At 38.5% G+C, this 72,089-nt stretch overlaps 2 protein-coding genes across 2 annotated transcripts; one reads left to right on the top strand and one right to left on the bottom strand.

Moving 5' to 3' along the window:
* Positions 1–17,957: 17,957 nt before the first annotated feature.
* On the bottom strand, positions 17,958–34,135 carry wdr3 (WD repeat domain 3). Its single transcript, XM_034885542.1, has 27 exons — positions 34,047–34,135; positions 32,841–33,042; positions 32,537–32,746; positions 32,176–32,294; positions 31,023–31,101; positions 28,748–28,843; positions 28,083–28,181; positions 27,816–27,917; positions 26,481–26,581; positions 26,221–26,307; positions 25,616–25,846; positions 25,426–25,519; positions 25,180–25,281; positions 24,958–25,040; positions 24,104–24,242; positions 23,940–23,996; positions 22,958–23,058; positions 22,305–22,416; positions 21,251–21,385; positions 21,099–21,149; positions 20,519–20,584; positions 20,149–20,241; positions 19,915–19,965; positions 19,742–19,785; positions 19,490–19,618; positions 18,428–18,521; positions 17,958–18,292 (listed from the first exon to the last, which is right to left on the bottom strand). Exons 2-27 carry the CDS (start codon positions 33,012–33,014, stop codon positions 18,137–18,139), a joined length of 2,805 nt encoding a protein of 934 aa, XP_034741433.1. The 5' UTR covers positions 33,015–33,042; positions 34,047–34,135; the 3' UTR covers positions 17,958–18,136.
* A 1,544-nt stretch (positions 34,136–35,679) lies between these two features.
* On the top strand, positions 35,680–64,810 carry gdap2 (ganglioside induced differentiation associated protein 2). Its single transcript, XM_034885478.1, has 14 exons — positions 35,680–35,921; positions 37,341–37,569; positions 41,896–42,035; positions 42,928–43,081; positions 43,961–44,049; positions 44,815–44,891; positions 45,575–45,734; positions 47,738–47,888; positions 48,396–48,472; positions 49,983–50,059; positions 50,415–50,554; positions 57,965–58,019; positions 59,071–59,214; positions 62,762–64,810. The coding sequence occupies exons 2-14, from the start codon at positions 37,388–37,390 to the stop codon at positions 62,801–62,803; spliced, it is 1,488 nt and encodes a 495-aa protein (XP_034741369.1). The 5' UTR covers positions 35,680–35,921; positions 37,341–37,387; the 3' UTR covers positions 62,804–64,810.
* The last annotated feature ends 7,279 nt before the right edge of the window (positions 64,811–72,089 follow it).

Below are 72,089 nucleotides of genomic sequence, written 5' to 3'. Positions count from 1 at the left end.
TGTTTTTATCGATCTTAACTCTCTACACCACAATCCATAGCACCACACAACTGCAATGTAAAACGATGTCTTTGATCACATACGTTCTTTGCATGATGTCGAAAGATAATTTTGATTTACACCAATGGAGAAAGAATTTGAGACAAATATTTTTTTAAATGTGCACTTGTGTCTAATGTTGCAGCTGCTTAGCCATTTGATACAAAATCACCATCATTGTAAAGCCTGACAGATGTAATTAGGCACCACAAGCAAATCGATTTGTATGTATCTTAAAACGAATTGTCTCATTTTCACACTGCTATCAGATAACTGACTGTGCCGTGTTACGGCTGGTGTGGATTTGAAATTAGGCCACAGCTGTTATAAAGAACCTTATCGTGCCTCCACATTCGTGTTTTTCGCAGAACGGGATAACCTTTCCGTCCCTTGGGGGGCCAAGACAGAATGGCCGGGACCATCTGACACCAGATCAGCCGTGTGGAATTTGGGGAATGGTGCTGCCCCTTTGCTGTGCCCACCCCACGGGGGAGGTGTCATCTCTGAATTGTGTTTATTTGTTGGCACCCTGTTGTGCAAACCTTCCCATCAACTGCATATTAATCTTGTCAGTAAATTACTTTGACATTTAGTTTCAAACCCCGACCTCAACCACTTGACAATAACCTTCACTGCTCCACTCCTCATCATCCCATCCTTTCTTTCTGGCATTTTCTTCTGCTGGTACTTCTTCTCTGTTGCGATGTATTTAGACCTCCCCAATACATACACATAAACTAAGCCCAGCATGGGTCTTGGTGACATGTGGTGGTGGTGGCAGTGGACGGCACTAAAAAGGCTCCAGCTGTCCTGGGAAGCCATCTTCTGTTTCACACAGGGCGAAATTTATGAGCTCAGCACTCAGCATCCCTGCTGTCCTGCTGAGATGGAGAGTGTTTCAGAGAAAGATATGTAGAAAAAGAGACAGAGGAGTGGAGCAAGTAGATGAGATAGAGATGTAGATGAGAAGTAAGTGGTCAAGAGAGAGATGGCCTGACAAGGAGAGAAGAATGCAGATGATAGTTTGAGAGGCAAAATGAAATTGAAATGATTGACATTTGTCAATAGAACAGTAGTGCTAGTTGGTCAAATCAAGATTAGCACACAATTTATGTCTCCCATTCGATGTATCCCCCGTGTCTACAACTGTAATAAATGTCACAGACATAATGCTTGAACTGATCAGATTTCTTTTTTACAATTTTGAATTAGCATTTTCTGCTACAGCTGCTAATTTATCAACTAACACAATAAAGTGATGTTATATTATGACGGGGCATACAACACCAGAAGCTACATATTAAAGACAAATATAATTTCCTTATTCAAACTCATAGCCAAACACTCCTGTGGGGATGGTTGGACATCACAAACATTATTTTCTGCTCCATACCACGACTTTTTTTGTCATTCTTTCTTAAAATTGGTAAATGTAGACATTACATATATGTTGTTTGCAATAATATATAAATAATATTGAGGAAGAAGCAATAAATTGGACATTTAGCTTTCTGGTAAAACAAAGTGAAGCTCCGGAGAACAATTGTGCAAATGTAAGTAGTGGAATGTAGCAATATGTATGTTGAATTTTTTAAAAACCCGCAGCCGCCTCATTGATTTGAATGATACAGTTGGTTGATGCAGCGGAGGTGCCGGACCGCAACGAGACATAATCCAACAAGATGCAACGGAGGCCAATCAAAGATGTGCAAACATACAGTACATTCCTGGTATATAACTTTGTAACGTGAACAACCTATTACTACTGTTTACTTTGCGATCGTTGCAAGTTAAGATAAAATGACACTTGAGAGTTCGAATCTGCAGTTCGGACAGGAATGACTGAGTTTGTCAGTTACAAAGCCAGTGAGCCATGGACTGTAAAGAGACACAAATATAAACAACAAAAACAATTCTGTGTATACTTTTAATCTACATTTTCCACTCATCTTAATGAACTTTATATCTATTATTAGTACTCAGAATGTATAAGATTTATGACTAAGTTCAACACAAATAATACATTCTGTAAACAGTCACCCTCCACTACATCCCTGATCTCAATCACTTACATCATTCAATGGAAACACTGCTCGCCACATAAGCACAAATTAATCTGAATCTCATGCTTTCCTACATATTTGAAAGGCTTGAAGTCATGTTTTTCCCAAGCCTGTCAGACAGCTGCTACATAATGTCTTCAAAGAAAAATGGATTCACACAAAGTAGAGGTCCAAGCTACAGAAAAAAAATGACCTCCACCATCCATCACCAAGTTTATTTACTTGGTGATGAGATCAATATTTTGTAGCAGAGCGTGGTGGAAAGTTGGATGTACTGACTGAGCGTCGAGCCACATTGACAGCTAATGGAAAAAGTGTCGCTCAAGCAAATGGCTGAAGCCCAGCCAGGGCATGCGACTGACTATTTTGTGCTGGAGATGGATGAGGGAACTGACAAAAAGAGCTTCACAAGCAACACATGAGCGTGTTATCAGTCAAATCAAAAACAAACCCAACTCCTCGGTTCACTGCGTCCAAGTGAAACGCACTCCTGCAGATGAGCGTTGGCGTGTCAAAGGGTCACCCCTGTGCTAATTAAAATCCTGAATGTCAGCCAAGGGGTCACTCCACTTCTCACTCCCGCATTGCCTCCCCATCCTCTCTTATCATGCTGCTTAAACTTTTAGCCTGATACCAGAATATGTCAAGGAAAATCCGAGACTATCCAACTACAGACAAGCAAAGGCAGAAATGCACAGTTTGGAGATGATGTGAGAGGCCGGAATGCGGTAACGGGCACTTCAGAGGGCAAAAATAACAAAGACAATGATTATGGCCGTAAATTGTGCTGCTGACACATCAAGCTGTCTACGCACTCCTTAGGTCGAGTGTCAGCTGGTTTGGAAATGAAAACACTTAACCCCACCATGGCTTAAAAGGTCATAACTGTCTCCCCTGACATGAGTTACTGCGTCTTGTTAGGACTAGACATCCATGTCTCTCACCTTCCGCCTCTCGCTCTCTCTTTTCTATCCCTCCCTCCTGTCCCATTTCTGTAACTAGTAGATGTATCCCTTGCCTGAATCTCTGGGGTCATTGAATAAGATACTCTTACTCAACCTACCAAAAATGTGCCACAAGTGTGCAGCGAGAGGAAGTGAAAGCAGCCGCGGTGGTGTCACACACACTTTATTTTTACAATCCGGACACACAACGCTCTCACGCGGCATGGGTGGTTAATCTCCCCGGGTGTACATTTATATTCTATTCAAGCATATGAATGGCACTCGGCCCGGGAGAGCCCCACCACCTCAACCACCAGTGGATCGTGGTCCTTAACCCTCTCAACAACCCACGCTGCCAGAATTCAGGAGCGGCCTGATCTCAAATCGCTTCATTTCTAAGGCTTTGATTTATCTGAAGCTAAACGTAACCCTCAACACAGCAGTTATATCGTCTGCTCTTTTATGCTTTTTCAGCTAAGGCCGGGGATGAAATACAGAGGACTTGAATCAACATGGACTTTCACTGGACTTTAACAGTAGTGTGATAAATGAAGGATTTATGTAGCTTTATAGATTATTTTTTTCGACAGTAATTTGGGAATATGAAATAAATGTGCTGCCAAGGTGGTGTAATCAAACCGTGGGAGTCGCTGTAAGCACGGGGGAAGATTTATCGCCCTTACTGCAGCACGTTAGCCAGATAAAATGTTACTTGAGAGACATTAAAACTGCTGTAGGTGTTTAAAAATGGACACAGGACTCAGAGCGGCTGGGAGGGAGATACCAAGGCTGAGATATGTTGACGGATAAAGAGGTATGAAATGACAGGGAAAGGGAAGAATTTAGGTAAATTGAGAAAGTGGAACCAAAAGAATCCCCTAGCCTTACTATCTAATGATCTCTCACACATGCAGCTTATCTTATCTCTGCAGCAGCTGAAAAGCTTTCTCCTCTCTTCTCTTGCGGCTGATAAAACAAGTGTGGAAGGGAGAGGATTTCTCAAAGAGGTTTCATATGTTTTTCTATCCCTCCCCGACATCCGATCGGAACCACAGCGGCAGTCTCTGGAGATGAGGCCCGACCGTGTTTATTCGGCGCTAAAAAAGGTTATCTGCAATTTATGAAGGTGCTAAGCAGAGATCTGTCATAGTGGAGAATGGGGAGAAAAGAGCTGATGAGCTGGGAGGAAGAGGGAGGGAGTTATGGCACAGAGAGGTGGTGAAAAATACAGGATATATTGGAGGAAGAGGAGGTGGAAAAACATGGGAGGAGAGGAGTGAAGAGATGCAAGATTAGCAAACACTTTCACCTTGAAGAAGTTATATTGATTCAAATAGTGTATCTCACCCTGAACTAGAGCTGGGCGATAGGGAGAAAATCAAATCTCACATGATTTCAGACCAAATACATTGAAATCCATGTTACGGCAATATTGTAGTGTTGACTATTGGTGCTTTCACAAACTATTTACACAGTGAGATTTTTGACAAATAATCATATGTTACGTAGATATGATGACTAACTGGGTAAGGGAAAACAATAGAACACGTATTGGGTATTATATTGCACTCTAAAACTTTTACTATTACAATATTCAAAATTTAAGACAATGTCTAGCGTCATTTATCAATATAATATTGATGTATTGCCCAGCCCTAAACTTTGACCACAGAGTAGCAGACTCTTAAAAAAAGAAAATGAACGCCACGTAACTGACAGTGGCAGCCAATAGCATTGATAAACTACTTCTCTGTAGTTTTACAAAAAAAGAGCGTGTTTTGGTCTGATAAAGGCTTTAAAATCTTCCCATACATACTGTACAAGACCAGACTGAGCAAACTCCATCTGCTGAGGAAGATAAGATCAATTACAAATCTGTAGTCTTCTTGCTAGGCAACTTGTACGTTAAACCTTGTACTCAAGGAAAACAGTGCAAGAAGCAGAAGCAAACCAACTTTTTTGACACTATTTAAACTTTAAACATTAGCACACTGTCCTCAACTGTCTCCAAAGTTTACTGGTATTACTAGCACTTCCACATTACATGCATCAATCTGCATACTGTGGATTCTGCGTGCGGCTGCATGCACCAGACCGTAATCCCCCTACCTTGACAGTTGGGGTTGGGATACATAAACAGTTTTTTATTTTCTTCTGTTAAATTTCCTATTATGCCTTGTTTCTCTTACCTGTGCTTCAAAACGCAACGAGAGCCAGCAGCAGAATACAGAACAGCTTCTGACATATATTGTTTTAAGTGATGAACAGATCGTGGAGTAAAAAAAAAAACTGTATCATGCTAATTGGTATTAACTGGACTATCTTGAAAAAGGTTTTAATGTCAACCCCATTGTATCATATGTACGATTTAACTGTCACAAGATGGCTATGGCGTTTAAACAACTGCCAGATATTACACTGTATATTGTTTTTTATATATTAAAATTTGGACAGTCAATGTTAAAGATTGGATCTAAAAAAACAAGTCAGAGTTTCTGGCTGCCTGCTTCCTCAAATGTTTAGGATAAAAGAGCCCTACCTGCTTGTCTTGGCAGCAGTGAGGCCCAACTTTTGGCCGGAGGGTAAAACCTGAACTACAGAATGTAAAAGGTTGGACACTGTCAGGGCTGATCGGAGATGAGAAAGAGAGCAGGTAGTATGAAAAGAAAACAAAAAAGAAGGTACACCAAAGACAAAGCGAGAGAAGGTTTGTGGATAGAGGGAGGTCTCTGTAATGGTTTTATTGAGTTAATCACATGAGTGAGACATCAGCTATGGCCGGAGGCGTCTGTTAGAGCTGCAGCGGTGATGCCACAATCTGCTTTTTATGGCCCGTGATCCCAGGCTGCAGGAACGCTGCAGCTCAGAGCCATGAAAGAATAGACAACTTCAATTGAGTTATTGGACTGTGGAGAAAGAGAGGTGGAGAGAGGCCTTTTAACTTAATTAAACACTAATATGAAGCAGTCAGTGCCTCTCCCCTTTTTTCTAGGGGGCTTTCATGTGTGTGTGTGTGTGTGTGTGTGTGTGTGTGTGTGTGTGTGTGTGTGTGTGTGTGTGTGTGTGTGTGTGTGTGTGACATTTGTGAGCTTGGACCCCCCCAGGAGTCTCCAATACTGGCTAAGTCAGAGGTGTTATTAGATAAGGATAGAAAGATGCGTGCGTGGCACTGTGTGGGAGCATGTGTTTTGACAGCATTAGCCTGATAGGATTAGTCAGAGGCCACTGGGTTGTCTGTGTGCGAGGGTGTGTGTGTGTGTGTGTGTGTGTGTGTGTGCGCGCGCGGCTGAGCCTCAAGTCAAGAAAGTTTGTTTTATGAGGAACATATTTTTGTTATTTGACATTTCACTCTGGCTTTTACAGTGACAGTGAAACAACTTGATTCACTTAGACATTTTAACAGTAGAGGGGTTGTTGTTACCACCCTGACTCTAGGTGTTCAATATTATGTGGACGTGTGGTAGAAATTTTACCGTAATGCTGAACAAAACAAGGTCCAAGAAATGCAATTTTTTGCCAATTCTGAGCTTATTCTTTCAGCTAGTGTGTTGATCCAGGAGCCCATACAATGCAAAAAAACAAACAAAAAAACGCCCAGTGAATAATTTTCATAGTCAACATAACAGGGCTTTTTTTTTTCTTCAATGTGTAAAGGTATTTTTAGGTGTTTTAGTGCTCCAACAAAAGTTTGGTACAAATACACCTTTTCCTCAGTGAGTTAAAGCCATTTATTTGAAATTGTCCTGGCCTTTTTTAGTATACCATGTGACAATTGTACATTTTTGTAATGTCTTTACCAGGTGCCAAAGATGTGTGACGTCACTCTTTGGTTTGTGGAGATCTGCTATGAGTTGTCGAGTTTGTTGTTCGAGCTCAGCCATCCTGGTTGCAGACATGATGATTTTTAACAAGAGGGAGGAGATTTTACGTTACCCTAACGTTGGTCATGCTCTTGTGGCTAGTTGGAAACAAATCCCTGAAACCAGGTTCTAAAATCTTGTCTCAAGCCAGAAAACCAGAAGAGTTGAGATTGTTAGAGCAGCAGATTAATTCTCATGACTTTGGAATTCAACAATCACATATACAATAAAACGTTCACATGTCCACTTACTTGTGTCCAAGTAGATGTAGAGTTACAGTGTTCTACAGGCCATTTATTACCGTGACCCTCTGTTTTGTTATGTACCCTGCTCAGTGCACCTCTGTATTAGTGATCCCTTGGCATGTTTTAGCTCTGTTTTTTGCTCTCTTGTGCATTTCTCAGTATCAAACTGCAGAATTCCAAGAATTTTATGTACACATAGTAACACAATTTCTACCCGTTGAGCTGGAAGGTCACAGTTAACTGCCAGCACAGTCTGCTAACGTCTCCTTGAATTACCATACCAGTGGTTATGAATGTTTTAACCCATTTGCTACAAACCATGCAGACTTTACCGCTGAATGTTTTGCAGACTGACAAATGTGTTTTGTCTATCTTCCAAGCAGCCTCTGGTTTTAGTTCATGTCAGTACAGTATGCAAGTCAACTTGCAGAAACGTTAATGTACTGTGGATAAAGCCAGTTGATGTAAACTGTATGGGATTTGGAGTTAATGGGCAAACAGTACAAAACCACTGGTATGATCCTTTATACACTGGATGAGTTTGGATGGTTTGTATTCAGCACGAGAAGCGACAATAGGCTGTGTTCTCCCTGTTGTGACTAATCGGAATATCATGGTTTTTTGAAAACCCTCTCGGCCACTTACAATTACCATTAACATTAAAGTGGAAGCATAATTGGTCCAGTCCGTGTTGAATTTGCTCAAATAAGTCGGGGTTTCATCATCTGCTGCCATGTTGACAATGGCTCCTATCATCACAACTCAATCAGGAGTGGTCCTCAGCATTTTTCAATATGTAATCCTATATCACTTTGTCTGTCAATACATGAAAGGAGCACCGTTTACATCAACTTCTCTTAAATCTCCCTAGATTAGCCAGATGCCAGAAGGCTGTGTGGTGGTCTGGACTGAGGCAGCAGGTTATGTTTGGACTGATGTTGGTCGGTAAATTTTTGTGTGTGTGTGTGTGTGTGTGTGTGTGTGTGTGTGTGTGTGTGTGTTTTACTGGCAGGAGGTCCAGTTATTGACAGAGGGATTACGGCGAGCTTGGAGTACAAGCCTCTGTGCTGACAGACAACTCGTCCCTGAGAGTCAACACACACTCTGGAGACACACTCCGCCTGCGCCCTCACCTGACCCTGATGTGTGTTTTTTATCACCGTGATGATTGGGCAGCACTGCAAGGTTGTCTTTATCATGTTTACCAATCTCACTTTATTCTGAACTGCCTCTGTATTTTGATGAGATTGCCTTTAAATCTGCAGCACTCTGAAGAAGCATGGCATGTTTAAGATCAATATTTACTTGTAACTCATGATATAGACCTAGCCAATGTTTTTCAGGCTTCAAATGCCAGCATGTATGATATCAAAATGGATCCTAATTTCTTATAAATGCAATCTCTATGCAAGAAAATCTGTCTAAAAACGTGTGGGATTCAAGTTGTCAAAATGAGTTTAAGTTGAAAACATTTATTACTTTAGATATTTAAAAAAAACAAAAAAGAATGAACCCCTGCACTCACAGACATAACAGCAGCAAAATAGGAGTCTTCCTTATATAAGTTAGAGAGAAATATGGAGCAATACTTCACTAAGAAACAAAATACTGCAATGTTTATCCCCTAAATGAAATGATTGACAGCTCACTTTTCTTTCTGGGTGGTCTCCGGTTGATGGTGGTGGTGCTAGTAGTGGGGGTGAGGGGATTGACAGGCTCTATGTTACCCTGTCAGCTATTTTTCATCCTTGTTTTTTCCCCCACAAAAACAGTTTAATGGGGATAGCCACATTAGTCATGTCATTTGTCTGTTCCTCAGCCCGAAAGGCCATTCTGAAACATTAGACACAGACCCTACTCACTTTAAGAGACACTTTGCCCTCTTTAAAGATCCCAGACTCTTGACTTTATCTATTCTGGATCTTGTGACAGGTTTTAACATGGTTCACTCTTAAGTCACAGACGACCTGCATGCATTTCTGTGAGCGAGTAAAATATTGTCACTTAAATCACCGAAATATGGTTTAATATGCCATTCATCTGGCTTTGTTACAGATTTCATGCTGTAATTCCATATTCATCATTAGTTGTTTAAGGATTATTTAGGAATTTATGACTGAAGTAGGTCATAGACATGATTTTGTTGAGTCTCACATTGTGGCAACTGCAAAGGTGTTTTATAGGCAGAACTCTTGCAAGATATAGGTGAATGGTAGAGCTGCACAGAAAAACTAGGGACATGGAATATTTCCAGTAAATCAACTCCATTGTCCGAAATCAATCAACCAATAATCAATGAAATTACTGGCATGCTATTTTGTGGGGATGAACTCGGATTTTCATTTGACTCTGAAACTGAGACAGTTTCTCCTCTTTGTCTCAAACCTACAGTACGCTGTTGCCTATGTGGAAACAGCATGTTGTTAGCTGTTGTGTTAAGGAGTAATCACAGCAGCATCTCACCTGACTAAATGAAAGTGACATTTGCTGTTTAATGTGATGCAGCTGAGCAGCTAATGGCTAACCCGCAAACCGACATTACTTTAGCAGTGGACTTCCTGGTGAATGTTTGTCTGGACGCTTGTTCAACAGGCTGTTGGTAAGTTAGATAAGAAGAAGACATTAGTTCTGAAGCTAATGTTGTTTAGAGTCTTTTGTATTAAGTAGCAGGCTGCATTCTGGCTCAGCTCTGCCTGTGACAAGACGCTGAATCACTGCTTTATGCAGGATTTGCTTGGCTGTATTAAAGGGTTACATTTTTCTTGAGTTGTCTACATAAAAGTGACATGACACTGTCATGAATGTGTCATAAACATTATAAACAAGTCATAAACGTTTATCACATAACGCTTCTTTTAGTAAGTGTCATTTGGTTTTGTCATGAAGTTAGGGTTAGGGTGTTGTGTCATGACTGTGTTCATGGCAGTGTCATGTCACTCTTATGTAGATACGTTGAAGTGAAGTGTTACCACATAAAGTCTCCATTACTGCTGCATAATTGTCATCGCAATATCAACTTGCGAAATAAACACATTGACCCTCAGGGTTTGTTTTTTAGTTATTTGAAAGAGTTTCAGAATAAAACTGCACTTTAGAATGTAACACATTCTTTTATTTAATAATGAATCATTCAAAATGTTCTTGTTTTGTTCAATAAAATAATTTTGTAAATAATGACCTTACTTTTTTTTATTTGACAAAAAGTTAGTTGTAATTTAGCAGTGTACTAAAAGCAGTAGAAAGGCAGAACTGAGTACATTTTAATATCATTTTATCGCAAACAATATCGTTATAGCGATATTCAACAATGGTATCTAGTCTCTTACGCATGTTAACGGATGCCTTAGTGGTGTTGCGTCAAACTAATGCAAAACTAGGTGGTTCCATCATGAAACCAAAAAATACAAGATATCAATTTCTCCTTTTTGGTTTTAGATTTTTGTTTTTCTCAAAGGAGAACACAGGAAATCTAAGCTATATATATACGCTGTAGCACCCAAATAAATTGCATTTGAGTACATTTTCTGCAACACTCAGTCCTTACACAGAGGCTATGTTTTGAAAGACCCATAATGGTGTTCTCCTTCCTGGTGCTGTAAGTCCCACTGGGCCCAAACGTCTCACCCATAGACTGTCTAACAGTCTATGGTCTCACCATTATCTCTGTGTGTGATTTCAATCATCTTGCTATTGTCCAGTTGAAGCATTTGTTTATTTTATGTATTGCATCTCTGCCTCAGTTTCTGTTGAATCTGAACCTTAACAGTTCAACTTAGGTGTAGGTGCTGAGAGGAGAGAGTTGGGCTTCCATATTTTATAACGCTATCATCATGACAACCGTCCCAGCACAAGCTGTCTTCCTGCTCCAGTCTAATAACCATATCCCTGCTAAAGGCTTACACAGTCATTGACCTTCTCACCTTTAAGCGTTGTACCTCATCCAGATGGAGGACTTTACCACCAACCAGACTTCACAGGCATTCTTCAAATTTTTTCTCATTTTGTCTGATCATTTCTTGTTTCCTCTCAGTAGTTTGAGACACCTTGATCCAATGCTAGACCAAACACCGGCTGCAGGGATGGGCCAATGATCATGTCTGTCTTAATGCCCTGGAGGCTGTTGGGGTCAACAGAGTTAGTGGACCTCCCCATTGAAAGCAGTAATTGGCTGTGTGTTTGGGTTAGTGTTGAACTGCCAAAGAACTACAACATTTAGTGTGGTCTGCAGAAAAACAAAGAGAGAAGCAGTGATTTGATTATTGTAGGCAGGTGGGTTTTTTGAAAACAGGTGTCTTAAAAATTCAGTCTTTTTTTGCGTACACAGGCAACTAAGTATTCATGGTGATAACGTATTCTGCCTACCATGACTTGTCCTTTCATTATTTCTCATTTTTACCTACTCTGGCATATATAGGCCCATGTTTTTTATCCATCTGACACTCAACGTTGTTTTGTAACTTTTTATTATGAATCTATGCCTAATGCTTCCCTTATAACTTCCAACCTAATGTTTTAGGGGAACAACATTTGCAGTATCTCTTTTAGTCTTTGGATGTGATTTGAATTATTTGCATCTAATGCTAAAAAATTATAGAGAGGTAGAAAAAAGTAATATTTTAATTGCTAGTTTGTCCTAATAAAGACAACACTGTTGCCCATACTTGTTTCCATAATAAGCATCATTTAAAAAAAATATATATATACTAATAATCCAAACAAGCATGCTTCTATCTTGACCCATACAACCGCACTGCACTTTTTAAAAATAATTTACTGGAAGATTTACGATAATGTCAGAGCTTGGATGAAACATTTAATTCTGACAAAAAATGGCCGTGCGTTTTGATGTGTGTTCAGAATATTTATGATGTGTGCCTCCCAGATTTGTGGAATTACATACAGTAAGTAAACTTTGCAGGCCAATTGTGCTTTCGGTGTTTATGGATTTTCACAGGAAATACCGTAAAAGTAAATAGTCTGAGGTTTTTCATAGGAAAATATGAGTTGAAGCTCTCTAGCAGTGACAGTCTAACTGTTTCGTCTGCTAGTGGCTTGACTATTATTCACGGACAAATAGTTTCTGTCTGTGGCTTTCTTTGCTGTATGGATTAAGTTAGTGTTTTTCTCACACAGGAAATTGCATGTCTGTCAGGAGGATTGTGGGTCAGCGTCCTGCTCGTAAATCACGGCTCAAACAGTGAGCACACGGTAAGTGCACGTTACATAAAATAGATCTGCTCCCTTCAATGGGCTGTTATTTTTTAGCTGATAGTGGCACATTTGATTTAAAAAGGCCCTGAAATAACAATTACATTACTCAAGGCTGACTTCAGTTTCTGCAAATTTTCTCCCTTTATCCAATGAGGGTCTAACGAGAACTCGTTAAAAAGAGCTCTCATTAGACCCTTACTGGATTTTGTTGTTAATACATAAACATGTATTGCCCTTAACATCTCATTGTTCCAAAAGAACACAACATAATAACACAGATTAAGCCTTCAGCAAACAACCAGTCATTTCACCGTTCAGCCAACATTACCCTTTAATTCCAGCAGAGTGCCGTTGTGTTTTTGGAGCAAAATTGGGGCAGAAAAACTGGCTAAATTTTTGTATATATTTTCTGTGTTTAATTGGACAAATGAATAGCATTCCAGCCTAGGAGCATAGTGGCATTATTGTTCTCAGAGAATAAACACAGAAGGGTCCTGCGTGGTCTATAAAACTCCAGAATAAACAGCTCTCTCAAAGCCAAGTATTGAATGTCTGTTTATGACTTGTAATATGAAGTGCAGAGCTCTAAAATCACTAATTACATCAGCTATGTGGATTTCTGGGGAAAGCTCTTAAAGGGGTATTTGTGTGTGTGTGTGTGTGTGTGTGTGTGTGTGTGCGTGTGTGTGTGTAGTCTTGTATAAGCTAATATGTCTGTGTGCATTTTTTATCATGCCTAAAGTGAATATTTTGGTATATTCAACACTTTTCTATAAATGTAGTCCATTTCCTCAGTCTCAACTTTATGTCTGCGTATGTGCTGCAGTATTACAAGCCTGTGTGTGTGTGTGTGTGTGTGTGTGTGTGTTCGGCTTCATAACGGCCCACAGAGGGCTGACCTCGGTGCAGCGCGGGAGGAAAAAAATAGTTTCCTCTCCCCTGATCTCTGCAGACTCTGGGTATTAAAACATGTTTCCCTCTTCCGCTCCGATGAGAGGAGGTGAGCTGCCGACCCCCTCAACACGTGCAGTGACGACTTTTTCAGCCACTATTAAACCCTGACTTGGAAAGGAACAGTTATACAGAAACAGATAAAAATTTTACAAATGCAAATACAATTTTTATTTACGAACTTGATAGATTTACTTTTGGGATTTGATTGAGCCAGAGTTTTCACTTAAGCAACCAAGACATTCAGGTCTTCTAGTTACACTTGGATTTGAGTCAGACTTTTTACTTGATCAACAATAAAATTATTTGCACATCGAGCAACTTCAAGTCCACACATTTCAAGCCAACTTGGATGATTGTTTTGACTGCATCTACCTTTATCTTTATGAAACTACCTGCGTATGAAGGAAATCAGCTGCAAGAAAAGAACGATCACCACAAACAAACATCAAGGGATATAGTGCGAAAGGCCTAAAGACAGCCGAGGGGTGGGGGGGAAAAAAAGCAGAGCAAACGCAGAGAAAGGAAACATTCATGGCCGTATGTTTGCAGCTATGCAGTTGAGTTAGTGGCCAGTTAGGTCTGTTGGCCGCCTCTGCATGCACCATCACCTCATCACTCAGCGGCCTGCCTGGATGCCCAGCAGACACCACCCACCTCTCCCGGCCCGCTGCTGCTGTTGCTGCAGCCACGTTACGACTGCGTCTCATCCAAATGACCTGCCACCTCATATCTCAGCGCAGCAATGGGCTCATTCATAAGTGCTGGACACAGATTTAACACTAGGCCCGTCGGTGGGATGACTGGTGGCCTGACAGGCTGATGGATGGCCTGCCTGTCAGTTGAAGCTCCTGCTGTCTGACTGGACGCCGATTTGACGGTACTGAGGTCATTGCAGACAGACGAAGCAAAATGTGCTGGACGTTAGAAGTTATTTTGATGAGCCAGTTGGCTTGGTAGATTAAATATATTTGAAGGGTTTGAAAAAAATGTGTTGTTGCCATATAGGAAGACATATTACCTGGGATAAAGTGAAAATATAAAGATTAAATCCGATCAAAAGGTTCTCAAACAGCGAAAGCAAAAAAGCCAAATGATTTTAAGGCAGAGCTATAATAATAATATATAAATAATAGCATAAATTGTAAGGAAATAATGCCTAGTAGTGATAGACTAGTGTTACTGTAGCTTTTAGTGGTGGAAATAAGACCTCTAATATTTTACGTAAACATAGCAATACTAAAGCGTAAAAAATACTCTGCTGCAAATAAGTCCTGCATGCTGAAATTCACTTACAAGTACAAAGAGTCCTCACCATGGACAATGCCCCAGTTCAGAATAACATATATTGTTGAATAAAAATTATAGATGCATTAGTGTGTTGATCACTTTAATGTTGCAGCTGGTAAAAGTGGGGATTATTTTTTATACTATACTGCTGGTATGTGAACGTTACCAAGGGATTCAACATTGTACTTAAGTACCGTACTTGAGTAAATGTACTTTCCACCATTGTTAGTTTTTAGTTTTTTTAAATTTGTTGTGGTTTTGACAGGGTTTTATTCAGTTCATGAGGTCAGAAAGGTATCTTAACTGAACAAGGAATTTAATTGAAGTGACAGCTATTTTGGCCTTACTACTCTCATTTCTACCAAAGACTTACATTGAAAAGTATGTACATTACTGTAATTTATTTTTTCTATACAGCTACACTCTATGTTGTAAGATGGCATATCCTAAATGTAGTTTAACCACACAAATTTAGATGCCAAGTTCAGTGCATATGTTCCTTTTTTAAAGTATAAATAAATAATGGACACATAAGTTATCTAGGTAGTTCTTTCATTCCACTTCAGTCAGACTGTATAGAGTTGCAGTGCAAACTGTTCAACAGAAGGATAGAGCTGCTGTAACAGGAGGCCTGTCACTGCCAACAATATCTATCTACGTCATACGTATTTATAGCTCGTATCACATTTACCGGCCACCAAATCAAGTCAGCAGCTACGAGTTGATCGTGCCCTGCAGTATATAATATCATGCAGACCATATGATGACAGACTATAGCAGTGTGGACCACAAAGTAACACTATCTTCTGTCCATCAAAATGTAATGCAAATACGGGCTGTAAAATAACACACTTGCCCGCTCCTTCCAGGGAAAAATCATCTGTCACACAGGAAGTGATGTTTTTTGTTTAATTTAGATTGAAAAGTATAAGAACTAATTAATTAAATAATAAATACTTAATTGTAATAAGCAGTAAAGGATACACATGAAGAAGAAAGCACCACCTACAAAAAAGCCAAACTTTATTGTCATTGTCAGACAATCAAAAGACTCTCCACTATTATGAGCTAAGTGCTGCAGCAAGAGGTCTGTAAATTCCGAACATAGCAAGGATATGAGGCCAGATACCAATTGGGACAATCTGGAACCAGTTTAAGAAAAGGCAAGACTGCCATCTAGTGACCTAGAGGCAGACTGTTGAGAGCAAATGGTTGCCTTGTGACAGAAGATGTGTGTGACTGGACTATTTTCTCATCTGAACAACAGCTTACTTGCAAAATAGGCTGAAAAATCTTTGTGAGAAGGCATCGTAATTTAAGGGAATTGAAGTTTTTTTTAAATAACTTACATCTAACCGAAATAACAAGGCAAAGGTAGGAAAGGAAAAGGCTACACATAAACGAACCAAACCCAGTAAATTCTTGATCCATGTCCATGACATGAAAAATTCCTGTGCCTATTCATTCCAGTTAATGGTGAATGGCGGGCACCCCAAGTAAAAATTTGTATAATGTGCATAAAGAAGCCAAATAGATTGAATAATCTCCAAAAAGCATCAAATGAAAGATAAGACATTTGTATAATATGTCACAAAAAGTTAAATTTTTATTTCTATCATTTACATTTTCAAAATAACAGAAAACTAAAAAATGGTGTCTGCAAAAGTGTGGGCACCCTGCAGAGTTTATAGCATGCACCGCCCCCTTTGGAAAGCTGAGACCTGACAGCGTCATGGATTGTTCTCAATCAACATCTGGAAAGACCAGGTGATGTCAATCTTAAGGTTTTAAATGCCCAAACTCATCTGACCATCTCCCAACAATCAGCACCATGGCTTCTTCTAAGCAGCTGTCTAGAAAACTGAATAATAGTTGACGCTCACAAAGCAGGAGAAGGCTATAAGAAGATAGCAAAGGGTTTTCAGATGCCAGTATCCTCTGTTTGGAAGGTAATTAAGAAATGGCAGTCATCAGGAACAGTGGAAGCTAAAGCAAGATCTGGAAAACCAAGAAAAATATCAGACAGAAAAGCTCGCAGGATTGTGAGAAAAGCAAGTCCAAACCCACGTTTGACGTCACAATCCCTCCAGAAAGACCTGCAGACACTGGAGTTGTGCTACACCATCCACATTAAAGAGATACTTGTACAAACATAGTCTTCATGGAAGAGTCATTGGAAGAAAACCTCTTCTACGTCCTCACTACAAAAATCAGCGTTTGAAGTTTGCAAATGAACATAAAGCCAAGCTTGATGGATTGTGGAAAGTTTTTTTTTAATATTCAGATTTGGCATGAGCCATTTGAAAATACTAAATATAAACTATATCTTGCGCTGTAACCCCACTTTAAGTTGAAAGAAATGTTACAATTATTTAAGTTTGGTAGACACTCAAGGATTCAAGGCCTTCAACTCACCGTTGCCTTGTTCCCCTTTAGATCACAGTTTGTGATGAGTCATCTACACTGCTGCTGGGTGCTAATACGGTGCAGTCGTGCAGTGAGAGTGTTTCTGGGATTTTCCTGAAGAATTTTTAATTTTGGTAGGTGTGACATTTACAGCCTCGAGCCCAAATCCAGCCCCATAAAGAGCTGCTGGCCCCATTTTTTAACAACCTTGTAAATACAGAGTTAATTAGTTTTTTGTCTGCCATGAGATTAAAACATGAACAGTGAGCGAGAGGTGTTTTAAAGGGTTCATTTCATTCCACAGCGCCCCACGGTCAGGAAATAAACACACTTGTGGAAAATTAAGTGTCAGATGTGGGTGTGAAACTTTTCTAAAGGTCACAGGATTAGAGGCCTGGGCAAAAAACACACACTGTTCACATTTCTCCCTCGCTATGAAATATGTTTACCACATCTACCCGGCCTCGGCACTATAAATTCAGCCAAAGTTACAAGGGCTGTAAAGTCAAGCTACATCTCCCCGATTTCAGTGGTGGACGGCGGCAGTGAGGCCAACAGGGATTGAGGGAGGGGTTTTTTTCTCAGCGACTTGCTGTTTGGGACAGTGTGGTAACACCCAGGTGGTCTAGAGCTCAGGTAGTCTGACAGGTTTCAAAACCCCAGCCATGTCCAAACCATCTTTCGCCTGGTTTGGCTCAGGGCCTGAATCGCTCCCTGTAGGCCTATAGGACAGAAACCTGCTTAAATCATACCTGTCCTCTGTGGAGATCATGGAGGGAGTACTAGTGCTGCCTTAAACATGAATTGTATCTATTTAAAGCTCAACCATGTATGGATGTATTTTATAGAGACCTGAAGGTGCAGAGGGAACGGCGCTGTAGACACTACATTTCTCTCTGCAGTGGAGGATTTATTTGTTTTGAAAGCCCCTTATAAAACCTCAATTACTGTGAGAAAAAGTCAGACTGTTTATTTGGGAAATGAAGCGTGACACTGAATAACATTGTTAACTTCCTATCAGAATTTTATAACATAGAAAAAAAACATTGTAAGCCCCCTGGTCTACCCCTGTAATACAGCTGGGAGTGGATGTTTGTACACAAACAGTCAAAAATGTCCATTATGATTCAAGCTATAGTCAGGATGGCTCGCTCCCTCTTCCTCCTCTTCTTCTTCTTCTCCGCCAGTTGGCCTGTGGCATCAGCAAAGAACATCACATCCTCTTTGCTCTCGATTTCCCGCTGGAGGAACTGGAGCGCAGCGCTGTTAAAGCCCATCACGTCCTGAGACACAAAGAAAGAAGAGTTTGCGAGGAAATAAAAAGGGAAAGGTGTGATAAGGAAAAGAATCTCTACATCCGTCAAGACGACAAACAGCTTCTCTCTGTGACAGAATTCTCTTCTCTGGATGTTACTCACTCTGATCTCGCGCACTTTGGAGACAGTATTGGTCCGTAGCTCGTCTATGACAGACAGCAGCATCTGGTTACTGGAGATCTGACCAAAATGGATCCTTAAAGGGAAACAGACAACAGCGTCAGCCCGATACTGTATCACCAGAACCATCAACAGCAGAGTGTGCAGATCTACATTTACAATCAGATCTGCCCTTCCACAATAATTCTGTCTAATGACTCCAAATACTGAATGCTGTCAAACACTTTTTTATGGCTGTCAACAAGGTCTTCTTCTTCTTATAACTAGTTAAAGCTTTAGTGCGTAACGTTTTCATGTTAATGAATGTCCATTACATTCAAACCATTGCCAAATGAGCTGCTACAAAGTTAACTAAGACTATCAGCTCCACAAAACTCTATTTCTCAGTATGGCTGTGTTCAGAAGATTGTGGTGTCCGGTGACGTTCGACTCAAGTGAAGATAATCACAGAAGGCTTGTATTATGTGGACGCGCCAACAGTTTAGTTATCATTACTTAGAATTCCTCATGGAGGCGACAGAAACTATACATTAGAGCTTTAAGGTAAAAAAAAAGATGCCATTTAAATTTTACACCTTCACCAAAAAATTTAATTTCACAGATTTGTTTCGTGTTTCAATTTGCAAAACCAATCTATACTGTGAGATTTTATTTTCTTCCTTTTTTTTTTTGTTTCACAACAATGAAGTACTTTTTGAAAATACGATTGTTTTGTCTTGTGACCAACCCATTCCACACACATTGTTGGCTGTGCCTGCAACTAGCGGCACAATATTCTAATGAGCGGTACTTAAAAATGCATGAAAGATGGATACATAAGAAACTTTTAAAAGTATTTATAAGTTTATAATTCACATATTTTGCACATTAAGGCCAACAGAAGATTTGCTCAGCTTCTCCTGTTGTTGTTTTGTCTGACAAACTAACAGATCTCTGAACCCTTCACTCTGAATTTCATTTAACAACCATATACAAAGCCTCTTTAATCTTTATTTATTTTTGCCCACACACACACACACACACACACACAGGGGAAGCACTTACTTGAGAAGAAAGAATAGGCAGCGGCAGACCAGCTCCACCTCGAGGCCCTGCTTGATGTAACCGTTGAACAGCGTCAGCAGCTCAGGGATGTAAGGAAATGGTAACACCAGCAGAGAAACCTCCAGCTCACTGGGGAGCACAAAAACATGGCTTTATATGCATGCAGCACTGCAGATGAAAGATCAGCTTTATGGGTAAAGTCAAAGAAACATCATGTTTGTTTAGTCTCGTTACCCTGAGCTTACGTCTTACCTCGATCTGACCTTCTTCACAACGTCTAATACGTAGCGAGACGGCTGAAAGTGGGACAAAGACAGAATAAGTTGCCTACGGCTGAAAACATAATTAAATACAATACATTACTGATAATGTTCCATTAGTGGAGGCCAAATTGGCATTTATTCCTACACCATTGTTCTACTCACTGAAACATTTCCAAACGCCACGAGGATAGGATTGGGTCTCGGTGGAGGAACCTGAAAAACAAAAACATCAGCAGCAGCATCATAATATTGATTATACTGAATCATGAAAATGAAGCTGAAGGAACGTTTTCTATTGGATCCAAAAACAAAACAACAGGATGTTTTATGGCCCATTCTCATAAGAAGGGGCAACGACAGAGGGAATAAAACAGGATTATAGCATGATGTCTGTACCTCGTTGCCTGCTGTCTGACAAGCATACTTATACACTTCCATCTTCCTGTTTTCCTCTTTGTAAAGCTCCAAAGCCTCCATGATTCGCTCCGCCTGCAGAATGAAATCAGACGACAGCAAGAGTATAAAGAACAAAACTTGCTTATTCATACTTTAAGTTGTTTCTAAAGACTTGGGTCAAACTGAATTTAAACCAATCCGGTTTTCCTGAGCACCCAATAGGCAGGGTTTGCGGCGCAGAAAACAGATGAATGCAACTAGCTTTAGCCAACACAAAAAGTACTTTAATGTCAATGACATCAAACAAACTAAATAATTGCGTCCAATTGGTGCTTGAAATGAAATCCAACACTAGGGGAAGTCAACTCACAGCTTTGACTGTCTCAACAGTCTTCTTGCTGGCTGGTGCTGCCTCTCCTTCAGTCTCTCCGGGTACCTGAAGATAAAACAAGTCGACGCATCTCTTACATCCGTCTTACACAAAAACAGAACAGAGTTGGCTTTCATTTTAACTGGCAGGGCAATTAAAGATTTGGTATTGATATAATTACTTATTCAGCTAATTGACCAGACGTTTCTATTCCAACTGTTAGAGATGTTTACATCCCAAAAGTACCAAACATCTTCCAAGTGACGGTGGTGTTTTAGGACTGGGATTGCACTCCCAACAAATGACAGGACATGGACCTAAAATGCAAGGTTGGGAGTTGTTCTTACTGAACAAATATTCTTGATAAAAGCTCCTTATGCTTTGAAATTAAGTTTCAAGTTTTGATTGATGCAGCCTTGGTTATGGAAGGTAATTACAGCTAGATTGCTGCTCATACTACTATACGGGGACTGGAATCTGTTTTTGAAACAGGCCAGTGTGGAGCTAATATTGGTGTATAGGTAATGTCTGGTGAAGAGTTTAAATGTTGATGCCTGGAAGTTGAAAACTGAGCGCTCACCACTGGCATATCTCCTTTGGCCATGCTCTCCTCAAACTCTGCTTCTCTTTCCTGTAAATATGAAAAGAGGGTCATTTGGAAGAACAAGAAGACGCTGTTTACGTTTCTGAATAACTGTCAAATCTGTGTGTCCCTGCCGCCCTCCACCTCACCATCTCCCGTTCCTCATCCAGGATGATGGGCTCCCTGGTCCTCTCCCACAGTCGCAGGGATTTGTCGTGGGATGACGACACAATGTGGTCACCGCTTGGGCTGATGGTCAGACACCAAACCTCCCGATGATGGCCCTGTAAGGCCGAGAGAAAAGTCAAATGTCACAAATGGCGATACACTGGTAAGAGCAATTTACAATTAACCATGTATACAGCTAAATGTAATAGCTCATGTTAATGTGTTGTGTCAACAGTTAACCTCATTTAATATTTTGTGTGTTGCTTTCTTTTGCGGGTTGCAAATGTTCCACCAAAACTAGTTCCTTCTTGAGACTTTTTTTTTTACAAAGCCCCCGTCGCTGCGTCCAGAACTGGCTCCAAGACAACTGTCAGCTGTGCAAACAACCCAGAGCGTTTTTTTCCTCCCATCCCAGTACGTATCTGTGGACTAGCCAGACCTTACTCCACAGCGCTGTGGAGATAGGTCTGGCAATGCACGACTGAGGTGGAGCTAATTTTATTGAATTTATATACTGCTGGATAGCTTAATCTACAATAATATAATAATGAAGTAGTGGATATATTTTGTATTAGTAATCTAGATATTTTAAGTCAACTAAATTGATCCAACTGGTAGTTGGTGGTAGTGAAGAGAAAAGTACAACATTGGCTTCCAACATGTAGAAAGTATAAATTGGCATTCAATGGAAATACTCAATTAAAGAATAAGTGCCTCAGAATAATACTTAAGTACAGAAGTTGAGTAAATGTACTAAGTTACATCCCACCACTGCTTTTAACTGCCTATGAATGCAAATGACCGTGCAGAATCCACCTACTAATAACTGCACAACACAAGTGATCCAGAAATCATTTATGCAAATGAAAATAATCTAGTTTTCAAATCTCTCTTTGAAAGATCTGTTTTACAGCTGACCAATGAGGTGTGGTCAGTATTTCATTTTAGCATTTCAGATGTGAAGGAAGCTTGCCAGAGGATGCTTGATCAAAGCCATTGGACCACAAATATCAAGGGTATGAAGCCGAGCGTCACCTCTAGCGTCTGGATGTGCTCAAACTTATCGGCGTCCCACTGTTTGATCTTCTTGTCCTTCCCTGCTGTGAAGAACAGATGAGTCTTGGGGACAAACTGAAGGAACATGACACTGTGGAGAAGAAACAGAGTGAAGAAAGAGAAAGTCAGCCAAGCGAATGGGTAAAACAGAAAATAAGTAAATCCAGAACTAGAAAGGAGGGAAGGCAAAAAAAAAGAAAGCAGGCACCTCAGAAGAAACAAAGACAAGTGGGAAATAATCATAAGGTAGTACAAGAAAGGAATACAAAAAGAGAGACAATAAAAAAGATTAAAGAACAGAAAGAAAACTAAGTGAACACAGACTGTAAATAAATACAAAAATAAGAGGAAGATAACAGGAAAAAAAAGGACAAATAGTGACATGATCCATGAGAAAACAGATGAGCGGTCAGATGAAGGAGCAGCTGGTGTGAAGTCACAGGGCAGTCCGAGTTAACAGAACAAGGATCACAGTCCCTGACCACAACAGATGAAGTCACAGCTGGAAACCCATCAGACTAGAAAATCATTTCATCACCACATATTTAATAATAAAAAATAAAAAAAAGTGTTTTTTGTTCCAGTGAACACATGACAAACATTTGGTTTGGGTCTGTGTGGTTGGGCGTTACCTGTCGTCATGAGCAAACATGGAGCGGTGACAGTCGCCGAAATCCAAACCCCAGATCTTCACGTTTCTGTCAGCGGAGCCAGTGGCGATAAGTGTGTTATCCTATTTAACAGAAACACGAGGTCAGAGTCCTGGGAGGCCAAACTGAGGGTCAAGATGAGCCCAAGTCGATTCCAAACAAACTGATGCAATGACAGCCAAGGCCGAGCCGAAAAACAGGGTTTGTGAACAGTAAACATTAGAAAGTAGCATGGAGTCCAGTAAAAATGTTCTGGTGGTAAGTTATAAATCGTATTCAGTCCCAGTGATGACTAAATTGGAATGATGTTTAAGCAGTGCTTGAATGCAGAAAAACAGAATTTGTGGCTGAGGTGACAAAGTTACGGACGGAGGCGACAAAAGTCACAGCATTGCACCAGAAAAGGGGGCAAAAATTAGCGCGTCCACCCGGGTGTCGGGTTTTCATCACTGCCAATCAGAGCTGGAGCCGATTAACACCTGTGACTACTGCAGTCATTTGGCCCAGGGAAATAAGCCGATTGTAATCTTTTTCACTGACTTAGTGGGTTTCTTGACTAGTGGAAAAGGGACTTGTTTACATCTATAGCCCCTTTTCCACTAGTCAACAAAGCCACTAAGCCTTTTTTCCCAGGCCAAATGTCACAGCTGTTGATTGGCTCCAGCTCTGATCGGCAGTGTATATATATATATATATATTTTTTTTTTTTAGGTGTTTGGAGGACGTTTTAAGAAAACTCCACAAGGCCAATTCAAGGATGAAGGTCAAATTGATCTCATCAAGTTTTTATTTATAAAGTGTGTCTTCATCTGTCCTGTCAAATTAAGGCCTAAAATGCCCCGAAAATACTCTTAAAAAATAAATATATATAGATGTATAAAATTCAATAATAGAGTTGAGAACATCTTGAAAAATAAAGCAGGTTAGCGGATAGTTAGGACATTTGCAGCTTGAGAATACTCACATGTGAGATGTCCAGACAAAGTACAGGCAGCTTGTGTCCATACAGCGACAAGAAGAACTGAAGCAGCAAGAGGGAGAAATGTTCAGTTATTATAACAGACACTTTGACACCAATAATGAAGCAATTATACAGACTACATCGTACTTATTTCCTGTGGTGTGTACCTTAAGTGTGTCTGTGTAGAAGACCTTGACAGTGCAGTCTAACAAAGACACGGCCAGCAGTCTGTGGTCAGGGGAAAACTTCACACACAAAATGTCTTCCTCCAATTTCAGAGTGCGTGTGTGTTTCACTGTGAGCCTCCTATATCACACAGACACACACAAAATATTACATGTGAGTCAGGTCTCTGAATCTCATTACTGAGATTTTATGTGCTTTATTAAGCAATTCAAGTTGGAAAATTGTTGCACACATTCAATATAAGATTTAACCTCAGTAGAGACCAGTTTATATGTAGTACAAAGAGTATGCTTACTACTGCATATTCTACTTGGTGAGAGTAAATATCCAACTATAATAGGGCTGCTTGATTATGAAAAAATTATTTAAAAAAAAATATCGGTCAACATTTAAATCACGATAATTTAACACGATTACTCCTTAACTTCTGGAAAGATGTTGCAATTATTGAACTGAAAAAACAGTGTAAAAGGTTAAATAAAATTAACAGTACAATGAACATATACAACTGTGAAATTTGCCTGAATTTCCTTTTTAATACTTTATACTTTTATTAATACATTTCCTGTTTTAACTTTTTTCATTCATAACAAGAGAAAATAAGATGTTACTTGCAAAACATAACCTGAAGTTTTCTGATGTGACTTTAGACCAACGACTTATTTATTAAAGCTGAACTTAACATTTGTTAGAATACAAACAAACAATTGTTTTGTCCCTGGAGACGATATCTTAAGATCTGTGTTGTAGTTGAGTACTTTGAGGTGCAAGGAATTATGAGATTAATTGTCCCAAATGAACCATACAGGTTCATTTGAACAAGGTGATGACTTACTTCTGTCCGGTCTCTTCGTCCTTCACCAGCTCAAACTCCCAGAACTTCACCGTCTTATCTGCACTTCCTGTGACAATCCCCCTCTGTAGGATTGACACACACACAACAAATAAGAAAGCACAAAAAGCCAGCTATTTTTCTGATGAGTGTAAAGGTTTGACATGGTACGAGACATTTAGAAAAAGGGGTAAGACCGGTGTGACTGCAGGTAGTCAGGTTTACCTGGTCTGGGGCCAGGCACAGGGACCACAGCGCTCCATTATGGGCATCTACAGTCTCCAGTAGGCTTCCTGAGGCCAACTCAAAGATCTGCAGCTTCCCGCTCTTAAAAAAAAACAGCACAAATTAGGAAGTAGAAAAGATTTTTCTTAACAGCTAGCAACCCTGTCCTCCTGTCACAAGTCAGAACGCAACAAAAAAACTCCCTCTCAAACAGCAGCAAATGCATACAAAGATGGAATCTAATACCTTAGTTCCCAGGATGATCTGCCTGTCTCCAGGCACAAAGAGGGAGCAGAGGGCATATTCACAGGCCATGGTGCGAATCACCTGCAGAGTTGACCTGTAACGGGGGGGGAGCGCAGGAGATCTTGTGAGACCACCTTCCAGCTTTTTATCAGTTTGGTCACATTTATATAAGAGCTGTAAGACTTTTCACCTGTTCCAAACTTTGACTGTGTCCCCAGAGGCGGAAAGGACGGCCAGGTTGTCCGAGCTGAAGGCCAGTGTGCGGACATCGGTGCGGTGCCCGCCGAGCGTGAGGCGAGCCGTCTTATTGGCGTTGGGGGTCTTGTCTGTAGTCCTCAGGCTGTAGGTCTCGATGGTGTTGTTCTGCAGCAGCAGCGCCACTTTCAGCTCACCACCTGCACACGACAGGCAGTCCACCCACCTGAGAGGGGGGATGCAGGGGATATGTGTGAGAGGGAGGGAATTAATACGCCTGCTGGTTGCGAGCTCACCTCTCTAGCCTCTAAGCTGCTGTTGTGTTTGGCTCTATACTAGTCTACAGTATATCAACAACCTTTCCGGTTAGGTGTTGCTGGAAATTCCCCTGACCGGAATGTACACATGTTCCGGCAAAACAAGTTTCTTCCTTTGCTGAGGAACTTATGGCCGCCCAAGATGATTGTAAATGGGTTAAAGAAATGCCAATGAACGGAGCATGTTTTTCTTTTATCCCAGAATGCTGTGTGGACTAGCCAGACCCTCCATCGCAGCGTTGTGGAGGAAGGTCCAGCAATGCGAGACTGGCTCCACACTGACCTGATCTTGGACGAGGCCTTGATGTTGGTCAGTCTGAGTATTTCATCCTTCAGCGTCCTCTCCACCACCGGCTCTGCTTCCTGAGACCTACAGCAAGGGGGCAGCCACACAACAAGCTCCAGCTTCAGCATGCAACTGAGTAACTACTACACTGTAGCAATATCAGTATAAGTGGGTTCAAAGATAAAAAAAAATACTTAAAATACTAGAATAAGAAGTAACATGTAAACCTTTTAAATTAACCACAAAAAAATGTTTACTTTGCTGCCTTCTTTTTGGCTTTCTTCACTTTCTTTGTCATTTTCTTCTGCACTTCCTCCTCTGACAGCACAGTAAAGAGCTCCAGGACTGAATCATTGCCCTGATAAAGGATGAAAAGAGATATGTATAGCATTAATTTCCTACAGAATATCAACATCGATACATTTGAATGTACTACAATGTAAAACTCGCCCTGTAATTCCAGCTTTAGGGTCCTGACATATCAAGCCAACTTTATAGAACTAAGACGGACAGCAATCAACTGCTACCTTATATTCAGTCATGTTAACTGAACACACTGTAAAAACTACAACTACAACGCCGACAAGCATGTTCATTCTGCCTGAGCCTTCATGGAAGGATATAATTTACCAGTAAACAGTGTCTCTTTCTAATCCAAAAAAACACAAAGGAAGGATTAAAAAACAAGCTTAGCATCAAACTAATGTCACACCATTGTGAATCATTTCAAACAGTATCATCATGTGGTCAGGAAACAAACTGATTAAAGGACAAAAATCTGCAGCTGGGTCTGCAGACCTTTCTTTGATTTTGCGCTGTGGTCTCATGCTTGTGGACAAAGAAAATCTAGAAACCCCAATTAATGAGCAGGACAGACAATAAAAATAATCCATGTGCTAAATCAGCCAAACAGCCACTGATGACGGAACTATTACATCCAACAGTGCCAGGAAAACAATGGTAAGCCTCAGATGTCAACTTAAGTCTCGATCAAACAAAAGAAAGGGTGACATCTGAGCTCCAACATGAGATGGCGAGATGGTTCTAAAAAGAGAGCAGAACAGAAGTGAGCTTTACTGTGGATATGATCAAACTTTTCATTTCTAACAAGAGGCCCTTTCTTAAATTACAAATATTAAGTTTGGTTTGGGCAGAAAATCTTCATTAAATTCCCAGATGTTATCCAGATGATTCCTGAAGGAACTAGAGATGAGATTGTAAAATACACATTTTTTATGATGTTTTTTGTAAGGATGTGATATGGTTTCTATCTTTGTTGTCGGTCTAGCTCATGTTAAACTCTTTGTGAAACAATAACTGACTGACTGACTGACATACGATTTACTAATCCTAAATTGGAAAGCAATTTAACAACATACACACAAACTGTACTCACACACCAACCAAAAATACAAGAAATATACAGCTACTGAAAAATATACAGTACATAGATGAATAAATAAGAGTACATCTATATACAAGTGTATAGACAGGTGTGAACATCTCTAAAAGGATCCCGGACATCATCTGCATCAGGAATTCCAGACTTTTTATGATCTGTCAGAGGACCCGGAGGACGATTTGACACTTACGTGACAGGCAATGACTCTGGCCTTGGAGTCTGTTGCCAGAGAAACAACTCTGTCTCGGGCCTCTCTTAGGATTGATCCGGCTTTCTTACAACTCAGGATTCGCTAAGAGAGAGAGAGAGAGGGGGGGGGGGCATATTGATGTATGTAACGTGTATATGAATGCGGTTATGTGGCCTCAAATTATGCAGATATATTTGCCTTTTTTCCCTCTAAAGACCAAAAAAAAATGTTGCAGTATTTTCTTACAAGAATAGTTAACTCTCGTACCTCTTCAAGACTATCATCCACCCCTTCCTCATTGTCCTCATCGTCATCGTCCAGCAGAGTTTTCCCCTTCTTTACCTTGGGCTCACCTTCAGCTTTCTCCTGAGCAGACAGACGGACCTTTTACAACAACTGAGGCAACATCAGTTTCACTTTTATATCTCTTTTGGCTAAGTGTCCGTAGGTGAGGCTTTATCCAGCCATGGTGGCAATGTATTAGGGCGGCATGTTTTTATATTGGCATCGCACTATCAACTTGTGCTATATACACATTGCGAAAGGCTGCGACATATTGCAATAGACACAGCGGTTTTATTTAGCTGAAAGAAAATATCAGTAAAAAAATTCACTTAAAAATGTAACTGCCATTCAAGTCAATGTTCAGTTTGTTCAATAAAATAGTGTTGGAAATGATTTCCTTTCATTTGTTTTAAATTCAACAACCAGTTTGTTGTATTAGCATAATACTAAAATCAGCAGAAATGCAGAACTGAGTACACTTTAATATCGGTTTATTTATTGCAAGTACTATCATCGCAATAGTCAACATAATAATATTGCATATTTTTCCTCATATCTTGCAGCCCCATGTATCAGCACGTCAGCTAACTTCCCAGCTCTTCTCTGTGTGTATTGATAAATTATACAAGGAGCCTGATCTTTCCCACCTCCTGCAGGTAGTTGATGTCCCAGGCTCGGAGCTCACTGTCTGCTGAGCCTGTTAACAGCCTGTTCTCCTGGTTCAGCAGCACCATGCCCCACACCTAACACACACAGAAAAATAAACACCGTCACAAAGACTCATCTTATTCATCCAGGTACAAAAAAATCATACAGCCTCTTAAAAGACCAAAAAAGAGTGGAGAAGATATATTTGCCACCTTTTCAAAATTTTATTATCTTCCAATCCTCATAACAAAGTGGCTGGAGAGATGCCAATTCACCTCCTGGGCACTGCCAGGTGCTCTTGAGCAAGGCACCGTACCCCCCGACCGCTCAGGGCGCTGGTTCAGCTGGCAGCCCACTCACTCTGACATCTCTGCATGTATAGTGCATGTATAGGTCCTGAGCATGTGTGTGTATTTCAGGCCTGTGTGTGAGTACTAACAAAAAGTGTGTACACAGAGTGTAGTGCAGTAATTTCCCCATTGGGGACTAATAAACAAATTATCTTATCTTATCTTAAACTTAAAACAAACAGTGAAAGAGCTTGAACATAAATCATGTTAGAAATGGTATGTAAAACTAAAACACATCTGGACTTTCACAAGCTCTTAGCTTATTTTTGTCATTCTATCGTACGCTAAGAAGTCTTAGATATTAATATCTGTAAACTTCTCAATTCAACAATATGGGCACCATTAGCACACTGATCAAAGACTGTCCACCCAGACACAAAGTTTTGATTTGCAAACAAACAGATGGCTTTATTTTATTTAGCTTCCGGGGAATATTAGTCAAACTGGTGTTGGTTTATTACCTCAGTCAAGGAGGTTATGTTTTTGGTTTGTTTTTTTTAAATTTCATTTGTCTGTCAGCAGGATTACGCAAAACCTACTGGCCCAATTTTCATGAAACTAAAGTGGAAGGGTGTAGCAAGGATCCAAATCCACAAATATTTGTCACTTTTGTTAACATTTGAAGATTGGGCATTTGTGTGACGTTCATGTGGTGTTGAAATAATCGGAACAAATAGTTTCAGACTGGGAAAGTTCCCAGTGCATTAACACTGTGCGATAAGGCGTGCCTTGGTGGAGGTCTTCGCTCTCTGAATATCCTTCTAGGTCATTTTAAAACTGGCTTGTATCGGTTTTTGCAAATTAACTCTTGTCTTGTTTCTTTGAGATTGAGTACAAGTTCTTGCTTACAACAACGAGAATATTGTCTCAATGATCTAATCATGAGCCTCCACTCAGTTAAATCATTCAATCCTGTCTCCTTGCCTAATGTCAACATGAGTTGTAATACAATTAAATACACTTTTTACACAAAAAGAGACTGAAACAAGGTCAGCTTTTCTTTAGAAAACAGCCAGAGCCATGGAAATCATATTGAGTCTGAGAAGTGCAACAACACTGGTTATGTTTACCTAGAGCTGGGCAATATATCAATTTTATATCAATATCATGATATGAGACTAGATTTCGTCTTAGATTTCGATATCGTAATATGGAATAAGTGTTGTCTTCTGCTGGTTTTAAAGGCTGTATTACAGTAAAGTGATCTCCTTTTCTGAACTCTCCAGACTGTTGTAACTGTTCTATTATTTACCTTTACCCACTTGGTCATTATATCCACATTACTGATGATCATTTATCCAAAAAATCTTTGTGTAAATATTTTGTGAAAGCAATAATAGTCAACACTACAATATTTTTACAAAAATATTGTGATATTTGATTTTCTCCATATCGCCCAGCCCTATGTTAACCTGTGTTAAGTAAACTGTCTGGTGTGAGGTGGAAACTAAGGCGTAGTAACTACTAGTTGGTTTGGAAGTAAATCAGCTACTAAAATTAGTTGCATAACCACTGGGCTCATAACTAGTTTTACTGACTACTCTTTAAAAGGTCCCATTTGATGCTCATTCTCATACTTGCAGCATGTTTACATGCTTTAATGTTAAAAAACACATTAATTCATACTCAAACTGTCTGTCTGAATATACCTGGATCCACCCTCTGTCTGAAACACTCTTGTCTCTTTAAGCCCTCACGAAAAAGCCCAGTCTGCTCTGATTGGTCAGCCAGGTTTCCAGTCACTCAGTGCATAGCAGCCGGGAAATGACTGTAACGGCACTGTAGCTGCACTTTCTACCTTAATATAGTATAGTAGTGACATTACAACCGTACAGACATCCTGAAGGCACAGTTTCTAAAAAAAAAAAAAAAAAAAAAGAAGACATGGTTTATGTTAGTGAATATAGAATCTTAAGCCCCTCACCTCACTGCGATGGCCCACCATGGTCTTGAAGCAGTGCTGTGTGTCCAGGTCCCACCACTTCACAAAACTGTCCTTGGAGCTGTGGAGCAGCAGAGCACACAGACACACATAACGTGTTAGCAACACTGCACTTCTTGTTTTGAACAGTGTTAAGAGTAGGAGGGTGTTTTTTTATTGTTATTAAAGGTTAAAGGCTTAAAAGGACACTTTTTGCTCGCAGGTTTCTCTAAAGAGCCCCCCCTACAGCTTCAGAATAGATATTTGGCACTTGTATCTGACTCCTCACTCGGTCAAACAGCTGTTTCCTCTTTCTCTGTTCCTCCGACAATGCTTGCCATGACAATACTGGGAAAAACTCTGATAAACTCCATCGCTACCTTGTTAGCCAGTTCCCGAATGGGCTTATGTGTGCATTGCCGTGAAACAATTTGTTACATCACTAGACCTGATATCACGTGATAGTTCGGCTAAAATTGAAAGGGTGGTTCTTCCGCTGGAGCGAGAAGACCATCATTCAACTTGAAAAAAAGTCATATAACCATTCCAATGACTCCGACACTGTTCAGTTAAGGTAGATTTATTCCAATGTTCCATTAAACTTTATATTACATTTAAGATTACATGGTTTAGTAAGGACTACTCAAACCCACATGCAAGTTCATATGGTGGCATCAAAGGCAGTGTGAAGTCATTTAAACTCACAACCACCACATTACTTAATGTTACTGTTTGTTGAATGATAGCATAGAGGGAATTACAGTATCCCAAATGTGTATAATATTCACATAAATGTCTGAGTAGAAATGTTCTAGCTGAAAAAAGAATGAGGAAAGAAACATGGATGTCAAATCAGAGCCCAGAAAGTCCACTGGGGAAAATACCCTAAAGCTCTCGTTATTATCTGTAAATATGAAGCTGTTCAATATTGAATAACTTCTCGCAACAGTTGCTGAAAGTGACAAAAAAAGCTAGTTGTTTTTATTTTAAATGCATAAAATGACATTTTTTTCCTTTTCCAAAGTTGCATGTCATCTAATGATGTTAGGGTCCGAGGAACTCCAACATAAATGAGTGTCTGGCATCAGGTCTTCAATAAATAATCAATTGTCATTATTGTGATAATGTTGAAGGCATCAGGTAAAAGGGTTTTTACCTCGTGACCAGGAGGTTTTTGTCTTTGAGGAACAAGGCCTGTGTGATGACGTCTTTATGGCCTCTCAGCCTGTACAGCCCACACTCGTTGATGATGTCCCACACGATCACATCTGTGTCCTGAAGGTGGAGGAAAAGGTAATAACAGGCTCAACACATGCTTTAACAAATAGTAAACTCAGATTGGAATTAGATTAATCCTGTACCCACCCGGGGGCGGGGGATTAGGACCACATAAAACTCAATTTATCCTCTGATTTTAACACCTGTGTCTCAGGTGTAATTGCGTTCATGTAATTTACATTCTCATCTTGATCTCAAAAGGCTCCTGTCTCCTCAGCCTGTCATCCTGCCGGACTTACCTTGGAACCAGTGACGAGCCGGGCTCCGAGCGTGTCATATTGCATGACGCTGACAGAAGTTTTGTGGCCATTGAAGGAGACGTTGCTCTCGCCATTCAGCAAGCTGAAGATCCGCACAGCACCGTCCTCGTAACCCACGGCGATGTGGACGCCATCGGGCGAGGGGCAGAGGAAGGTCACCTCGTGTTTCTGGCCCTGCAGGATCAGGATCTAGACAGAAAGACAGACACTGGGTTTGAATTCTGAAAAGTTTGAAGAAGACTGGAGATCTGAACCTGCTGTCATAACCACGCCAAAATCTCACCTTCTCTCCTTTTCGGGCATCCCAGATGAATACATGTTCACATGCAGCCACAGCGACGTAGCGCCCTCTCTCTCCCCCTCGGAGGGTCACATATGCAATGTTGGCTTTTTGGCTTCCAATTACTCCAAACACTGCACTGGAAACATAGCGCAGGTACTGCTTGGTCAAGCCCATGACCGGCAGCCTCAGGTGATTCTGAATCCTGTTTCACAAGAACATAAGAGCAACTTTGTCTGATCACACTATAAAAAATAATGTAGTACTCATAAACTACTCCCACACGAATCTACTATATGGTGTCTCTGAGGCATTTTACTTCTTACTGACCTTTATACTACTTTGAGTAGTTTCTTCTCCATAATATACCAACAGCCTTGTATGTGTACTTACAAAACAAACACATTCTATCATATTTTTTTTTAAACCATGTTCATTTTTCTATGGCCAGACCAGTAAAGTTGTTCCACATCAAACTGGATATATATATGTATATATGTGCCTCTGTATATTTAGATGCTAATGCTTTTGTACTTTAACTTAAGTACGATTATGATTGCAGGACTTATACTTGAGTATTTTTTACCCGGTACTATTGTTACTTTTACAGTAAAATATTTGAGTACTACTTCCACCACTGATCATAATCCATAACGTTACACCACAACAGTTCATAAGTATGTGGTGGTCCAGAGTGAGAATATTAGTTTTTAGTACTATACATCTACGTACATACATACATATAGATAGACAGATAGAGACACACATCCATGCATACATACATACATAGCTACACAGATACACACAGACGGTTTTCTGTACCTCCATATTGTATATTCTGCTTTAAATAAGCGACAATGAACATAAAGGCTTACTTTTAGTGCATGTATTGCTTGGTAAAGCACGCTATAATGCTTATTCAAAGGAGCGTTCGTTTTGGTATTACAAATTGTCCACGTGGTCGGGGTTTAGAGCCTCTGAACCATGAACCATCCAACCTTGTCCACCCAGCCAACGCTGTACAATGAATCGAGTGCACCTAACCAGGAACACCGCTTGTTCCTGAACACACGTGGTGAAGTTCTTGAGTAAACGTAGCTCCTATAATCTGATATAACATAGATTTATTTCTGTATATATTTTACATTAAGGTACAATTTATTTCTTTAACGCAACATATTTTAATGTTTGGTTAGTTTCTCCGCTTACCTCTGAAATGCAGCTGCTAGCTAAACTTGTGTTGTGTTCACTGTGCTGCTGTTTTAGACCCAACCAGTAGATCACAGTAATACAGTCGATACAGTAAACAAAGTGTCGTGACCATGCAACAATCATAGACAGTTGTGGTGGAGGAAATAATAGATCCTTTTTCAGTGGCTTAATAATTACTTAAGTAGGAGTCATAACAGTCTATAGTAGAAGTACGAATACTATACTGTAAAAAAAGCAACAACATTACAAGTCCAAGTAATGCAGTGGAAATGTCACTTAAGTTAAAGTATGTTTAAGTGTAAGTAAAAATGTACCTAAAGTATTAAATGTTGGCTAGTTTAATGTATTACAAAAGATGTTATAAGCTCCAGATATGTTTTGTATGCAATTTGAATTAAGCCGTCAGTGTAGTGGAGTCAAAGGTACAGTATTTTCATTTAAAATGTAACGTTTGAGTAATTTGAGTAAATGTACATAGTTGAGACTTACCAATGCTGTGCAACACTTCAGTATACGTAACTTTATAATATACAGTTACACAAAGTACCCAGTAATAGTGATGGAACCCAACTGTGAGAGAATGACATCCGTTTTCTTTTTGCTCGATCGTTTTCTTTCTGTTGCTTTTGTCTGCCTTGTCAAGAAGGCCAACACACTTCACAAGAGACTTGCCGAAGCTTTTAATTCTTGCAAAACCGAAATTATGCTTTTGTTAGGATTGTGTTGTAAATATCCATTTTATTTATTTCAACAGTGGTCAGATGTTTAGCGCACAAAAAAATGCCGCGGCTAATCATAAGACCCGTAACAGTCTAAGCGGAAGTGTTTTCGCTTATTAGTCAGCTGATTGAAACAGATTCGTCAAGCTAAATAGCCTACAGAAAAAGATGTGTTCTTGTATGGTCCCTTCAGAATAAAAGCATGTGTTTTGATATCGGCATGAATTCACAATGGGGAGGAAAGGATAGGGCAAAAAAGCATATTAAACAAACTACTCAAAAAGCAGTGTAAATACACGTTTTAGGGTTGAAAGAAGTAGAAGAAGAAGCCCTTTACCAGCTCTAATTTGGCCATGCTATTATTTAACACTTGATCACAATATGGAATTATTACAGAATATTTTACAGATAAGTTGATGGATAGACGAGATGTGTTACGAAGATGCACGGAAAGATAAAAATGTTTTTTGTGTTTCTAATGTCATTTAAGAGTTGTTTCTTAGATCCACTCCAAACCTGTAAAAAGTGCACAAAATCTAATATGACTTAAAATATATAAATAAATGAAAACTTATATCTTTTGAGGCATCAACTGGACTTGCTGATGATAACATCCACTGTTGTCCTTCATACTTTTCTTTGCACAATACTTTAAATAACATGCCTGCATTACATATCCATTTACCTTTGCATCTTTGTTGTTTGGTTTTGCCCTGTTTTATCTACTGTTGTTGTATATATTGTATTCTTACTTTATTTTCTTTATATTCCAAGGACAGGACTATAAGAGGCAAACAATCATTTCATTGGACAATGTCGAGATATGTTGAGAATTTGAAAAAAATAAAAACCTTGATCCTTGGACATTTATTCTGAAATTCCCAACCGGATGTTATTTACTCAAGCCAACTTGACGTTGCAGCAATAAACACGTAGCTAGCTAGCATGCAGGCTAAACGTGTAAACCTTACACCAACCTAAGCACTTTTAAACTTCATTTTTGACCGCTTTTGTGATTACTCTGCTCGCTAGAATGAGAAGTCAGTGGAACGACAATACCTCCTGAGTCGAAAAATTGTCGTGTCAAGATTTATTAATTATTTCTTTAAATTTTGGACATCACAAACTGCCTGACGGAAATACAGTTGACGAGGTGGGTAACCGCGAATGTTGTGGTCGTGAAGCCAAACTGCGGTCTGATCTGATACAGTCTTATCGGTTTTTCATGCAAATATATCTATTGAGGACGGTCGTAAATATGTTTAGGAAGACAGAGGAGTTCAGTTATTGTTTTTTTGGGGGGAATTGTTTTTGACAGCACCGCTGTTCCCTTCTTACTTTCCCATTATCCTGCTGTATTTTGGTTGATTAAAGAGTATAGATATACAATAGATATACAAACAAAAAAGGCATCATTTAATGTTAAATGTGTGCTAACTTGCATAACTTAATTTCCAGAACAGAAATCTGAACATTGGATAAAGCTAGTTTTAAAATTCTTGTTTCAGTCATAGTTTTTTTTTTTTTTTTTTTTAAATACTGTCATTCAAAAATACATTTTTACTATGTTTTTAAGTATACAATGTTACATAAATCAGGCTAGGAATTACAAATGACCAACCTTCACTGTAAAAACCTTCAGAATAGAATTAAACTGCAAAGTTTGGTGTATGTCAGTGCTTCTGAAGTGGAGATTTCTAGCTCAGGGAACGAGAAAAACTCATCCTGAGAAAACGGCCTTTAAAGATATGGATTATAATCAAAAATATTTCTGATTCCTGAACTTTGGTAAAGGTTTGGTATCTGGAGTTTAGACTTGGGCATCACTACGTTACTGAACAAAGACAGACAGTTCAACCTTCTCTAATCTGCTGATAATGTCATTACATTCAGGGTTCTCAGTAGGTTTGCTGTCTAAAGTTAATAGTGTATGTGACTGCCGTTAGCCTGTAAGTAGTTGTATCAGTGCTGAGTTTTTGCAATATGGCAGTTTTTTTGTGCTGATCTTTGTTTTTTCAGATTTGAAGGGTGTCACGCTAACAATGTCAAGTATTCCCTTTGTTCAAGGCGTTTTCTTCTTGTCAAGGCAGACAAGTCTAGTATACATGCGGTTTAGTGTCCCAAATCCCGGAACGTAACCCCCTTTCTACAGATCCTATCCCTTGACCAATCGGCTATCCTAACCTTTACCCCTCAAGGTTAAAAAAATAAATACTTACAGAACACAGAAGACCTCTTTTACTCCAATGTCAACTTTTTACACACCTGTATCATTCAGATCACAATATGAAATGAATTTCAAAACATGTTCCAATTTTGCATGATATTGACAGTATTTCTCTACTACTACTACCACTACTACGAGGTTAAATGCCAGGAGGCATCCTTACCAGATGCCCAAACCCCCATGACTGGCTCCTGATATTTTACTACTTAAGCTGATATTTCACTATTTAACATTAACCCTTTTGAGGCAGCTTTCTGATTTTTTTTATTTTAGTCTAAACAAAATCGATTTGACTCTGTAGCTAATGTTGTAATGCAAGTTTCTATCTTTCTCCCCTGCTTGCAGTGTGGCTGCTTGGAGTTCCAGCCTCAGTCTGTAGTGCCAGAGGTGGGATGGATCCTCTGGGTGCTCGCTCCCAGTTTGTGGACATCCAGACTCTCCCCACGTGGCAGCAGCAGCTGGATGAAGATGGCGAGAAGACACCGCAGGAGCAGAGCGACAGCCTGCTCAGCCAGCAGGCCTTCCCCTCGCCCTTCCCCTTCAGACCAGACATTAACCGCAAGATCATCCTCTTGTGAGTCACTCATGTGTTTCTTCACTTTGTTGCTGTTGGGTGAAAAGCTGCTCACAAAAGATTAATTTTACCAGTCTGGGTAATTGTGGATCGCTTTGCCAGACCTTCCCCCACAGCGCTGCAGAGGAGGGTCTTGTAAGTCCACACAGCATTCCTGGATGGGAGAAAAATGTGCTCTTGTTTACTGGCATTTCTTAAAACCAATCGCAATCATCTTGGGCGTGGCGTCCAACGTAGCCGCGGGGCCGCTTCAAAATGGCCTCAGGATGGAACTTGTTTTGGTGGAACATCTATGTTTAAAAGTCATTGTAGTCATGCAACAGAAAACTCAGATTGGACAGATAGTCTAGCTAGCTGTCTGGATTTACCCTGCAGAGATCTGAGGAGCAGTTAACCATAACCATCTTTACAAATTTCTTTATGTGCCCTTTGCACCGTTCAAACAAAGTGGCTTCCCAATGAATTTCAGTGGACTAATGCAATATCCAAATCCCTGAAGGGGGGGGCACAATATTTGTTAAAGGCAAAATATGTCTTGCACCATTCTGAGTAATGTGTTGTTGTGCTGCAGAGACGTTGTGGCCCTAAAAATCGTATCTTACAGACTAAAGAAAAAACGATTGGTACAATTCCTTGCAAAAATCCCACTTATGATAATACATTCTTTTTTTATTTTAATATTTTTCAATGAAAATAATGACACAGAAACGATCAGTCCCTGCTATCTCGGGAATCATATTGCAATGGCAATATCAGTCAAAATAATTGCAATTGGATATCTTCCTCATATCGTGCAGCCCTAGTTCAGAGTCCAGACCACCTCATCAAATCAGACCTCCTCATCAAATCCTCTTTGTGGAGGAACACATGACCGTCCGGAATCTGACTTGGCAGCGGCTCCTCTGTAAGAGCCTTGTTGTTGCGGCCCCTTCCGTGCTCAGTCATCAGAAGCAAGCGCATTCCTGCAACAACGTGACTAGAGGTCCTCAAGCATTGGTAGCTTTTTTTGCTTTTTTTGATCACTTTGTCACAGTTCATGAGTGGTGAACAGTCCCGCCATAGATGTATTTTCTGTTATTTTAGTATTATTTTCCTTTTATTTAACCAGGAAGACCACATTGAGATCAAAAATCTTTTTTTTGCAAGTGTCTTGGCCAAGACAGGCAGCAGTACAAATACACACACATACAAACACAAAATACACAAAAACATCTAGTCAATTCAAGTCAATCCACATCCTCTTAAAAGCGACCAATGAGACCAGCTCATTGAGTTTCATGGATGTCTATAACGTGTTACATGTGGAGGGAGAAGCAAACGCAAACGCCTTTATCAGCAGTTCAGTTCTAACCTTTGGAATTGACAGAAGGAATAGATCCTGGGAATGAAGATTGTAAGTCCCGATTTACACTGATATAGGTCAGAAAGTAGGATGGAAGTAGACCTAAAATAGACTTGCATATAAAGGTTTGCCAGTGTCTTTGTGTTGATAGAGAAGGTCATCCAACACGTTCATACAGTGAGATATTTAAAACCAGTGATGAGCCTCAGAGCTCCATTGTATACAGTGTCTAGTGCATGTAAACTCTGAGACAAAGCATGCATGTACACAACATCACCATAGTCAAGTACAGACATAAAAGTAGCAGCAACCAGCCTCTTTATTGATTTGAACAAAAGGCAGGATTTGATTCTGAAATAAAAACCTAGTTTTAAGTTTTATTAATTTTGTTGCATTTTAAACAAGATAAAGTTAGCGGTATTTGTCAGTGTAAAAAAAGACAATTAAGTAGCAATGTACAATGTAGTTTCACGAAACTATATATTTTCTGTTATGGTAATCATTTCACTGCTCCTCAGATTTAACTGGAGAGCTCCTGACCTCCGGGTTAAGGATGATGGTAGAACCCTGAAACAGGCTTGAGATCCCTCAAACATGTTACAAGCATGCATTTACTTAAATGCCAGTCTGCATCATCATTACAGAAGGAAATTAATCGCATGAAAATATGAGAGGCTGTTATGATCTTTCAGGTAAATCTCCCAAAAAACAGTCATACAGTTGGTTACATACATTTATTTTAAAAAGAAATGTTCACCTCTGATTCAAAGTCTGATGACGTAATTCACTGAAGCCACATAAAGACATTGTGTACAGTATTTGTGTTTGCTTATTTGTTCACTTTGACATAAGTTTGAGGCATTTGCAAAAGTTTTTATTTTTTAGTTCACAACTTCTACAGTAAATGGGGCTCATTAAACAGATGATTGAAAATACTTTGAACGTTAACAAGAAGTGATGTCGCTTAGAGCACCTTGTTAAATGTCATTCATAATGGTCTTAAAGTCTTAAATTTGACTTGGTGAAACCTGTGGCAACCCTGATTATGATTTATTTAAAATTATTAATTGTATTATTGATTTATTAAATTATTAAAACAACTTGCCAAGGATTAGGCTTTCAAAGTCTGTGAAATTTATTTCCTGTGTTACCATATTCTTAAATCTTCTTACGGCATACGCTTATTTTTTAGTTCTAACCTCACAACCACACCACTGCCAAATGACCAGAGTCAACTCCTTTTTGGGAACAACTGCTTCACAGCAGACATGCTTGTTGCTGCTGTTATCATGTCAAATATGTCAACGTGTCTCAATTCTTAGCCATAGACCATAGTCAAATTAATGGTTAATAAAATTATTTACTTTCAAAGTGATGCCAAAAGAATGGCAGACAATGGAATGCTATTGTCAGGTGATGGCTTGTTAGCATCAAAAGGATTCTAACAAACAATATGAGGTACGCTTTGTGGAGACTCGCTTAACCCCTTGTTCTTACCAAATTAAAAAGTTCTGCCATTGTTATCATGAACAGTTTGATGTGGCACACCCCTGAAAATGACTCGGACACAAGCTGCATGCAATTAATTTTGTTCCAGGGTGAGACTGGAATGCTGTTGTCGATGTAGCTCAGCTGCTTGTCTGGCCAATTACATATTCAATGTCATTTAGAGAAAACTGTCCTCCCTCCACATTGACAAAACCTCAATTTCTCTATTATATCATGCTCTTATTGAATCAGTTACTGGTGTTACAGTTTGGGAACCTGTCTCTTAAAAATAGGAACCATCTAAACCAAATTGTGAAGTGGTCCAGAAGGCTGATGGGAGAGCCACAGCTCAACCCAGAATCCCTGTTTTTCAAATAGTTACAGAGGATAGCTGGATCTATTTTGAAAGACCAGTCCCACCCTCCACACAGTGAATTTCAGCTCTGATCGTCCGGATGCAAGTTCAAAGTACCAGCCTATAGAATTAAGCAATACACAAACCGCTTTGTTCCAGTAGCTATCAGTACAATCAATAAGTAATAGCAATACAGGTCTGCCACCTTATTTTTTACTTTTGTACTGTTGATTCATGTATTTGTTTTTTTTGTTTTTGTATTATTAGTACTGAGCACTGTTGTCACTTTGTCATGTTACATCCTACCATGTGCTGCTGATTGTGTGTGTAAAAGGAGGCTTATCCACTCAAAACCAAATCTACCTACGGGTATTAATAAAGTTACCATAACCTTGATATGTAAGACTCTGTAAAACAGCATCTTAAAGGCTGTGACTGCCAACAAGGTCTGGTTTTTTATTCAGAGGTAGCTGGCAGCATTGTGACTCATTCTTATCAACCTAAGAGGTGTTAATGTAGAAATCAACCCTTCCTTCTCAATCCTGGAGGCTCAACTTGTCTTGTGACCACATGCTTTCCAAGAAAGCTCGAGTAGTTCCTCATTGTTCTTTTCAAACAAACCCTGAAGGGCTTCAGAGTGAACTGAAGTGAAGAAATTACTTTACTGAATCATAATAATAAATGGCTAAATGTGTTTAAGGTTAGTTAGATAAATGTGTACAGAGTAATGATATGTTTGTGGTCAACCAGTCACTGCTCCAGTGTTTTGAGATTAAGTGGAATACAACTGGAGTGGCCCTTTTGCTGATATTTGGAGATTCAATGCAATGACTACTGAAGCAGGTATAAAACATTGATATTGGCAAATAGAGAGTGTCTCTAATGATGAATACCAGAGAAATGTTGAAAAAAGCAATATGAGAGTGTACACCAACAGCAATATAACATGAGGACCCTCAGAAGAATGGTACAATAAAAACATACAAAACACGTTTGGGGTCACACACACACATACTGATATACTGTCTGTGTGTATAATGTATTTACAGTGTTGCTCACATTTTGTGCCTACATATTTATTTGTATATGCGTGTTCTATTTAAAATTTAACTCAAAACCTTTTATTTGTCTTCCACAACAGCTGTGGTGACATCGCCCTGCTGAACTGCACTGCCATCTTGAACACCAGCAACGAGTCGCTAAACGACAAGAACCCGTTGTCTGACAGAGTCCATCAGCTGGCAGGGCCCGAGCTCCGAGACGAGCTGCTCAAACTCAAAGGTAGAGTTGAGGGGGAAAAACTGGAAACATGAGCTCCCACTCTAAATAAAGGTTTGATTTTGCCTTGGCTGCTCAGTGATGCTGTGGAGTCTGGAAGCAGATGATAGTGGGAATCCACCAAACATGAATGTGACTTCACTGGAGACATAACCAGGCACATGATGCTCAGCTGAACTTTAATAAAAAAGGATTGTACAGTAACTGCTATAGCTACTCTGATATATATTATAATGCTCCACAGCTTCTCTCGTGTAGAAATGCAAACCAGTATGACATATTATCCTAGGGAGAGTGTACATAATACCGCACCCATGAGGAATCAGTTAACAACTACATTTTTCAAGCTTTCAGACACATCTTGGGGCCTTATTTAGTGGATGGAGTGTCTCAGTTGTCACATACACAAATGTATTTTATGTCAAGGCAGATCATTTTCTATTTTGTCTGTTGAGGTTTCATGATTTTTTTTTTTAGGCTTCTACTGGCATCCAAATAAAAAGAGGTATAAACAATGTTTTTTTTTAGGTGTTCAGATTCATAATCTCAGCAGCCAATATCTTTTTCCAGAAACAATGCTTACTCCTTTCAAAAGAGCTACTCTCTACCGATTAAAAACCTTGATTGATATTTTCAGAACTTGTTATAAACCAGGACATTGTTCTGGAAAGAGCTGCTGCTGTTGTAAACTTTACATTTGAGCACCACAAATATGTCATTCCTTGTAATTCTGTTTGGGGTGGGGGCACGCTGCAAGTTTTAAAGGTAGATATCTTAAAAGCTTAAATATCTGCATGGCTAGATACTAAAGAAAATTGAATACAGTTTTAATTGTACGCCTTTTTTATTTATTTTTTCTACTCGCTGAATGTTTTATTTGCATGTTTGTGTGCAGGATGTCGGACAGGTGAGGCGAAGTTGACCAAAGGCTTCAATCTGGCAGCGAGGTTCATCGTCCACACAGTGGGACCAAAGTACAAAGCCAAATACAGGACGGCAGCAGAGAGCTCGCTCTACAGCTGCTACAGAAACACCATGCAGCTGGCCGTGTAAGAACCATCATATCAAACAGTTGTTCAATCAGTCAGTTAGCACATCGGTCAAGGTTAAGGCAGGCAGTATTAATGTAATCAAATACTTTTATAAACACACGTCACTTCTCACCACTTGCAACATGTTACATTACTGATATGAAATCCATTCATTCTTTGTAGAGTTGAACTTGCATTGTAGTTATTTAGATTTGTATTATTTACCTCTCAGCTATGATTCCATTTGATAAACAATATTTGTGCCTGACTGAGGAAAATAAACAATTGTTTGATGAAAGCCACTCGAGATCCCCAGTTTTTCTCAAAAAAATGTGTTGGAAAGACTTCAGGAATAAACATTTCAATAACACAGTTCTAGAAAAGATGCATCTGTCTTTGGGGTTCATGGTGAAACCTAGTTAAATATTTGAATTTAAATCATTGAAGTTGTAACAATGTGAAAGGCAGTTATTCAGAAGTGAAAGATAGAAGAATTTGCACATTCAAAACACTACAGCCTCAGGCTGCATCATTCAGGCTTTCTGTTGATTATGCCACTGTTTAATACAGCAGCTCTGAATGTGGTTTACCAATTGGCCAAAGTGGGCTTTAATAGCCCTGGACTTCAAAAATATAAATAAATTCTTCATACAAAATGTTATATTTAATAACATTATATTTTTACGTATATAAATGTAAATAAAGTAGCATGTAAAAAAACATTGATATGAACATATACAAAGTTCTGATAATGGTCTCTTTTTAACTAATTTCTTTTAAAATGAGAAGTATAATTTGTTCTGCAATGGCGTGCGTGTGCGTGCGTGTGTGTGTGTGTATTTGTATTGTAAAAGTGGTGTACAGTATGTGAGATTGTTTTGTTTTTTGTCCCTTCAGAGAGCAGTCAATGGCGTCTGTTGGCCTCTGTGTGGTGAACACGGCCAAAAGAGGTTACCCACTGGAGGACGCTACACACATAGCTTTCAGTAAGACACAAACACAGATACATAGCTTTTTTATCGCTGAGGTACAGAGATACACAACTTGTGGTAATAAAAAGCTTTATCGTGTCATATGTCACACTTTCTTTTTCTGTCTCCCATAAAGATAATCGCCTTGGAAACTCTAACTCCAGTCCCACAGACACACACGCATATGACTTGTTCTCCAAAATTAGGTTAAAAAATTATACAGACAAACACACACATTTACTGTAATTACAACACTGCCAATCTTTACTGTATGGCTGGATACTATTCAAAGGAAATTACATGTTCAGTATAAGCACACATGATGGCCCAATGATAACATCATAATCTTATGGTGAAAATAACTGAAACATTCATGTTTAGATTTATATAAACACCTTATGGATCCAAAGACTCATTATCACCTTTTGTATAGGTAGGATTTATTGCAGAACTGTATTAGAATGCATTAGGTAGTTGAGCACAAATGCATACCTACAGTGTGTGTTATTATTGTCCCAGTATTTGTCCAGTTAATGCTGACAACATTAGCTGATAACTTCATCCACACAAAAACAAAGATTTTGATGATTGTTTAAGCCACTTAAAAATGGCAACATTCAGCCGCAATTTTCTTGAATGTGCAGATTTACTGAAAATATTTGGGTTTTTGAAACAAGCACTTTGGAGATATTTGAAACTTGTTTTGATTGTCTTTAATTGTCTTTTGCATGTCTTACATAATATGTAAGTTAACACAAGTGTGTGCTTGTGTGTTTAAAGGAACAGTGCGCAGGTTCCTGGAGAATCATGGAAACAGCCTGGAGACAGTGGTGTTCGCAGTGTCCGACACAGAGGAGGTTTGTGTAACTTAACTCTGTGCTAATTCCCTAAAAAAATCCCCTGTTTTTAAAGGACTTGAAAAGAATTTCTTATTCATGCCCAGAACCTGCGGCGAAAATATGGTTTCCTCACCCCACACTAAGAATTAAGGTCATTTTCTCGTGATTAAAATTACATTAATTAAGAAGTAAATACAAAAGCACACCCACTATGTTTACCAATGCTATTTAAACTTTGTCAGCTGTTTTAGGGCATCTTTGTGCTGCAGCTATCTATTATTTTAGAAATCGATTATTCCACCAATTATATTAACAATTAATCGAGTAATTGCATAAGAAATACTTTTGCTTTATTGAAGAGCAATAGTAAATATACAAAAGAGAAAAAAACGACAGGTCTCTTAAAATTAACAACTAACCCAGTCAGCCAACTAGCTCTGTGTCACAGCAGTATTGGCAGTCTGTGTGTGCTCCCCGCTCATTGTTTGGGGGGGGGGGGGGGGGGGGGGGGGGGGGGTCCGTGTCCCAAAAGGTATTTAGGTCGAACTATACTGACACCTTTTAATGTCTTGCAGAATGGCAGATTCAAAAAGATAGATTCTGGGTGTTAAGAGAGACTAAACCAATGCTGGCCTTCTGTCTAACACATATTTTTAGTTTCATTAATATGAATACTGAGGTGTGTATGTGTTTTCCTGAAGCGGCTGTACAAGAGGCTACTGCCTCTGTATTTCCCTCGCTCTGAGGAAGAGGAAAGGGCCTGCTTGCCTCTCATCCCAGCTGACATTGGCAACTCTGAGGGTGAACCCGTTGTCCCAGAGAGACAGATCCGCATCACAGAGAAACCAGGCACCCTGGAAGGTACACAAATCTATTTCTATATACAATGTGATGAGATGCAATAAAAAGGACACGTAATGGGCTTCACTTTCATGTCAGCAATCTATTTTTAAGAATAGGCATCTTTTTTTCAACTTCATTTAATTTTGGAATCAGACTCTTTTCTTGTGTCAATAGAAAACAGTGCAAGATCAATTGACTTCATGGCTTTTAGAGTCATACAGGCTTAATTTATTACTTTATTCCTCTCCATCTCTGTGTCCAGTCATCTCAAACTGAGGAAAAGGAACTGTTTGTTTATTGACCTAGTTTAATTTTGACTTCAAACAGATGACTGCTTTTATTTCAGTTTGAGGCACAAAATTAACCAAGAAAGTGCAAGTGCACAACAAAGACCGTTTTTAATAGTTTAATAATGTGCAGGTTCTCATGTTTACAGTGTTTCTGTTTTTAATTTTGAAACAATCCAACGCAATTTTTGTTTTCAATTTTGTTCAGTCAGGGTGGCCAGTCTGTTCTGTCTCTTTTAACCAGTTTAAGCAGTCTGTCCGTTGACCTAGGAATCAGTCAACAAACCACACAGTCAGTCGGCCATTTGGACAACTAGCCAGTGGACACTGGATGGGTTCTGTGTTACAGCTGATTAGTTAACAGCTCAGCACATTGTAACATCAAATATAGTCCTAAAATGAAGGTCTGGATGAGGATTCAATTCTGATGAGGACAAAGTGTTTGAGGTCAGACATTAGCCGTGGAACAGCAGGGAGTCAAAATATTTTGCAACCGGGCCAGTGAGCGGTCACATCTGGCTTCCTGGATCCTTCAACCCACACTAGTACCTTCACGCCCTCTCACACACTCACTCATTCAGTGAACCACCTTTCTGGAGGAGTTCATTTTGCTCATTTGGAGTGTCATCTGCATAATACAAAGAGTTTCCGTTTACGACCTGCAGGCCTGACTAAGATTGGGGATGCGACAATGTCACAGTCAGTTTCTTCAAACCCCCTCGGTCAGTATACTTCTAAATGATAGAAAGGTTAAACACCAGACCAGTACAAAATGAGAGATTCTAGTTCCAGAAACTTGTAGAATCTGTATCAAGTCACATTGAACCTGTTCCAGAAGCTCAGTGTGATCCAACAATACATTTTTCTTCTTCTTTTATTTATATCTTTTAATAGTTTTTGCTGTAGTCATGAAGGAACTGAGAAAGGCCCAAAATGTAGGACTCTACAGCAGTTGGCTCTGTTGCAGAGACAATAAAACGGGCAGAGAAGAACAAAAATGGGAAAATAAGATTTTTAAAGCATTTTGACTATTGGCAGCTTCAGTTCAAACTCTCTTTAAAGCTTTAAACCCTCATGTAAACTGTAATTTGTATGACCTATTTAGTTTACCTTTTGAAGCTTTTGCCTGCACTTTGTCTAAGTGTTTGCAAAGGATTACAAAGATGTGTTTGTGGTTTCTGCGTTGAGCATGTTAACTTCATTGACCTCCAGCTTGAAAATCTGCTGGCATGGCGCTTCAAAAGTGGTGAGACGTGGCTTTGGTGTGTTGATCCAAAGCAAGCAGGCTGCCTTCAAGTGAAGCCCAATAACAGGCTGATGTATAAACACTGACAGATACACAGGCCCATTTGGATGTAGATAATATGGTCATGTACATGTCCATGCATGTGGTTTCTAGAAAAACATGCAGAGAAACCTGGATTAATTCTTCGGAGTGTATGACCTCTGTGGCAGCTATTTCCCAAACATACACACACACATAATGTCATCCCCATAAAAACTTTACAACTTGAAAGATTCAAGCATACAGTAGATATTTTCAGGGAAAAATGTATCATATCAAAATGAAGCCCAGGATAATTTACTAGTTTAGTTCTTTTAAGAAGAGGTGCTGCAATATCTGTCCTATCTAACTTTACCGCAACTCTTGTGTGTGCTACCACTACCATCATAAATTCATTTAATCTAGTAAAATAAAATAAAAGTCCAGTTGTCATTTGTTTGTTTGTGTAGATGATTCTGAAGAGGAGAGTCTGGAGTCAGATCTTGGGCAGGTGGGGAATCACGCATTCGCCCGGATGGAGGGTGATGTGGACAAACAGCGGAAACAGATCCTGCAGGGCCAGATGTCAGAGGCGGCCATCCACAAACAACATCAGAGGAAGTAAGGGTCCAAAACCACACAAAAATAACTGAACACTGGAAAAAACACAACATTTTATACAATACAAATTGCTCCAACTTTTAGCTGTGATCAGCTGAGTTGTGTCCCAGGAACACTAGCATTGGCATTTCTGGCTTTTATCAGTAGTTGGCTGTAGTAAGAGATGTTGTGCGTAAATGTATGCCATAAGGACGCTTGCATTGAAATTTTCCCTCACAAGTTCAAGACCATAAACGGTAGAAAAAGAGAAAGGCTGCAAAGTAATCACAGGTGTAACACAAGAGCATGCAGAGCAATATGCCTGTATGAAAAGGTTTAACTAAAACTTGAATTTAATTATCAATTTAATATTTCATTTAAGTATCTTGAATTAGATACACGTAAACTGTTGCAGTATTTTAGACATTTTAGAACGACCAATCTGTGTTGCATGCTGTTTTGCAGCGATGTAACAATGAATCTCTCTCTCGCTCTCTCTCTCGCTCTCTCTCTCCCCCACCCCCGCAGTTACAATCGCTGGCTTTGTCGCGCGAGAGCAGAGGATCTGTCAGACATTGCTGCACTGAAAGCCCTATATCAAACTGGTATGTCTTTTTCTCAAAAAATGAAATCCAACTTCCTCATGTCCTTCCTTAGCTGTCACAAGGTGCAACATTGATATCAGGGTTGAGATCAGGAAATGATGATGGAGACTTAAAAAATGACAAGCTCAAAGATTTTAGATCATTTTCAGCTTTCTCCAAACAGTAAACTAACTTTCATGACAAAATACACACACAGATGTCTGTACAAGAGTGACCAATAAACATCAGAATAACAGAATTTTTATATTCTTTTTGTCCTTGCACATGTCAGTTTATCTATTTCTGTAAGACAGTGTTATCTTCAAAACGACTCTTTATTTGTGAGACACTTCTAATAGTTATACACATTCTGATCTATTCCTGCAAACTAGTGTCCCCTTCATGCTGACCCTGCCATGAAAGCCCGCTGAGAATAGTTAGATACATTTAAACACCTGCATGTGCAAATACATACCTATCAAACAGTAGGTGGCAGCGTTGTTTACAGTTTAGCCCCAGTGTTACCTAATTTAGTTATCAGAATCAGAATACCTCAGGGAAATTGTTTAGTTGCAGTTGCTCACAGTCAAATTCAAGTTAAAAAAGAGTAATGCGGGTAAAAAGCCAATTTGCACACGATCACAGAATTAAATTAAATTATAAATTATATTTGAAAACTTCCATGGACAGCTTTCTCAAACCAGTGAAATGATTATATCCACTTTGTTCTGATTTAAATAGTAATGCCTTTTAATTGCAGTCAAACACAACACATGGATTAAATGTAATGTTGTGGTTAATTGTCTTATGAGGATGATTATGACTAGAGCCCTCTGTTTTTATCGACCAGTATATGTCCTCTCAAAACAAAAATATATATTGGCCGGGTGAGGCAACATCACCGTTTGATATCGGGTGATGTTGGATTGGATTTCCACATTATGTTTAAAACAGGCTATTTATTTCAAACAGTGTATGTGTTTAGATGTAAGGAAGACGGTTGAAATGAAATATTGTTTCTTTAGAACCACAAATGTTAGACAAAATAAAAAAGCATCAAGACAAAACCAAAACATGTGCAAAACAAGTGCAACGGTGCAGGAAGATCAGAGTGCAATAAAAGATCTGAGTAAGTTTAGGAGGAGTGCATATATTAGACTAAAAAGATGATATGGCTCATCCTTTGGGTTTTAACATGAAGAACCTTTGTTTGTTTGTCAGGGTTGTTCCACAGGAATGATTACAGAGTAACAGTAACAGTAACTTGAGTACACTGGACACAGAGTACACACAGGTTTAAAAACACAGCCCTCAGAAGAATTCACATGCACCACAGAATAAAATACCAAATTAAAAACATCTGAACTTCTGTTATGCAGACCACTTCTCAGTCTTTTCCAAAGAAATGTCCCTTTCTTTGTGGGGATGGGTTTCATTTACATGAGGAGGCGGAATGAGCTCCACCAGCTCAACCAGCATGCGTTTGTGCATACGTGCATGTGTAACCTGTTAATAATGTGTATGTCCACAGGTGTGGATATGTGTGGCAGGACAGTGATTATTTTGGTTGGACGAAACATCCCAGTGACCCTTATTGACATTGAAAAGGTAACAAAATAAAATAATTATCTCAAAATGAAATGCTGTTATTGATGTTTCAGCCAATCATGTGCTTATAATGGCTGTGTGCACACTGTGCAAATGTATTTCATTTAATCATATTCCACACTACCTGTTTGAAACAAATGCTGTTGAGACCTATTCAGATCTTCTGGGAAACTTAACACTCGAACCAAAAGAAACTAAAACTTCTCTGTAAAACAAACACAAGAGTGATTGAAAAGTGAAAATCTGCTATTAAACCAAATGATATTGAACTGTAAAAGAATATATAGAAAATTGTGGAGAATCCAGGACTATAAAAGTATAAGTACACTGATTTGGTCTGTGTTTGCATGTGCAGGCCCTGCTGTACTTCATCCATGTGATGGACCACATCACAGTGAAGGAGTATGTGATGGTTTACTTCCACACACTGACCAGCGAGCACAACCACCTGGATTCCAACTTTCTCAAGAACCTCTACGACATCGTGGACACCAAGTCAGTCTGACAATTTTTGTTAAACTGAGCTAAAAACTGCTATTTTGAATAACATCCTCTGGGAGGGGTGCATAGATGGGACAAAAAAGTATAAAATTAATATAATTTAAACCTTACACCAAATGCATTTCATAGATCTTGTACCAATATGTTATTTAGCATTAAAGCACCTCATGTGAATGTAAATTGTGATTACTTTGAACTCATATAGGAAGCTAATAATATTGGACAATCAGTTCACATTGTTTTCATCTTTCTCTCATTAGTTTTGTCTCATCCCTGAGACACACACAATGATTGAATAAGAAAACTCTGTAGCTTATATTGCTTTAACCTCCTACACACAAAAGGGCACGATTCTAATGTTCTGTGCTGTGTTTTCTGGGTTTGCAGTCATTTGGCTAACTCACGTTGGCTAGCCACGTCTGTGGTCTTTCATAGCCAGAACTGCCTATAAAAAAAAAGGTACAAAAATTCTTAGAAACATCTTCCAGATGGTACAAAGGTCTGACGGGCTTTGAAAGATGCCTGGCGTTTTTGTTCTTTCTTTGTTTATAGAAATGAGACAAATTGAAATTGCTAAAAAGTGCAAAATGAAAATTCTCTTTTGTATCCTGAGAGTCAAATCTACAGTATGGCTGGATATGATACATGCAGCATCATTTGGTCATTTGACCCTCTTTTGGCCTTCCTTTGGCCGTCGATCAGTCCTCTTTCTGCAGCTGCATTGAAGGTCAGATACATTGTTTATGCTACAGTATGACACTGCCAAGGTTACATTGTTTATACTTTTGGAAAAGCAAAACTAGCTTTGAAACGCTTTTGTTTCACTGTGGGTTTTGGAAATATGGCAGCAATATTTGGAAGAGGAAACCCAAACTTGGAACGTGTTGTTGGGGTGATGTATTGGCTGTGACTTGGCCTTTATCGCAGGATTCAAGGTTTTAAAAGCATATTCTTGTGCTGAGCTATCTCTGGATTGGAAGGTTATAGGAATCACTTACAAATCTAATTCTTAAATGTTATATTTGTTTGAAGTTGAAGAATGGGCCTTCAGTTGCTCATCACAATAAAGAACTGCTGGTGATTCTTTTAATTAAATTTCAAGGTTTATTGGCACAGTAAGGAAACATGTTTTGCTGTACACATAATGCCTTAGAGATTGTAGGGATTGTGTTCTTGGGATAGTACTCATCATTCTTATTCCTCCAAACACGGTTAGTGGAATAATAACCAAAAAGTTATATTTTGGTCTCATTTGACCACATGACTTTCTCCCATGACTCCTCTGGATCATCCACATGGTCATTGGCAAACTTAAGACGGGCCTTGACATGTGCTGGTGTAAGCAGGGGAACCTTCCGTGCCACGCATGATTTCAAACCATGACGTCTTAGTGTATTACCAACAGTAACCTTGGAAACGGTAGTCCCACCTCTTTTCAGGTCATTGACCAGCTCCTTCCGTGTAGTTTTGGGCTGATTTCTCACCTTTCTTAGGATCATTGAGACCCCACAACGTGAGATCTTGAATGGAGCCCCAGTCCGAGGGAGATTGTCGTGTTTAGCGTCTTCCATTTTCTAATGATTGCTTCAACAGTGGACCTTTTTTCACCAAGCTGCTTGGCAATTTCCCCGTAGCCCTTTCCAGTCTTGTGGAGGTGTACAATGTTGTCTCTAATGTCTTTGGACAGCTCTTTGGTCTTGGCCATGTTAGTAGTTGGATTCTTACTGATTGTATGGGGTGGACAGGTGTCTTTATGCAGCTAATGACTTCAAACAGGTGCATCTAATTTAGGATAATAAATAGAGTGGAGGTGGATATTTTGAAGGCAGACTAACAGGTCTTTGAGGGTCAGAATTGTAGCTGATAGACAGGTGTTGAAATACGTATTTGCAGCTGTATCATACAAATAAATAGTTTTAAAAAATCATACATTGTGATTTCTGGATTTTTTTTTTTTGTATTATGTCTCTCACAGTGGACATGCACCTACGATGATCATTTCAGACCCCTCCATGATTTCTAAGTGGGAGAACTTGCAAAATAGCAGGGTGTTCAAATACCGTGTGTGTGTGTGTGTGTGTGTGTGTGTGTGTGTGTGTGTGTGTGTGTGTGTGTGTGTGTGTGTGTGTGTGTGTGTGTGTGTGTGTGTGTGTGTGTGTGTGTGTGTGTGTGTGTGTGTGTGTGTGTGTGTGTGTGTGTATATATATATATATATAAACGTACACAATAACTGAAACGATAAGGTGCAAATTCAAAATAAAGAATAAAAAACATAGAAACTAAAGAAGCATTAGCCCACAAAGAAATGCATATTGAGCCAGAGTTTTGAAAAACTTTGACTTACATTTAAGTTTGTTGTATCACAAACCCGACAGATGCAGTTCTGAAGTCAACCCTGGACCTAAATAAGTCATTCTAATGAGAACCTTGTCTACTGTAAAGTGATAGTTATGTTCTTCAACCTATTGGTATTAGCAGTGTTCAGCTAATCATTGTTTGAACTTACTTTAAACTTTAGTTGAGCACCTAGAATTTTCAAAGATACCAGATAAGTGGGGCTAAATTGCAGAAAAATGTGTTTAAAATCCATATTGAGATATTCTTGTTTTATGCAACACTGCAGTCAGGGAAAAATTGCATTTTAGGCAAGAAACACAAACAGATGATCAGACTAGTTTAAACAAACCCTATGGTCGGAGTTATCTGGAAGATAAAACAAAATTGAGTTATTACCCACACCCAAGTAGTAAGTAACATCCATCTCAATTTACAAACAAAACATTGAGGGTAAACACTTTGCCGGTGCAATAAGGCATCGGTATCTTATAACAGAGAGACTATATCATAGAAATAAAATTGTATTTAGGTTCCCTCACTTTCAGTTGCACCTCTAAATGAAATGTTTTGAATAATATGGCTTTAGTGTTGTTTATAAATGAAAGTTGATTCAAGTTGCAATTAATAGGATCTATCCTTTTAGTGAAGCAGATTTTTGTTGTTGTTGCATAGAACCCTTTAACATCAACAGAAAAGGCATTACGGCACAAAACAGAAAATAAATATAGACCATACCGTCAGAGCTTTGAATTTCTTTATTTTCTTGCTAGAGAGAAACTGCAGGCCATCATGGGCTAATTAAACATTTCTAGTTCTAGTCTCTTTCTAGTTTCTAGTAACCACAACGGAACAGGCTTCCTGTCTCACTGGGGAAACTCCATGCAGTCATAACGCACCTTTTTAACCCCTGTGTTTTTCTATTCATTACTCTCTGAAACTGGTCGTTCTGTTGGTTTCGCCACACCTTAATAACTTTATTCTCTGTCAATTAAGCCCTTAAGACATTGAAATGTAGGAACATATTCCTGATGTTTGCTCTTTATTTCACATGATATACTGTATATGTCATCCAAAACCTGTAAAAGTAATCTACTGTTTATTTCAGTCACACAGTAGAGAATTAAGGGCGTTAACAAAAAAGGTTATACACAAACTTGCTAAAATACTGATTGAATGAAGACACTTTCATTTAGCTTCCCCTTTCATTGGAACATGGAAACCCCATTCAGCTATAAAGAATAACCATGACTGCCTCAGTACACGTTGCTGATTCATCACAGAGAGTTGCAGCTCAGTGTGTAATGCTAATGACCTTTAAATGTCAAGGTTGTTTAAAGTTCCCCGAACTCTCTGCAAATTTTAGCTCTGGCTAATGGAACCTTATTATGAGAAGAATGACTGTAATTATGGGTAGTTTGACTGCCACCAACCAGCTGATTTCAATGTTTTAAAGTTGACAATGTTATTGATTATTTGTGAAACTTCAACATTACACATGATAGCTGTCTGTTTGGAGCAATTTAAGTAGAAAAACACGGAACCTGTTTCTTCCAAACAATTTAGTTTGACATTTAGCAGTGACCTTCACTCAGTAGCTCTCTAGGATTCAGTGAACAGCAACAAAACACCGTAAAATTGTTCAACATGACCGACAACTGAAAGAGCAGAAAGAGAAACTGTTGAATAAGAATAGAATAAAATCAACAGTCACTGGTAAAAGAATCTGGATGCTTCACTTACAAATAAGTACAAGTGTAGATAGGAACAGTTCCCTTTTTTAGTGTCATGTCCACAATAATGCAGCCTATAACAAGCTGGAATAGCAGATAACATGTTGCTTTTGCAAAGCTCTTCAACCTTTACATTTTAAGTAGAAGGGTAGCCTAGCGTTAGCACTAATACTTCAGGAAATACCAGCTAAACATACAGTACATATGGACTGACAAATTACAGTTCACAACTGTTCATTCTAACCACTGAGTAGACTTCAAAGGGCCCAAAGAAAAACAGCTTCCCAACATGTTTAGAGCCACCATTGTGGTTCAGTAGAGTCATGTACACTTTTCTGGAATGGTAAACAAATTAGAAATGGAAGGTTTTCCCCACTGTGGGACATCGACTAAATATACATTTTATTTATTTAATTCTACTTTTTTTTTAAAGCTAAAAAAAAGCAAATATACCTGCGCCCATCTTTGCTCCCTTGGCATGCTGGTCTTACAGGGAACTGTGTTAAGGGGCATTATTGGAAGCAGCGCAAAGGTATTTGTGTTTCAGATCCATTTCATATAAACAAGTCACTTCTCCAGTTACTGCTCTTTTTGCTTGGTTAGGCATTGTTTATCTACTCTGCCAATGAAACCACTAACCCTGGCCTGGCATGTCCAGCATGTTCAACCCATTAAGCTATTGATTTGCTGCCGATTCATTTTGGCTCCAGACAACCTAATGAGAAGACAAAAGCCAAACATGAAAACAAAAGTTTACAAAACTGTCTGGCTAAGTGGCTAGATGTTGATTACTTTCTCCAGAAGACAGATGAGGTTGATCATTATTTTTGTCCCCTTAGGGTCCTGTGCTGGACCAGAGCCCAAATCATGGTTTAGTAGTCCTGATTCCCCACTGGGTTAGTTTTTAAACTAAGACATTGAGTTCCTCGCTTTCTTGGCCGACTGTTTTGTGATAAATGAGCAGGTGCAGCTTCCCCCAGGTGTGTGTGTGTGTGTGTGTGTGTGTGTGTGTGTGTGTGTGTGTGTGTGTGTGTGTGTGTGTGTGTGTGTGTGTGTGTGTGTGTGTGTGTGTGTGTGTGTGACAATGCAAACTGTCGCAAATGTGCCATATTATGGTCAGAGTACTGCTACGAATGAACTGCCAAGTCTTCACTACCAGCTGTGGAGTAAATTCAGTCTATGAGTCAGTCTTTAAAAACTGCTGATATATAGTTTGTAATTAAACTTAATGTTACTTAAGGTTTGTTGGTTTCAGAGATTCACCCTGGGGGTCTGGGTATTTTAAAGCGGCCAAATATGGGACAGTGACTCTCAATTGGCAGACTGTGGCTTCCATCTTTTGGACAACAAACCTGAGAGTATGCTCCCAATTATTAGGGAATTACTGGTTTAACTAGCTTTTACTGGTTTGGGGACCTCAGGATTGCATCTCTGCTTTCTGCCAATGATGTGGTTTTCTTGCTTCATTGGACCGAGACCTCCAGCTAGTACTGTGGCGGTTGGGGGTGAAGTGGCTGGGATGGGGGTCAGCACCTTTGCTTCTGAGTTCATGGTACTTTCCCAGATAATGGTGGATTGCTCCCTGCTGGTTAGAACTGCATTGCTGCCACAAGTGAAGTAGTTCAATTGTCTTGGGGTCTGTCTTTTCATAGGGTGATAGTGAGGTGTGTGAGATTGACAGGCTGGATTGGTGCACCATCTGTTGTGTTGGCTGTTTTGAACCAGACTGCCCTGGTAAAAAGAGCTTTGTCTGACTGTAAAGCTCTCATTTAATAGTCCATTCCTCTCTACACCTCTGGAAAGTAGCTCAGGGAATGAGATCATGGACACAAGTGACTAAAATGTTTTCTTTGCCGGCTGATTTGAAGTTTACCTTCAGTTAGGTGATCACAGATTCTGACATCTTATTAAATCAGATCAGTGCAGCAAAGTAAAAACACTGTACTGTGGAAGCTGCAAGAACTAACACTGTCCATTGACACACTGTCCAATACAGAATGTTACATAAACATTTGTAGACAACTTAGCCATTCAAGCATTGGCAATTTAAAAAGTAAAATTTGAAATGCAGAGTGGATATATTTGTGTACAAATTGACAATCTGGTTGGTGCCTGGAGGACAAGCCAATTCTATTTTATTTATATTGTATATCATATCACAAGGTATCTCAGGACACTTTACAGACAGAGTAGGTCTAGACCACATTCTATAATTTAAAGAGACCCAACAGGTGGTTTAAAAATGGCCCATCCAGCTGACAAAAGCAATAACCGTCAGTCGTTGCAATACACACTGTGCACCGTCAAGGATTGTTGGATTCACTAACATCTGCAGTTTGCTTATTTATTAACTTAACTTACATAATGGATAGTCTGATCAAATTAAGTGATCATTGAATGGAAGCAGCACCTTTGAGGTTGATTAGGATCAATTGGCATTGGGGCTTAAACCACATTTATATGGTATGGGTGTAACTTCTTACTTCTTGTGCCAAAATTATGCCCTATGTCTAAGCTCTCCTTAAAATGTGTCAAAATCCCAAATAGGGTAACAAATGTGTTATCTCTATAATAATCCATACAATTTTCATAGAAATAAAGTTCAGTTTTGCGCTTCTCTAACTGAAAGATGTGACATTAGCCGTGGTTCAATTTATATCCTCTCCATGGATATTTATAAAAACACACCAAAAAAAGATTGTCATACATGTATTTTATTAGAGGTCTGGGAGTTGATGTGCTGTTGCATTTGTATTTATTTTGGAACAAAATGGATGTATGTACTGTATGTACTAACTAAAGTCAACCTTTGCAGAGTACCTGTCTGTGTGTACATTCTCCAGGCATTTAAATAGTGATCTACTGCACAAAGACATTGAGTTGGTGATTGACAAGTACACTGGCCTTAAGCAGTCTCTACACATTGCACATGTACCTTGCCTAAACACAAACAACCTACTCTATTAAAATCATTACCTTTTGTCACATCGCACCTTGGAATTTGAAACAAATTTTTCCTCCTGTATTTACAGATTATTATCCAACAGTTATCATAATTTATTGAGTTGCCTGGCTTGGACAAGTTTTCAGTCCCTTAAAATGCTTATGTTGTAAATGTTTCCTTGCTGATGGATAGGCTGAAACTGACTATCTTTGAATTTTTTTTTATTTGGATCTCACATTTTTGGACACAACTACAGTAACTTTATACACGTCTTCACTTTCAGAGGATTGATCCTTTTCACTTAATCTGTCAAAGTCCGTGTTTGTCTTCTGTTGTATTTTAGGAGAAGTTAATCATTCCTTTATGTAAAGTATTCTGTTTTATGTATTTCAGGTTTACAAAGAATTTAAAGGCCTTCTACTTTGTACATCCAACATTTCGCTCCAAGGTAACAGTACATCTTGTTATTTATGGTATTTATATTTGCAGTGTCAACAGAGTTTACTGAATATTCAGGCCTAGATGATCATATCAGCGTTTACATTCCTGTTACCAAGTGCCATGAATAATAAATGGCAGTATTAGTAGTAAAAGTAGAATTTCTGGTCATACGAGTAATAGAAGCGTTATTGTCGTTCTGCTTATTGCATTGTCATTCATATATTTCACCTGAATAAATCACTGTATGTTTTGGCTTATAAAGGCAACATCATTTATTATATTCATTTTTTCCTTTTCAGTGAGAGATATTTCCACCTTAAAAAAACAAATTTGATTATTTTATTCAACCTTAAAACAAATTTAATTTGTCTGATTTTTATATGTAATATTATTTTAATTTACTTGGTTGGTAGTGTTTTACAAATTGTGTACTATATAATCTGCCACGATGCATTACAGTTAATGTATTGTGCTATTGCAATCAGCCCTGCAACATTTTTCACTGCACCAACACATTTTAAATGGCTTGGTGGTTGTGGTGGAATTTCGGGCAACACCATGTTGTGGTATGATGAGACTAATAGAAAGCTTAGACAACATCAAGTCAGCCAAAAGTCATAGGTCGGGGGACAAGAATATTCAGCCGGTCTCTGGCCGGCTTTAGCATCTGTGTTTAGGCGACTGCAACATTTCTGTTTTACCTTAAAGTAATTAAAGTATTAAAATTAAAGTATTAAAATAACATATCTAGAGAATTGTGCAGGATTGGCAGAAATATACAGTCTCTGGGTGTTTTCCTGGATTAGCTCTTTCTTTCCTGTTTACTGGAATTGCAATACTTTTTGCTCCATTTACCAAACGTCTCCTTTTGGATCATTAAAGGTTCATTACACTTAATCTCGTTATGTTGTTTGGTTTAGAAAGTTGTGTCGAGTTTTGTCTTTGTTGGTTATGGCAAGCTTATTAGCCTGGTAAATCAACATCAAATGCCATCTGTAACCGATGAAGTGTCCTTTTCTTAATTCCTCTTTTTTCCTTTTTCCCCCTGCTCATTTCAGGTCTCAACCTGGTTCTTCACCACTTTTAGTGTGTCTGGAATGAAGGACAAGGTTCGCTACCTGGACAACCTGCAGCAGCTCTTCACCTGCATCAAACCTGAGCAGATTGACATTCCTCCGTTTGTTCTGGAGTATGACGCACGGGTAAGCAGCAGAAAACACACAAATACACTTGTATATAAACGGTATATTATAGAGATGAATCTACAATGCACACACAGGCGTACACAGATATGTTATTGGCATATCCTCTATAACCACCCCACTCTCACTAATCTATCTAAGTCTATACAACTTTGTGAAATCATTACTCCATCTAGTAATTCTTGAAATCCATAAAGTTTTCATTTTGGACATGCAAGTTGCTTAGCTGACATACAATACATTGGTATTGTATCACCTGGAAGAAGGAGTTTGACTGGTTTTCCAGTTAAAGTACATACCCTATAGCACAGCATCCCCCCTAGCTTTTTGTGTTTTCAATGGAAACCTATTTCCACATTCTCACATGCCAAATCTAAACACTGAAACTAATTATTCCGAGCACTATTCATCAGCTTTTTTGAAGGTAGAAAAGCAAAGCAGGGAGGGCTTGAGGAAAAAAATGCCTGAAGTAACAATCAGCTTGTTGACTGTGTGTATGTGTGTTTGTGTGCATTATCATAAAGGACACATATAAATCAGTTATCCGTCAAACTCAATTAAAAGAGATTGTCCAGGGTGCTCTTTTTTGAGTTCCCTTTGAATTGGACGGATCTAACTTAAAGAAGGATGAAGTCATTGGTATCAATAGCTTTAATTTAACAAGGCTGTGGTTCTGTAAGAAGACTGATGTAACTCACACTTAGCCACAGAAGATTTTATTTTAAGTTTTATTCTTGTCTTCTGGCTCATGTGAAAGAGTTGCAGTGTGACTGTTTTGAATGTAAAACAGCTGTTTAAAATGGAATGTGTCCCATTGGGTAGTTTGCTCTGCTGGGCTAAATTACGGTGCTGGTGCCGGAATAGAGCAGAGCAGAGTAGAGATAGAAATAGAGGTAGTGATTCCTATTGTTCACTAAAAATGAAGCCTTTTAGGAGACACACACCACATCACAGACAAACTCAGCAGATTATTGGATTATTGGAACATAGATTATTGGAACATAGATTATTGGTTACCTGAGAAAATGTGCTCCAAAACGGAGGTGATGATTGGCCAAAGAGGAGTCCTGTGTATCTGCGCCACTGAACTCTATCAATCGATCTGCGCTCGATTGCTCTTCCTTCATCCTTCAACTACATGGATGTGTGTCACAGAAACTTGAAATTTAATTGTGAGAACTGAATTTGAATTGTGAGAACTGAATGTGAAGCTATGTAGAGAGTTACATTTTAAGAAAGGATCAAATTTTATTGGACTTTTGTTCCAAACAAATAAATTCAATTTCAAATTATATTAATTTGGTTCAGTTTTTATTGCAGTGATTCAAATTAAACAATACATTTTCAAATGATTTGATTCAAATTCAGTTTTTTAATGCAATTATTCAAGTTTAGCAATTCAAATTCAAATATAAATGATTCAAATTTAGTTTCTGATGGCACATATTTCAGTCCATACTAGAGAAGAGACAGATATTTCCCTAAGTTCATAGAGATTTAACCCAGAGCTAAAAGAGAGAGAATATAGGATCTTATGACCACACACGTTATGACGATGTTGCTCCATATCTGATGGATGTGTAAATATGTTAATTAAAATTAAAAGCTGATGATATAACAATGTTGTGTTCGCAGCTTGTTTCAGCTGCTCCCAAGTAGCCAAACAATCTGTTATTTGATAGTTAGGGTAAAGCTTCTTAAAGCTTAGTTTAAGAGCTTACACCAGCCCTTCATTACAAACACACATGCACACTCATTCCCAAGGTAATTCACAACGATATAATACTCCACCAGTAAACTGATAAGCAACATGAGAGAATAACAGGTGAGCTTGAGTTACCTCTGACCTCAACTAATTGTAGCTTGGATAGGAAAGATAAAGATCTCCCATTCAACAATGTACAAAATGTTCAAAGATAGAGTTTCATGAGAAGGAAAAAACAAGCCCCTATTCCACCTCTAGTTTTGTCAGAATAATTTGTAACACAATCAGGTTGTCACGGTTGCAGCAAAGGAGACGAAATCAAGGAAGGGGAAGTAATTATGCAGACAGGGGACATCAAGGGACATTATTGTGTCTTTTCTTATGATATATTGATGCCTTGTCTTTATCTTAGAAATGTATTCTAGTGGTCCAGACTACCCAGGGAGCCACTTGCCACTGTTGCAACTATCACTGCAAGCCAGAATTGGGAGAGGTGTTTCTCATATTTAGAACGTGTTTGACTTGACCCACCCAAATGTATAATCTCCAGTTTTTAGTTGAGTGCAGCAGATTCACAATGCTGCCAATTCCTTCAGAGTCAACCACTACAAAAAAAATTGATCAACCTATTACGACTTATTACGTCACTGCTGTGAAATTTGTGCGTCCAATTGGCCCAGAGAGGGGCTGTGTTCCTTCTAAATGGACACATTGGCTGTTTGTTTTTCTAAAACAGTAGATTCTGTTACCCAGTGGTGGAAGCAACATTCACATCTTTTACTTAGCATAAAACTAGCATTACTGCAAAAATACTCATCTACAAGTAATAATCCTGCTTTAAAGTACTCAGTATGCCGTAAAATGTCCCCAAATGTCAGCGTTTCTGGTTTAATATTCATTCTGTATTAATGTTGCATAGTACTGCTGTAGATGTTTAACATTGTACTAAATTTTACTCCTTTATATAATGTTGGGTTGTTTAATCTACAGCAATGCATCATAATCTATTAGATCATCATATGTTTGTAGCATTGCTGTCCTTTTAGAACCACATATCTCTAAAAAGTCAAATGTTCACGTTGTCAGGAAAAACAGCCCTTTTTTTCAGCTTTGTGACGATGCATTTCCAGCTGATCCAAGAGGTCTTTTGAAGACTTTATTCAGCTTAGGAAACACTTCCTTCAGTTTATTACAAACATTCGATATCAACACATCTGGACAGACATGATTTTCACTGGACTTGAAGGGGATGAAAAAGTTATCTGAAAAGTAACTAAAGCTGTCAGACAAATTTAGTTTCCTCTGAGATGTAGTGGAGTATAAGAATAAGTAATGATTATTATTTGTCTGTATTAATATGGAAAACTAAATAAACTATATTTATGTATTTTTTATTTATCAATGGTAGTAACTACTATTCTTCCTGAGGTCCACAATTAGTGTATATAATGCACTCCTTTTGACATCTCTCCATTTAGTAATTCAGGCCTGTGTGTAACAACAGAGTGTAAATTGTAGTTTCCCCTTGTGAGACTGATAAAGGATACATTAATCTTAATCTTAATATTAATAAAACAGTAGGGCGTATTAACATAATATAGTATAATACAGTATGGAATATGATATATATATATATAGTTCAAGGTGAAATGCAGTATGGTATAACACTGGTCTGTGTGTACATTCTCCAGATATTTAAATAGTGATCTACTGCACAAAGACAATCAGTTGGTAATTGACAAGTACACTGGCCTTAAGCAGTCTTAACAAACGTAATGTGATGTACCACTTCTGGCTCATATGATCTGTTTTAACCTTGACCTTTCTTCTCCTCCATCCCAGTTGAATGGACCGCACCATCCCTCCCAGTCCTCCAGTCTGTGACAGGAAACCAATCGGACCTCCCAGCCGGGGTGACGAGGTGGTGTCAGCCTGTCAAGTGGAAGCCATTTATGGACATTTTGTTGCCCGTGCGGTCTGAACTCCTAACCTCTTCTTAAGGCTTTGAAACGTCATCGTGGGGAAACTCTCCTTTTGTTCTGTCCCGGCCAAATGGACAAAATGAACAGTCGCAACCCACGTTAACCAGTATGTGGCCTGGTGAGCGGTCGTTCTCTCTCTCACCACAGACTATTTGTGGATCTGGTAATGGTTTCTGGATCATGCCTTACTCCAACATTTCTTATTCAGCAGTTTCCTCAAACATCCGTAAAGAGGAAGTTGTCGAGCCCGACAAACGTTTTCCATAATGTGGTCGTGTAGGACGTCCTCGCCCATGTCTCAGAATATGGTCAGGCTTTTTGAATGCTGGAGTATAATGACGTCTGTCTGGATTTCCACACCGTCTCATTCTGTATGGTACCATGCAAGACAGAAGTAAAGACTAAGCTGGGAATTCCCAGCCAGTACCTTGTAATAACAACCTCTTGCGGTCACAATCTGGAAACCCCAGGGGAGAAAAAACATTTTGTCTATCTTGGTTAAGCTAGCTATCATAAAACATTTTACTTTATCACAAAGTTACGTTTATTGATTAAGCAACTTAAAAGAATATTTCTACATTTTGAAAAATATGCATATTTGCTTTATTTGGCTAGGGCTTGAATGTAACGCATGTAAATGTATATGTAAAAGTCCTGCATTCTAGCTTTAATTTAAAAAAACGTAATACATTAATCGATAATGAATATAGTCATTAGTTTCAGCCCTCATCACAAAGCTGTCAGTCAAAAAGTTCTCTTCTATGGCGGTGCCTGTGTAAGAATACCTAGCTGTTAAGTCAGCCAACTTGTGAAGCTGAAGGTCCTGTCTGTCTGCAGTTGTATTTTACAGTTTACAACAGCGTTTCTCCACCTGGAGGTTCAGGAGATGCTTTCGAGAATTACACACAATATTCTCCCACTGCACTTAATTATTGTCTCATGTTTTTGCTTCCAAAGTGTTCTACGATGATACATTTTGTCCTGTGAATTGCTGGCTTATTTTCAGCTGCTCTGCATCCTCCAGAACTCTCTCTCTCTTTGGTTGAATGGATGCTGTCTCAGTCATGGAAAGGATTCACTTTGTTATAAGGGTATACAAGCCAAAAAAGTGATGAAAACTGCTGTTTTATAGCCATTCTCACTGTTGCATGATAAAAAAAGTAAAGTTAGCAAATTTTTCTCCTCCTGTTGTCAATGGCGCTCAACATTTGTTTTTGTCAGTTTGTTAAAAAAGCATTTTTCCTTTTTTTTATTTGCACACTTATGCTCTCCTTTACTTGGTGTTTTAACAATGCATAAGCAGTTTGATTTAACTTGGACTACCAGACGAGAGGATTTACCTTTTCAGGGCAACCCTAAAATCAAATGTATTGAACTAAACTTTAAAAACATTCCTGTGATTGTCTAAAAGCAGTCATCATGTTGCAAACCTCCATCTGTCTGGTAACACAAGAGGTAACACTATAACAATAAATGTAGGTTCTGTTTGACTAACGTACGTCACTGGTGGGAGGGATTTCACATGCATGTAATCATCCCGTCCTGTCAGAATTCTTTCATTTTAGCTCTGTTGGCAAAAAACAAACATTCTCAGCTCTTGATTGGAAAGTTATTTTCATAAATGTTCTAAACCCTGACATAGAAGCATGCATGTCTGCAAAGCCAGAAAAGTCATGACGGATTATTATCGTTCAGCTTTAAAGATGAGGTTCTTAAATTGTAATTTACTCGGCGGAATTTGTAAATTCATCGTTATTCAGCTGGTGAAATACTTGTATATTGCTTGAGGACATTTTATTTGATTGTTGAATTGTTTTATAACAAACATTCAGTCACCATGTGAGGAAATGCAACGAGCCAATAACTTTAATCAACTGTTTAATGTTTTAAAATCTTGTTTTTCTAAAAACAATTGGGAATTAAGATGATTCAGAGCAGAGTTGCATTGAAAACTAGTGAATTCCTTTACCTCTTGCTTTTACAAAAATAAAGATTTAAAGACTAAATATGAGTTGTTAAAAATTGTATATGTACGACTGGATTGATTTCAGTTGTTTCCATTGTGAAGAAACAATCTGAAAGTTTGCTCCAGATAACATAAACTATATTGTCAGAATTGTGATTATGTCAGTATGTAAATGATGAGCCAAACTTTGACTTCCGGGAAATGTACTGTATATTATCTTTTTTTATGATTTCAAAGTGATGAATGGGAGTTGGTTGTTCACAATGTCTGAGATTTACAGTACAGTACTGGTACTCTTTTTTTTTTAAGTATAAATATATATATTCACACTGATTAAAATGATTTTTCTCTGTAAAATTGTTTTTCTGTTTGATAATTGAAGGCTCTACTAATATACTATACAGACAATTTACAGGCATACAAAACAAATACAAGTATGAAAAATATGTGAGAATGACATACACAAGGATTAATAGCATATAAATTGTAGGTCAAGTGCATTTATCAGTCTATACCCACAATAAAATTCCTATTAGTTTTACATACAAGGACTTGTTCAGTATTAGGCTGTGCTAGGGATATTTTTGTTTGCCAATCATTTAAAAATAAAGGTTTAAGGCATAGGTAGAAGATTTTGGAAGTGCGGTTGTATGACGTATAGTCACCTGTAGTTTGGTTTCTTTGATCCTAATCAGTTGGTGAGCTATTAAACTTGGAGCGATTTGCCTTCGGTTGGTTTGGTTTGGTTTGGTTTCACACCTGGAAAAATCCAAGTGTACCAAATTGCGTCATTACAAATCAGGCTAAAACGTCCAGCCCTCTTATTGGTCGGATATGTCTGGGGAACAAGGAAGAGAATAAAGGAAGAAGGTCCTGTTTTTTGTTCTACAGGTCAAATCAGCTCATTTCAATAAAATTATCAGACAATGTTTCGCAAGAGACTTGACTTCGGTCTGCTCCGCCTGGTTTGACTACAGAGATACGAGTGACGGATGACGAACATGACCGCAGTCTATTTCTGTGATAGAAACACTGCAAGCTGCTACAGTTTGCTGCTCTGCTGCATCGCAGATTGCTCAACACACCTGACTACAGGAGATATTAACTTAGATTTGCTGAGTTTGTATAGTTGGTGTGGTTCGGATACGGATCCTGTTCTCACCACAAATGAACTGCTCCACAGTTCCATTGATAGCATACCAAGACCACCTTTTCAAGCAGGTCTTGGAACACTTGGATGGTCCGCTTTTTGTGCGCACCAGTTTTCAATTGCAGCCTTCTCACCCGCCCAAATGGACCGCACCAGCGGGGCAAACAAACTCTAGTTCAATTCAACCCAACTGAAGGCTGTTGGTGTGAAAACGCCCCAAATCCCAAACTTGTTATATGAACTAGGACTAAAGGTGGATGTGGAATTTCGTCGTTTCACAAAGCCTTAAATTAAAAAAAAAAACTAGTAAAAGAAGTACTATGTCATAAAATATGACTTATTTATAACTTCCTACACTATGACTTTTTATATCATATTATACCATGACTTTTTTAACATACTATACTTTGACATTTTGTCTTTTTATGACATACTATATTATCAATGAATGAAGAAATTTATTTCAGACATATAAAAAATACACCAAACAAAACCAAAGAAATGTACTCATACGTTTATTTTACTTATTAAAACATTTCTTTGATGTTTTGTTTTGTTTGTTTGGTTTACAATAAATAAAATTAGCTAACATAGGCATCTCTGAAGGAAGAAGTATACCCTTATTTAATCCCAACCCTTTTCCATAACTAAGTAAATTAACATTATTATTCAACACTGTATATCTTATTTATGTTTTTTCACATTTATCTTATAATATATACAGCATATACACACATACTTCAATTAACAGATATTGCAATTTTTAAAGCCCTAATTTACTATATTTTTTTAAGATCATTGCTTTGAAATTCAACTACATCAATGAACTTTAATGCTCCGGATTATAAAAACAGTAAGGTTGTGTGGTCTTAATAATTTTCTTTATGAACTGTTCCTTTGGATCTTTTTTGTAGTGTGATGAGTGCGTGCAGTGTGCTTTTCTAGGTGTCCGCCCAGACCTCCACACGGTAATTTACATCAGGTAAAACCAGTGAACAATATTGATAATATATAGTGATCCAATACATGTTTTGCCTTACATGAGACTGAGATGCTTTGTGACACTTTGAATGTGTTTTATTTGAGGTATACAGCAGAGCTTGTGAATTAAAATCACACCAAGAAATACATTTACATACACTTTTTTAATAGTCATGCTATCTATCTTAACATGCACTTGATTATTAGACTTACAATTTCCAAACAACATATTGGTTTTATTCAAATTTAATGATAATTTATTACTGTCAAATCATCTTTTTTATTTGCTCATTTTAGATGTAATTAAATCCAGAAGCTGCTGCAAATCCTTATCAGTACAAAAACTATTTGTGTCATCTACACATAAGAAAATCTGATGTTTTACATAAGTCATTGATGTAGAGAATAAAAATAAATGGCCCCAACACTGAGCCCTGGGCGACACCACAAGAAATATGCCATTTCTATGACATACTATATATACTGTGATTATTTTATGACTTTTTCATAAGACACTATATGACATGCTATACCATGACTTTATCTAACTTTTTATAACATACTAAATTATGACTTTAATCACTTTTTATGACATGTTTTAATTTGACTTTTTAACAACATACTATACTATGACTTTTTATGACTTTTTAATACTATACAACATTTGACTTTTTATAACATACCATATACCTTTTGGCTTTTTTATGACATACCATGCTATAACTTTTGGTAACATACTATACTATGACTTTTTTATCATTTTTTATTACATGCTATACTGTGACCTTTCATGACTTTTTATAGCAAACTGTACTGTGAGTTTTTTTTAAACTTTTTATATGAAATACAGTACTATATTATGACGTTTTTGACAAACTATGACTTATTTTGGACTTGTCGTTCATATGAGCTATGGCTTTTTTCCACATACTTTATGACTTTTTCTACATAATATCTGACATTTTTAACAAATTATACTATGACTTGAACATGACTTAGTTGATATATAGTTTATTATAACTATTTTATGAGCTTTTCAACATACTATACTATGACTTTTTTTCTGACTTTTAAGACATACTAAACTAGGCCTTTTCAACAACTATACAATGACCTTTTATGACATGCTATACCATGAATTTTTTTAACAAACTATACTGTGACTTTTTTTGTGCCTACTATGACTTTTTTGACGTACAACACTATGATTTTTTCAAGATACTTTACATGACTTTTTTATGACTTTTTTCAACAAACTACACTATTACTTTTTGTGATTTTTTCGACTTACTATAACCTACTATGACTTTTTTAAGACCTTTTGACATACAATACTATGATTTTTATTTACATACAATACTATGACAATGATGATTTTATAAGGAGAAACAGCTATTGTTTAAAAGCTAGGCTATATACATTTCTTTGTCATGTTCATCCATGATGATTATACTTTCAGAACGTTTAGAGACATCAATGTTTTATTATCATTTCCTTGCAACCTGGATGCAATTCTTAGTTGCAATGAGGTTTAGGAGATGCATCATTCAGCAGAATTGACTGTTGCTGCCAAAGTGGTTGCCATTTTTGGCAGGGATGCAAACTGTGGTTACAACATCAGCAAAGCAAGCTCTGGTCATGGCCGGGGGATGTGTCGGGCTCCATGTCCCGCTGGAGATGAGATGAGGTCGAGATTGGCAGCAAAGCTTTCTAGCAATGTTTCCACGCTGGCCGAGCCCCACTGATGGCAACCCTTTAACAGTCCATCCGCGGCTGCAGGACCTGGAGCTCACCGCAAGTGTTTCAGTTGGACTGTTAAAAAGTGTTTGGATAATTAAAAGATATTTATTTAGAAGTGGGCTGGCAGCTAGTTAGCTAACTAAAGTTAGTTTTTTCACACTAATATCAAAAATATATTTGAGATTTTAAAGTGCATTTTGAGAGAGATCTTTTTCTCACAAATAATTTAAAAATTTTAAATTTATATTTGAACTTTTTTTAGTCACAAATATGATTAATTTTTGCTATTGGTATGAAAACTTTTTCCCTTGAACATTTTTTTTTCTCTCATGACAACTTTTTCTCTCAAACAGTTTTTTTATCTCAGATCATTTATTTTCTCGCATTTAATAAAGAAACAAATCAAGTTCCGTTTCGCAATTACTTTTTTTTTGGTAATTTTTTCGACATACTATACTATTACTTTTTAATGACTTTTTTATGACTTTTTTGACATACTATACTTTGACCTTTTTGTAAAAAAATTTGAACTTACAATTCTATTTATTTTATTACTTTTCATACAGTCAATACTATGATTTTTTATGACTATTGTTTACTCTCTGTACGCTGGCTTTTTCATGTCTTTTCCAACATACTATTCTATGACTTTTTAATGATTTTTGACATACTATACTACAACTTTTTTGTTATTTTTTTGACATTCTATACTATGATTGTTTCAACATCCGATACCATTACTTTTTTGTCATATAATACTATTACTTTTTGTCATATAATAATGACTTTTTCAACATCTACACTATGACTTTTTTTTTTTAACATACTATACTGTGACTAATTTTGACTTTTTCAACAGATCATACTAGGATTTTTAGTGACTATTTTTGACATATACTATGATTTTTTGTGATGTTTTCGACTTAATATACAATGACTTTTTTCGACATACTATACTATGACTTTTTTATGATTTTTTGTGACAACATTTTTTCATTTAAAGAGGACAAACAATTACAAACAATATGCGGAGACATGAGAACATGTCCCAGGATCAATTAAAACACACAGAGGAAAGACGGCATGGGGGGAAACAACAAAAAAACAACAACAAGATCAACAACCGCAGCTCACAAAAAACACACAGAAACAGACATACACAAATGCACACACAAGCAGACACACACACAGACAGAAACAAGACAAGGGACCAAATACATATGCAAGTTGAAGCAAGAAGGCCACAGCACCAGTCAGCATGGCCTTCAACGATTCAGCAATGCAGTACCAATAGTCCAAAGTTTTTTCTGGCGCTCTTTTTACGCAAGCTGTAGACAGTTCCAAATATACAATATCCCAAAAAGAAAGAGTCCATGTACGAATAGACACATCATGAGACGGTTTCCAACGGGTTGCAATCAGTTTCTTAACAGCCGTGATTCCAGCAAATACAGCACGCTTTTTTAGTTTTAGAGAGCTGAAGGACTGCCAGATCGTTCAGAGTCAAAACATTGACAGCACCAGGTACAGTAACATTAATCAGGGCAGATATATTTGGATGCATGAATATTGTTCCAGAACTGACCAACATGAGAGCAATCCCAGAACATGTGAAGATAAGTGCCCCTAGCACTCAGTGGGCTAGTATGTTTTGTGACATACTATACGGTAAATTTTTTTGTTATACCATACAACAACTTTTTTCGACATACCATACTAAGACTTTTTTTGAAATATAATACTATGACATTTTATGACTTTTTCGACATAATACATTATGACTTTTTATGACATTTTATAACATACTGTACTTTGACCTTTTGACTTTTTCATGACACTTTTGACATAACATACTATGACTCTTTTTATGGCATACTACACCAGATGTTACTACCCTGGCTCAGGGGAAAAACATTGGTTTGACACAACTATGACATAACAATGACTTATACAATATTACTAATAAAGTAAACCAAAGCTAACAAAGGAACAGAAAAAAAGTGAGGGAGGCCCATAAGTGCATGGAAATCAGGTCCAGGTTTGCTACAAAACACAACATACACAGCAGCTTTGGAAATAACACATTCATGACTTACTATAATATTTTATGACAGACTTTACTAGGCCATTTTTTGCATTAGCTACCTTTACAGAATGCCACCCCCCCCCAAAAAAAATTTGTTGTATCGTCACAGCCCTACTGTGTATTATTCTAAAGTTATTCTGCATAAAGGAGACACGTTTACTTTTGGAACTTTGGTCGTATATTTTGATGCTACTTTTGTACTTAAGTAACATTTTAGTAATTAATACATGGCTTGTAACAGATTGTGGTATTGGTATTTTCAGTCAAATATCTGCATACTTCTTATACAAACACTTTTTACAGATTTACTTTCAAGTAATCTTGCTAAATGTATAGCTCATGTACAAACTATTGAAAGCCACTTTCTTGCAAACCTAAGCGGAGATCAAATCCTAAGCCCCTGGGTGTGTTTCCCTTTTAAGAACACAGGAAATATAGAGACGCATAAGTGGCTGAATAAATGGGATAAACAGCAGGTGTTGCACTCAGTGTTTTTTTTTCCTACCAATCTCACCTTCCCTCCGCAGAAAACAGCATCATGTTACAGGAAGTGAAGAAATGGCCCTGTGCTCCAACCTGCATGCCTGCCTTCCACTGTCCTCATCACCACCCTTCTCTCCACCTGCCCACATCCTGCTAAGCGCTGTGACCCTCTTTCATCATGTCTCATCTTCAGCTTTTTAATCTCTCTATTCATTCTACCTGAATTAAAGTGCTGAGCAGGGGAAGGATGCTGCTGTGTGTTCTGTAAATGAAAAACTGTGGTGGTGAGTGGAGGAGCAAATCCATCTTTTCTGGACCTCGCTCCATGACAGACAAGGATTAGCTGGTCAAAACATGGAAGCAGACAGAGCAGAAAAGTCACAGGAAATTATCAGTCACCCGTGGCCACTTTTCAAATCACACTCTGAGGGTAAATGTGTTGTTTACTTAAATAAAACATACAGATAACTGATATAAACAACATACTATATGATCTACACTTCTACAACTCCAGTTTTTTGAATATACATTCACCTACACCAAACTGAGGCTGTTGTGGTCAGCTCACATCAGCCTCACATTTGAATCTAAAGCACTGCTGCAGAGCTGAAGACTTGATATAATTTAGATTGACAAGTCTCACTGGTTTTAGTGTTTTTCTATGTCTGTGATCCACTTGTATTCTGCTGTGACAGCATTATTGCAAGAGTACTTCTGGTATACATTTACATAGTGTGCGTAAAATGAAAAGGCCAATATGTACATGCAAGATTTCAAGCTTG

This window comes from Etheostoma cragini, chromosome 11 (assembly GCF_013103735.1).
Source record: "Etheostoma cragini isolate CJK2018 chromosome 11, CSU_Ecrag_1.0, whole genome shotgun sequence".
Classification (NCBI taxonomy): domain Eukaryota; kingdom Metazoa; phylum Chordata; class Actinopteri; order Perciformes; family Percidae; genus Etheostoma; species Etheostoma cragini.
Note: the sequence above shows the minus strand (reverse complement) of the source record. Positions and strands in the feature narration are given on the sequence as shown.

Excerpts from the sequence above, each read along its gene's own strand:
- wdr3 (XM_034885542.1), bottom strand. The coding sequence starts at position 33,014 with ATGGGCTTGACCAAGCAGTACCTGCGCTATGTTTCCAGTGCAGTGTTT. Across the intron at positions 27,918-28,082 it reads TGGATGATAGTCTTGAAGAG|CGAATCCTGAGTTGTAAGAA; the intron begins GTACGAGAGTTA and ends TCTCTCTCTTAG. Across the intron at positions 18,293-18,427 it reads CCAAAGTGCGCGAGATCAGA|GACGTGATGGGCTTTAACAG; the intron begins GTGAGTAACATC and ends TTTGTGTCTCAG.
- gdap2 (XM_034885478.1), top strand. The coding sequence starts at position 37,388 with ATGGATCCTCTGGGTGCTCGCTCCCAGTTTGTGGACATCCAGACTCTC. Across the intron at positions 44,050-44,814 it reads CGCTACACACATAGCTTTCA|GAACAGTGCGCAGGTTCCTG; the intron begins GTAAGACACAAA and ends GTGTGTTTAAAG. Across the intron at positions 47,889-48,395 it reads CACAAACAACATCAGAGGAA|TTACAATCGCTGGCTTTGTC; the intron begins GTAAGGGTCCAA and ends CCACCCCCGCAG.